Source organism: Syngnathus typhle, linkage group LG17, assembly GCF_033458585.1.
Source record: "Syngnathus typhle isolate RoL2023-S1 ecotype Sweden linkage group LG17, RoL_Styp_1.0, whole genome shotgun sequence".
NCBI lineage: Eukaryota > Metazoa > Chordata > Actinopteri > Syngnathiformes > Syngnathidae > Syngnathus > Syngnathus typhle.
Window position 1 is genome coordinate 9851002 of NC_083754.1, and position 71302 is coordinate 9922303.

Below are 71302 nucleotides of genomic sequence, written 5' to 3' on the forward strand. Positions count from 1 at the left end.
ATATATAATAAAAAAAGTTTAGGGCCCAACACTGACCCCTGAGGGACGCCACAACTAATGTTTAAACACGTTGAACAAGTGTCACCCAACTTCACAAACTGTTTCCTTTTTGTTAAATAGCTCTTGATCCAAGCTAATGGTTCCCCCCTGATGCCATACCGATGTAATTTATTGAATAATATTTCATGATTTATTGTGTCAAATGCCTTTCTTAGATCAATGGATATCCCAACTGTATATTGTTTTAGGTCTATTGCTTTAGTAATTTCCTCCACTGTGTCAATTATTGCCAGTGATGTTGCTCTGTTGGATCTAAATCCATATTGACTGTCAGTGAGTATTTTATGTTTATCTATAAATTTGTCCAGTCGGTTATTGAAAAGTTTTTCCAGTATTTTAGAAAATTGTGATAATAATGATACAGGTCTGTAGTTTGTGAAGTGGTGTTTGTTCCCGGTTTTACACAAAGGTATGATTTTTGCTATTTTCATTTTATCTGGAAATATACCGGTCTGAAATGATAGGTTACAGATGTATGTTAATGGTTTAGAGACCCCCTCAATTACTCGTTTTACGATACTCATGTCAATGTCATCACAGTCTTTGGATGTCTTGTTTGTGCATTGGGAAACTATCTTTATAATTTCTTTCTCATCCGCTGTTTTGAGGAACATTGAGCTCAGATTCCTATCTATTAAACTATTACATTGCTCCTCAGTAGGGATGGGCGGATCGATACCAAAATATCGATATATCGATCCAGGCTGCTCATTTTTGAGTATCGATCTCCCTAGCTAAAATATCGATACTTACAATTATTTAATTATATTTTTCCTCATTTTTTTCTGCTCCAATTTGACGACTTGCACTCATGCTAGCACTACTTTTCCTTCCGCCTGCTGCACCGGCGTGTCCTGCTCTGCTCTGCTCCCGCCCCCTTTTCTCACAAGCCAAGCCCTCCTCCTCCTCCGCCCCCCGTTCCAATCCAAACAAACACAAACAAGCATGGCCACGGTGGCGGCCCAGTCCGAACGCAAGAGAAGTCTGGTTTGGGGATATTATATTTTACTTAATAACAACGAGGCAAAATGTGAAATATGTCAAATATATAAAGTTTTCCCCTTTTCAATTTGTGGTCGAACGCCATACGTTTTATTTGTAACTCCACTTCCTATAAACAACACTAAAGTACTACAATATTAAATGTAAGTATCCAGTGGCTTTACAAATTGATAGTTTTGCTGCTCATGACGATTAAGCCCTGCATCTCTGTTGGTACCAGGTCTCTTTTTAGATTATACTAAAAGACAAAACTTTTTCCCAACAACAGAGAGAGAGAGAGAAAAAAAAGTAAAGAATAGCTCCTTTTTATTAATATGCATCTTCCACTAATGCACTAATGTCTAAAAAGGTTAATAATTCATGTACATGACGTAATACTTTTTTCTACAAAATTCAATAGATGACTCTCCAAGAGCAAGAATGCCACTGCATTTAAATTGTTTTTTTTGGCGGGAAATTACACTTCCGGTATCGATATCGGATCGAATATCGGGTATTTTGGGTAGGAAATACTTGGTATCGGATCGATTCCAAAATCATTGGTATCGCCCATCCCTACTCCTCAGTTGTTACTGAATCTGGGATTTGTTTGGCCAGATCAGGTCCCGTATTTACAAAGAATGCATTGAAGTTTTCAGCCACTTCTTGCATATCATGCTCATCAGTATTCCATCCATCCATCCATCCATTTTCTGTACCGCTTAGTCCCCACTGGGGTCGCGGGCGTGCTGGAGCCTATCCCAGCCGTCATCGGGCAGTAGGCGGGGGACACCATGAACCGGTTGCCAGCCAATCGCAGGGCACACAGAGACAAACAACCATTTGCACTCGCACTCACACCTAGGGACAATTTGGAGTGTTCAATCGGCCTACCAAGCATGTTTTTGGGATGTGGGAGGAAACCGGAGTGCCCGGAGAAAACCCACGCGGGCCCGGGGAGAACATGCAAACTCCACACAGGGAGAGCCGGAGGTGGAATCGAACCCGCACCCTCCTAACTGTGAGGCGGACGTGCTACCCAAGTGCGCCACCGAGCCGCCTCATCAGTATTCCTGATAGTAAAATATTTAGGATAATAAATTTTTTTAGAGCCATTTTCTATTACAGTATTCATTATATTCCATATTTCTTTGGTGTTATTTTTAATATCATTTAATATTTTACTGTTGTGTTGTTTTTATTATCATTTATTATCTTACTATAGTATTCTTTTCTAGCAGCTCTTTTAATATTAGTTAGTTTATTCTTATATTGTTTATATTTATTTTCTGCCACTTTAGTTCTTTGTCTTATAAATTCTCTGTAAAGTGTATTTTTCTTTTTACAGGCATTTTGTAAGCCCTTTGTAATCCAGGGATGATATCTTACTATAGTATTCTTTTCTAGCAGCTCTTTTAATATTAGTTTATTCTTATATTGTTTATATTTATTTTCTGCCACTTTAGTTCTTTGTCTTATAAATTCTCTGTAAAGTGTATTTTTCTTTTTACAGGCATTTTGTAAGCCCTTTGTAATCCAGGGATGATCTACATACTTTAGTTTCCTATTATATACTTTTACAGGGCAGTATTTGTCATATAACCTTTTGAAAATTTTTAAGAATTCCTCATATGCACAGTTAATATTATTTTCATTGTATATAATATCCCAATTTTGTGACATTAAACCATTTTTAAATGCGTTTATTGTTTCTTCTGTTTTAATTCTTCTGTATTCCTGTTTTTTGGCCAGTTGGATAGTTTTATAGTTGTCATCAAAAATCATAAAAACTGGCAAATGGTCACTGATGTCGCTGACTAATAACCCACTTATGGTGTTGTTTAAAATGTCATTTGTGAATATATTATCAATAAGAGTGGCACAGTGAGAAGTTATTCTGGTTGGTCTAGTGATTTTTGGATACAAGTTCATGCTATATATTGTGTTAACAAAGTGTTCGGTCAGTTTGTGCTTGTTTGGATTGAGTAAATCAATGTTGAAGTCTCCACAGATGAAAATTGTTTTGCAACTGACCTTTGAAAATACCTCCTCCATCCATTCTGTGAACAGTTCAATGCTGGAACCTGGTGTCCGATATATACAGCTAATGATTACATTTTTCTTTTTTTCCTTAAGTATTTCAATTGTTATGCATTCCAATATGTTGTTAACTACCATTGACATATCCTGTATCACCCTGACGTTTAATGTCTTTTCCACATATATCGCAACTCCTCCTCCACCTTTGTTTTGTCGATCTATGTGTATAAAGTCATATCCCTCCAGCTCAAAGTCCGCCTCTTTTACTGCGTTGATCCATGTTTCCGTTATTGCAATAATGTTGAATGGGCGAGTAAACTGATGAAGATAATCCTTAATGTTTGTAAAGTTGGCATACAGACTCCTACTGTTAATATGTATAATAGACAGTCTACTATCTGTATTGATTCTATTAAATTCCTCATTAGTATGATAACTGCAGTTATTGTTGATTGAGTTAAAGAAGTTGTTATCCGGGTCTATATCATGCTCCATATCCAGTGAACTGTGGTCAGTGTATTGAAATTATTGGAGTTCCAGTCTGTCGTGTTCACTAATCCTCTGAGTTATGTTACTGATGTCTTCAGGTGTAGATGCTTGATTTCTTTCGATGTGTGTCATGGTTGTGAGTAGAGTTTACCTTACAGTCCTGCATGATGATCATTGGTATCTATCCAGCTCCTCGATACTCCTTACCATCAGCACTTTTGCTTCCTCCGGTGTTCCATTGAGCTTGATAAATATTTTACAGTTTGTAGTCCAGGTATGTTGAATTTTTTTCTGCTTCCTCAGGTAGCGTGCTTTTTTGGCAATATCAGCGTTGTGCTTGGTCAGGTGCTCATTGATGTAGACGTCAGTTCCTCTCAGCTTTCTTCCTTGTTTTCATTGCAAGTGATCATTGCATGTGTTACTGTCATGATGTCTGTTTGCTTTCTGTTCCTGTCTTTGGTAATGTTTTTGTTCCACGACTTTGTCGGTCAGTCCTGTTGTTGGTTTTGTTTTCTAAAAAAAAAAAATAATAAATAAATAAAAAATAAAAATAAAAAAAAATTTGTACCCATGTATAATGCGCACCCCAGATTTTAGGACGATAAATTCGTTAAATTTTGCGCACTATACACGGAAAAAAACGGTAGTTTGTCCTGTCTAGAGAAAAGTAGTTGACCAAAGTGCTAAGATCTTTTCAACTGATTGACTAGACGCAGAGGAAGCAATCAAAGTTGCTTTGTTTACAGAAAGTCGTAAAAGGCCCCCTGCTATGCTTTGATCAGCAGGGGACCGGCCTCACCCTATCCTGTGTGTTCCCAAACCCCCACTCTGTTTGTCTCAATAAATAAGCACCTGACGAGGGCTGAGTCAGACTTTATTCGACCATCGCTGTAAGCACAGCGACGAGTGAACTCTCCGCCTGCAGGTGTCTAAAATGACTTGCTTGACTCCTGTGTGGTTCTTGCAAAATAAGTTAGAGTGAGCACCACCCTAACAGCAGATTACCCCAAACTTAAAACTTCAAGTCTTAACTGTGATTTCTCTCAATTACACTGTGATTTCCAGAAGCTCATCCTAATTTCAGGCTACATTCTATTTTTTGTTTTCCTGCCTTTGATTCTATGCAATCCTCTCTATCATCTTTTCACCCTGATTTGAGCCTTCAATTTCAGATAAGGTTTCCCAATTTTGCGTACAGAATTTACATTATTCATAATTAAGTCATGTTCCAAACATAGCATCATCTCTGGTTTGACCTCAGTATTATTGGTGTTATGGCATAACACCAATAGCATTGTGTATAGCACCAGCATATACACCAGCATAACAGTTTTGCTCACTTACCGATATTACTGGACTATCTTGAATTTTTAATTCTCCGCCACTACATCGAAGGCCATTTCTCAGCTGCTCACTTTTCCCATGCTCCAGTTAGGCTCCATTATTCTAATCTAGAATGTGATTTTCATTTGTGTTTCTTACTTTTGGACTTCTGAATTGCTCCTATCGCTAATTTATTTGTACCGAGCATACTTTTACAAGGGTATTAAAAGAACCAACAGATTACTACCAAATCCAATCTCTCCTCGTTGGCATCTCCTCCTCTATTTTGAACTTGCTGCTTTTGACCTGTGCGTCTGGTTACAGTGGGCAATGGTCAGCCTTGTCGGGCCAACGCAATTCACGAGCAGGCTCTCCATACATACAATTCAGTCCTATGTCTAAATCCAGAGAATTCCTTTAATTCCAGCTGCCGCTGTGGCCCTCACTTGATACCACTCTTACTCTCATAAATTAATGTTGACCGGCTGAGTTTTCTTTAGACACTCAAATCACCTATATTTGTGTTGTAGTGGTTAGCCCTTGCATGCTCCTACTCCACCTGTTAGACAGCTGTTAAACATTAATTCTAAGTCCATGCTGTGTCTCTATGTCCTCCTGGAGACAACGGATGTATCTGCCGTCTCGGGTTTTTTATGTAACTAGAAAATCAGAAGTATTGAGGAGAGCCCCAAAGAAACGAGTATCAATAATTTGTTTTCAATTTTGTCATCCTTTCAGCAATTTAAATTAATAAGTTGAGCTTTTCTTCAGATCCAATTTCTCATTCCTCTCAGAATGCTAAAAGGAGCGTCAGCTGGCCTTAGAGGGGTCCCCCATTATTTACGAGGGGGCCACACTCTTCTGCCACCGCTTGCTGTCGTCGCAGCATGTTTTTCTTTAGATACATCTATATTGCTGTCGTATTGGTTAACACACGCATGCTCCTGTTTCTCCTGTTGGTCATACATTCTTTTGCTCCTTCAGCATTCCGTCTTCCATTATTTTGTCATAGTTCCTTTCGCTGCTGGCCGCGCAGGCCCCTAAAATGGGCACAGCTCCAGCCGTTCGCACCGCCCGACGTCACCCGCGCGGAGAGGGGCCAGCCTGAAACACAGTGGGCAGGTACAGGTTGGCCACCCTGCCGCCCAGGGGGCCAGATCCCCCTCCCTGCGCGTGCAGCGCAGGCGGGCACGCGGCCCAAAGCAACGAGAGCACACCATCCTATCCGTTCCTTTTGCTGCTTCTACAAGCACGCGCTCACACCCATGCGCGCTCATGAGCATAACCACACACACGCACGCACTAACGAGCACGCAGGCACACACACCCATTTACGCACACACACACTTACTTACGGGGCCCCCACATACACTTCAAGCGTCCCATCGCGCGCAAGCTCAAACAGACAACATTAAGCTGACAGAGCTCACAAAAATTACACACGGACACAGAAGACATACAACGGGATTCGAATCCATTCCACATTCTGCTTCTTTCCAACTGCTGCTGAGCAGTTTGGTCGTTTTAACTGTCATCAGAGCAGATGCACTGACAAATACGCACGTCTTACTTAACTCTTGTTTCGTTTCGTTCCTAATAGGGCTGTATATTTCCCCTTTATTCTGCAGAATTTAACTTAAGTGTGCACACAAATTACTTTTTCTCCCATGGTATCAGTATTAAACCCCCCAGAGGCCTCTCTTCCACGTTTTCCATTTTCACACAGCAGCCGCACAAAACCTTCGTCCAATAGCGGTTTTGTCGCAGGCTCAAATTTATCGAACTTTGAGAGACGTGCATGCTATTACAGTACGCCTCGACAAATCGGGATCGGACCGTTGGCGCAAAAACGCACCAGCTGCCTCAGTATTCGAAAATGACAGCCCACCGAGTTTACTCTGCCATTTTCTTGCACCAGCGTTTAAATCGAGGAGCCTTGTAACCCGCAAACACTTCTAATTCGCATTTGAAAAAAAAATGAATTTGGAAAAAAAAGGTGACATACAGAATCCAAAATTTACCTCAATACGCATTTTGTTATTTGCTGATTGAAACTGGTAATTAAACTGTGAATTGAAACTAATAGGAAGAAAACCGAACTCTCGCTCTTTATAAAGCAGACGTGTCTTGCGCATCCGTTCTGCGCATACTGTCATGGCGGCCTCCGTATGATATCCGGTCTGCGATGGAGATTAAAAAACAAACAATATTTGACAATAACACACAATCAAGGATTGCACCATCGCATCAAACGATGTGTCGTAATTATGAATTTTACTAAGTGTGTTGGGCAGGATGGCTGAATGCGATGCGCGATTGACAACAAACAAGAAGAAAGGTGTGATTTCAAGTTTTATTTCGAGGGAGATTTTCTTCAAAAATTGTTGTACCCATGCATAATGCGCATCCCAGATTTTAGGACAATAAATTAGTTAAATTTTATGCATTATGCATGGAAAATCACGGTAATCGTCCTAAAATCATACCGTTTCTCCTATAATCTGTGGTGCGCATTATACATGGGTACAATTATATAGTTTTTTTATCCGGATATCATACATAGGCCGTCATTACAGATGCGCTTTCTTCTCTACTGTTCACTTCAAACACGCTCCATACGAACACAATGCTCTCGTATCAGACGCTTGCTCGATCACCTGCTCGTTTGCTGTCACAATGTACCCTACACAAATCCGAAACATTTCTTCGCTATTGAGTTTGCTAGCGCATGCGCAGTGATACTGACCGGCAGAATAACATCCGGTTGTTCCCAAAGATGATCTTTTTTCTGAAATAATTTTACGTTTACGGACTTAAGTAGGAGTCAAAATTTGGGTGCGTATTATACATGGGTACAGGCTTTTTTCCAGCATCAACATTCCCTTTTTAGGGTGCGTATTATACATGGGGGCGCATTATACATGGAAGAAAACGGTAATTAAACATTTGTTTTGTAATAGCAGCTTTAATGCAGTCACACGTTCAGAAATTTCCCCTATTCCTTGTTTCTGGCCCCGTCTTCCTCCGACATTCAATGACCTTCCAAATTTTCGTTGTGTATTGTCCATTCCCTAATCGGTGTATTATTTGTCCTTCGTGCTTTGTCTTTGAAAAACCTTAAACCTTATTGTCACTAGTGTTACCACGCTTTGCATCCATTCCAGGTTGTTGTCTCCCATTAACTCCCTGTCTTTCAAGATGCTTCTTCTGCTCCTTCCATCACTGCTTGTTTAATTCTGGCATGTCCTGTTAAAGCTTAAAAAAACCAAGTGAATTTGGAAAAAAAACTTTGAATTTCACAATTAAAAATTGAAATCTACTCACCCATTTCTATTTTACCACTCCCCCTTTGACACATTCACCCAATGTGTCATTACGTATCAAAAGGAACCTGCAAAGTGTCCCCCCTCATCACCACACTCATCGTAGCCAGGCACGCGGAACCTCTAGCTCCCATCTAGGCCCCGGGACCGTCACACCAAGTCCCTGAAAATTAACTATCCACCACACACTCGGCAACACAAACAAAAATAATCGCACTCCTGTCAGTGAGCATATAGCCCTGCTGACAGTGGACATTTGTACACACAAAAAGTACACCGACATCAAGTATCAAAATAAAATAAAATGAATCCTGGCGCCCGCGGATCATGTCCTGAAAAACATGTCATCAATAAATTAATCATAAAAACCAGAAGGGCAAGGGTTAACATTCTTGTAAATTCAACACAAACTTTCCACGAACGCAATCAAGAACCTGCAAAAACAAGTTACGCAAACAACGCGCAATCCGCTCCTTGGGAGCGGCTGGTGCTGCAAAAAATCAAGTCACGCCGAAAAACAAAGCAGAGCGTGCTCTTGTCGCAAGCAAGCTCAAGCGTCAAACATTTGGTCACTGTCCACCTAGTCCGTCACCTTGTCGGATGAGCCCAAAGTCGTCACACGACAAATCGTCCAAAGTCCCGATGTTCGATGCTAGTTCTGTCTTATCTGACCATATCACTGAAATGGGCCTTCTCCATTGAACCGTTTTGATGTCGATGGTGCCCCTGATTGATCATTGAACCATGGTTCCGGTCAAAACTCATCACTTACCAGTACCAGTCCCTCCAATCTGTACCATCCTTTCAGGTGAGAGGAATTGTATCCTCAATTGTGATCCCATCATCCCAACTTCAGACCTCTCTGGCCAATCATACTACGCATACACAGTCAGACGATCACACGCACACGCACACGCACCCATCTCCACACTCACACTCTTACTATCACTGTCACTATCACTTAGCACTCATCTTACACTACGCAAAGTTTGACTCCTAAACGTAACTCTTCTCATTTGGACATACTAGTCAACCACACCCATTGTAAAATCTCCAATTAAATTTTCCATAAACCCGCTGTCATGGGCGGGGTGGTGGAAATGGAGCAGGGCGACCAAGTGCAGCTTGGACCAGGGTTTATTGAAGCAAACTCAAGAAGACAGACTCGGCAAACTGACTGTCCTAACAACAAAACCAACAGGACTGACCGACAAAGACAGTGACACATGCATCGTCAACATCAGTGCTTCGACCGCAAGTAACACACAAACAGAACTTAAATACAACACAGGCAACAAGAGGCAGGTGAGTATGATTACACTAATCATGGGCACACAGGAAGGGAGGGGCGAGCACACAGACACACAGAGACGATGACAATCTACACACATAACAAAACTGGGGACGAGACATGACACTCGCCAATCAGATTCATCGCAAATTGTCATATATGTCTATCTGAGAGGCTAACTGTGGGGCCCGCGTTTTGGGTGAGCCTGCATAACCTCAGATTGCTCCTACAAACTCGAACCCTATTACTTATCCTAATTAAAATTTAAGAAAGAGTAGTCAGACCACTCCCTCTGACCTCTTACTTCATCCTTTGGCTCCCCCCTGTTTCCTGTTGTCTAGCTCAAATATGTTTCTCAGTCTGCTTCTCTTTATTGCCCCTCTTGGCGAGTCTCACTCCCCCCTGTTTCCTGTTTTGTTTTTTTCCCTAAAAATCCTGGGTGTCACACCATCCAGCACCTCTCCCTGCTTCCTTACGTCATCACTTATTATTAGGGGTGTAACGATACATCGATACACATCGATTAATCTATATAATGCTCTACGATTTATTGGCATCGATGCTAAACATAAACATCGATTTATATCGCCGCGTTTTAGACGCGACTTTATTTTGAAATCCAGTTCATTGTTGCTTGCTTCCTCTTTCCGGGAGCAGTGCGCCCGGCGTTGTTGTGTTGTGAGCAGAGCAGGCACGTGAAAGGGGAGTCGACAACTAGTACGCGGCTCCTGGGCTGGTGCTATAGCTAGTGTCTAAAAAGACGAGGAAATTTGCTCCCCTTTAGGCTTCAAGTCATTCGTTTGGAAGCACTTTGGATTCCAAAGAAAAGATGGCTCAACCGACAAGACACGTGCAGTTTGTAAATCCTGCCATGCGGTGATCAAATATTCAGGGAGCACAAATCTCGCCGCACATTTAAAGAAAAAACACGACATCAAAGTTCAGTGTTAAAATAAGCACTTTGTATACTGCAATACTCTTGTAATTTCCTAAATAAAGAGTTTGCAGTACCTTGTTGATTTTGCGTATGAATTGTTATAAATCAGGATATTGTTCTATATTTTTTATTAAAAAAAAAAAAAAAAACGATCGTAGAGCACTATATCGCGATATATCGTGAATGAATCGCAGCAGGCTTTAAGATATCGGCAAATATCGTATCGTAGTTCTTTGTATCGATATTATATCGTATTGTGACAAAACCCGCGATTTACACCCCTACTTATTATCACTCCTTTCATCCACTTACTCGTGCGGTCCGCCCCCCTCTGCAAAGCTGCAGCTCCACACAGGGGGCGCCATGCCCTCGAATGAGTAGTTTTTAATGTAATTTACGTCATTGCTGTCCAGATCTTCTATCCTCAATCTCCCTTGCTGTCAATCCCTGTTAAAATGCCAAAATGTCCCCATTCCCACTCGCTCTAATCCTATCTTTGACAATGGAGTCTGCCCTTATCAAACCTCCGAAAATCTACATCCTTCTGTTATCTTCACATCCACTTCTTAGTACTTCTTTTGATAGAATCTCCTATTGGCAACTCTATAGCGGACTGTTTAGCATATAATCCCTTACTCAGATCTCTTGCTTCTACTTTGCCATGTCGGTGCAGTTGAAATTAAGCCCTATCTCAGTCATTATCTTGTTACCTGTGGCCTTGTGCGACTCCTATGCATGATTGTGTGAAAGTCAAAAATTCCTATGGCCGTTCTGTCTTGAACATGTCCAACTACCTGGCCACCCAAGCTCCACTGTGGTGTAACAAACTTCTATCGTATTGAGTAGGTACATTGAGAAACCTAGCTTCCTCTTGACTGAATTCACTTTAGTCCAAATGTCCTATTCTAAAATTCATCTAACTCGACTTCTATTTCTTAAGCCTGACGAGCCAAAATATCAGATCTCGCTCTTGTTTCCTACCATTTTAGCCTATTTGTTTTATCCAAATCTGTTCAATCTCCGATTATGATGCTTTTCTCTGTAGCTCTCACATTATTTTTATTTTTTTTAATCAAATCTCCTCAGTTAATGCAAACTCAGTGCAGAAAGAAGCTCCCGTCCACTTTGACCCAAGCTCCACCAAATTTGGTAACGCCTCAGCAAGGAGTGTGATTTGGTTGTCGGACACTTCATGTCTCATGTGTCTTTTGCAGCACCTCACCCTCTCAAGTTGGTGTTCTTTTGTTGTTGCTTCAGAGCCAACCCATCCATCACTCTCGAATGAGTCCATTTTTTTTTTTTTTAATGAACCCATTTTCAGCATTGTGAGTTCCTCCGCTTCTCAATGTCTTTTCTCGTCTCCGAGGATGTCGTCCTTCCTCTGGAGAGTCGCTAGCCCCCTCCAAGCACAAAAACAGTCTTTCTTTGTTCTTGCCAAAGGTCAAAGGTGCCTCAAAGCCAGGTACCGTTTTCCAGTTGTCCACGGCTGTAGCCGGAGTCTCGGGATCGAGTTTCAGGGATCCGGGCACCTTGGAGCGAGCACGGGCTCCCAACTCGGTTCCCTCCCCGCTCAAAAATTCTCCACTTCCACCTTATCCCACACACACGCGCACACACACACACACAGGCACACACACACACATGAACACACACACACATACACATACACAAGCCAACACCCCCCTCACACACACACACGCAAACGCACACACACAAGCACACACACATAGGGATCCCCTGAGCACACACAACAGAACGACAACAGACTGACATACATATTTCACAGAGATTAGCACAAACACATAGGGAACAACACAAAGGGATCCAAATCTGATCCCCGTTTCAATTCTTTCCAACCGCTTCTATGCGATCTGGTCATTACAGCGGCTGTTTCCCGTGCACATGCGCACTTACAAATGCTGTGCACTTCTTGTCTGATTCTCTAAAAGCGCCTTGTTCTTCCCCCTTATACTGCAGATTTCTAACTTTAGTGTGCACACAAATTACTTTTCTTACATGGTATACCAATATTAAAACCCCTGAGGCCTCTTTTTCCACGTTTTCCAATTTCTACCGGCTGCGCACTTCTCCTATCTACCAATTGCGGTCTCTGCAAGCCGTAACTTTCATCAGACTTTGACTATTACTATGCTATTACAGTGCGCCTCGACAATCTGGATCGAACCGTGTCGACTTGGGTACGACCACAGCGCACCAGTTCACCCCAGTAAGTTGCCCAAAGAGCTCTCTAAGAGGTTAACGTGCCAGCGGTCCGCCTGGGGAACTCTGGAACCCACACACACTCCTAATCTGATCAGTGCCCAAATAACATGGTCTGCGCGCTTCATTCTCTTCGGCACTCATGGTCCCAGACCCGGCCGGTATTTCTTCCACATTCATTCACACAGTTACGGATGCCAAGCCTGCGCACTCCTCCACTCTGCCAATCGCGGTCTGCAGCAAGCCTCTCTTTTTTGTGCGACCTTGAGAGAGACAAATGCCACCACCGAACATCTCAACAATCGCCCTCGGCCTGTACGGCCATTGGGTACGATCTCAACATCCCAGCACGTCCCGGGAATTTTGCCTCCGGTGGCTTGGTGGCGCACGTCTCTTTCGCAAACAGTGTTCAAGCGTATCTGTGCTTCCGCCCCACTCATATCGCTAAAATGTATCTGTCGCCAAAATAAAGTCCACGTTTTATGGGACTTTTCTATTATTCTTCTCTCGTGACAGTCGATCAGAGATGTCCCAGACATCCTATCCTGTTTTACGTGCCCCCTCTCTCGGGGCATTTCTTCTTTCTCATTCATCATTCACACCAGACATGTCACTCTTCAAAGTCAAAGTCAAAGTCTGCTTTCTTGTCAATCTCTTCATGGCGAGACACACAAAGAAATCGAAATTACGTTTCCCCTATCCCACGGTGACGAGACACAGTACACGATAAACATACAAGTAAACAACGCAAAATAAAAACAAGAAGGCACAAACAATGAACAATAAGAGTGATGAATAAATAATAAATAAACAAATAACACAGTAAATAAGAGGAGCAAAACGGAGCAAGAGTGCACAGCAGACAGTCAGAACAAAGCGCAAAAGTACAGGACGCCACGCAGAAGGCCCTGCAGCGCATAGTGAACACTGCTGGTAAGATTGCTGGTGCTTCGCTCCCCTCCTTGAAGGACATTTACACCTCCCATCTCACCCGCAAGGCGACCACGATTGTGAGTGATGCGAGTCACCCCGCTCACTCTTTGTTCGAGCTTCTGCCCTCTGGGAAGAGGTACAGAAGCCTGCGCTCCCGCACCTCCAGACTCTCAAACAGCTTCATACTCCAGGCTGTTAGGATCCTGAACTCGCTCCCCCGTTCTGCGTAGCGTCCTGTACTTTTACTGTCTGAACTGTCTGAATGCACACTGGCTCTTATTATTTATTATTTGTTATTACTCTTATTTATTGTTTGTGCCTTTTTGTTTATGATGTTTTTTACTTTTGCGCTATGCTTGCTGGCTCCGTTATTTATTGTGTTATCTGTTTATTTATTATTTATTCATCACTCTTACTATTGATTGTTTGAATTTTTGCCTTCTTGTTTTTATATTGTGTCGCGTACATGTATGTCTATCGTGTTATGTGTCTCGTCACCGTGGGATAGAGAAAAACGTAATTTCGGTCTCTTTGTGTGTTGTGACATGTGGAGAGATTGACAATAAAGCTGACTTTGACTTTGACTTTGACTTTGAGAAGGGGGGTGAGAGTTCAGGACCCTAACAGCCTGGAGATCACAAAATCCGCCAGTGGCGAGCAGCGCTCGCATACCACCACAGAGTCCCGGCACCATCCGTCACGGATGTAGACGCACATCCCACCTCCTCGCAACTTTCCCCCTCGTACAATGGCCCGGTCCGCCCGATAGCACGCTAGCCGCTCCAGATGCACAGCAGAGTCCGGAATGATGACGGTCAACCAAGTCCCAGTGAACACGAGCACACAGCAGTTACGCACTGTCCGGTTTGTAGATCTCAGCAGGCGAATGTAAACCATGTTGATGTCCAGCAACTGAACATTTGCCAGAAGAATGTTAAGTTTCATGTTATTTCTCCATTTTTATTTGCCTTTTTCTTTTTTCTATTTTTGATTAACATTTTCATTTTCCTATTTGGGCCACTCCCCCCTTTCAAAATTCACATTTTGACCACCTTTGACCAGGGGAGACAAACCCCCTCTGAGCCAGCCACGTGCACATCAGATCCATTAACTATCTCCCTGAGGAGCCCCACTCTCTTACCCCTCACCAGGCACGAGCATACCGCAAAAACGTGAGTGAAAGCACGTCACCTGCCTTGGGTCCCTGATTTGGTGTGTGCGGTCTGCTTCTGGTTTCTGTAATAATGTTATTTTTCCGGGAGCAGGATATCAGCCCACAGCCGAACCCGCAACCTGGAAGGCCATTTGGCTGTCGTACATATCCAATAACGTTATTTTAAAATAGTAATGTAGAAATAAAATTGCTTGTTCTACAAATGATGAAAATGTACAGGGTAAACCTGGGTTTTATTTTGCACTTTGACTTCCGCCCCGGTTTCCGGAGTGTGAAAGACAAGGCAATTACATGTCATGAAAGCAACTTTGTGTCACGACTCATCCCCGGTTGTTTGATATGTAGGTTGTCATCGTTTCTGTCCGTCTGCGTACTCGCCCCCTACTGCGGTTCTGTTTCCCTGAGTTTCCGCCGAGTGCAGTTCTGTTTCCCCGGGTTTCCGCCGAGTGCGGTTCTGTTTCCCCGGGTTTCCGCCGAATGCGGTTTTGTTTCCCCGAGTTTCCGCCAAGTGCAGTTCTGTCCCCGAGTTTCCGCCGAGTGCGGTTCTGTCCCCGAGTTTCCGCCGAGCGCGGTTCAGACTTTGTCACAGGCCAGTTGGGTCATCTGGACTGGTGCGCTTCTCCCCCGCCCCCCCGCGCGTCCCGTGGGGGTTTGGTTTTTTGGGGACGTCGGGAGCCGCCCTTTGTGTGTGTGTGTGTGGGGGGGGGGGGTTGTACTCACAATGTACTAATCAGTCACCTGCCTCTTGTTACCTGTCTCGTATTTAAGTCCTGTCTGCGTGTCACTCCCCTGTCGGATCATTGTTAATGTTATCATGTCTTTTTGTTTCACGTCTTTGTCGGTCAGTCCTGTAGTTGGTTTTGTTAGTAAGTTATGTCAGTTTACCGAGTCTGTTAGTTTGTTTTCGTCATAGGCTGCTAATGGCGGTCTCGGCTCGCTCCAGTCGGGCGAATGTCGTCTCTTCGTTCGCTGGCTGCATAGTGTTGGTCCGTCTGTACTGTAAGGGATTGGACAGTACAGCCAAGTGCGTAGCGATAGAGACTTTATTGTGGGCGGGGGGTAATGTGGGAGTAGCTGTGTGCCCTGCGATTGGCTGGCAACCGGTTCAGGGTGTCCCGCGCCTACTGCCCGATGACAGCTGGGATAGCCTCCAGCTAGCCCGCGACCCCCGTGGGGATACAACAGTACAGAAAATGGATGGATAGATGGATATATATATATATATATATCGGCTGGATAGCTCAGTAGGATAGTCGCCAGACTATCATCCAGCGGGACCCGGGTTCGAGACCTGGTCGGGGCAGAGCCATACCATCATCCAGTGTGGGTCTGTGGGCAAGACCCTTGACGATATCGCCTACCTCATAAACATGGTGAGAGATAAAGAATCAAATGAGATGCCGGCTCAGACGTCGCCCGGTCAAACAAGGTCTGCGTCAGGCGTTGGGGGACCAGAACGCCTAGATGAAAAGTGGGCTACTGGAACAAGGCGGAAATGGGCGAGATGTGAGAACCTAACACTGTTGGAGTGCTACTACTCCAGTAAACCAAGTCAGAGGGGGTACATGAAGAGAATGTGGGAGCAATGGGAACTGCGATATCCACACTCAACACTAACCACTAAACAACAAGTGACTCAGTGCTCCAATATCCAGAAACGGCAATTGATATCACAACTTGAGATTGACGAGGTACAACACAGATGCCAAGACAAACGAGAACCCGAATTCCAGGTCAGAGGGGAGTCAACATCAACTGCCCAAGAAATTGGGTACATAGCCCCAAGAGGATATGCAAGCCTGAACAAGACAGCAACTGACCTGAAAGATAAAATCATGACTCGAATGAACAGCGGCCAACCCCGACGCCAACTACAAAGGCTAAGTGAAGCACCACCAGAAAGCCTGGTTGAAGATCTGAATGCAGCACTGAGAACAATCCCTACAACGACCATCACTGAAACCAATAAGTTGATATACACTTCAGCAACAGTAATCCTGGAGATGCTTGGTTACAAGAGCAATATCAAGCATGGGTTCCAAGACCCACCATGGAAAAGAAGGTTGGAGGCTAAGATCAAGACAGTGCGGAGAGACGTGAGCCAACTATCAGAGATCGTTGCAATGAAGAAACCAGCACCCAAGAAGTACAGCCAGATGAACGTACCTGAAGCACTGGAGACTGCCAAACAGAGGCTCCTAGCCCTGTCCAGTCGCCTAAAGAGATACACAAGAGAAAGTGAAGCCAGGCGAATAAACAGGCTCTTCACAACCCAACCAGGAAAAGTGTACTCTCAATGGCAGGGTAACAACGGCAGAACAGACCCACCAAGGCTGGAGACTGAGCAATACTGGAAGGGCATATGGGAGAAGGACACATCACACAACAGTGAGGCACAATGGCTAGTCTCTCTAAGAGAAGACCACAGCAACCACCCTGAGCAGAACCCAGTTACCATCACTGTGGCAGACATCCAAGTCTCAGGTATGAAGAACTGGACAGCCTACTGGATTAAGAAGCTCACTGCACTCCATGAGCGCCTAGCATAACAAATGAACCAGCTACTAAAAGTTGGAACTCACCCCGAATGGTTAACTGAAGGACGCACAGTCCTGATCCTGAAGGATCCCACAAAGGGTACAGTCCCATCCAACTATCGGCCAATAACCTGTCTCCCTACAACATGGAAGATTATGTCAGGCATCATAGCGGCTAAGATAAGTGTACACATGGCTCAATACATGAGCACAACACAGAAAGGCATAGGCAACAATACCAGAGGAGCCAAACACCAGCTGCTGGTTGACGGAACAGTCGCCCGAGACTGCAAGACTCGACACACCAACCTGTGCACTGCCTGGATTGATTACAAGAAAGCCTACGACTCCATGCCATACTCATGGATCACTGAATGCTTGGAACTGTACAACATCAACAGGAACCTGAGAGCCTTCATTGCAAACTCGATGGGACTGTGGAAAACAACCCTTGAGGCCAATTACAAGCCAATTGCACAAGTCTCCATCAAATGTGGCATATACCAAGGAGATGCTCTGTCCCCACTGCTGTTCTGCATAGGTCTGAACCCCCTCAGCCAAATAATCAACAAGACTGGCTACGGATACCGACTCAAAAATGGGGCCACCATCAGTCACCTCCTATACATGGATGACATAAAGTTGTATGCCAAGAGCGAGCGAGACATCGATTCACTGATCCACACAACCAGGATCTACAGCACAGACATTGGAATGTCATTCGGACTAGAGAAGTGCGGTCGCATGGTGACAAAGAGAGGGAAGGTAGTCCATACAGAAGGGGTCTCACTCCCAGAAGGAACAATAACAGACATTGAGGACAGCTACAAGTACCTTGGTATCCAACAAGCAAATGGCAACCTCGATGAAGCCACAAGGAGAGGAGCCACAGCCAAATACCTACAACGAGTAAGGCAAGTCCTCAGAAGTCAGCTAAATGGCAAGAACAAGATCCGGGCAATAAACAGCTACGCCCTGCCAGTCATCAGATACCCTGCAGGAATAATAAGATGGCCAAAGGAAGAGACGCAGACCACAGATGTCAAGGCACGGAAGCTCCTAACCATGCACGGAGGGTTCCACCCTAAGTCCAGCACCCTGAGACTGTACACTAGCCGTAAAGAAGGAGGCCGAGGACTACTGAGTGTGAGAGCCACTGTTCGAGATGAAACAGCCAAGATCCATGAGTACATCAAGGAAAAGGCCCGAACGGATGACGTGCTCAGTGAATGTCTCAGACAATGGCAAACAGAGGAAGAGTGGCTAGAGACACCATCATGGGAGGACAAACCCCTACATGGGATGTACCATCGGCAGATAAGTGAAGTGGCTGACATCAAGAAATCCTACCAATGGCTGGAAAAAGCTGGACTGAAGGACAGCACAGAGGCACTCATCATGGCTGCACAGGAACAGGCTCTGAACACCAGAGCAATAGAGGCCAAGATCTACCGCTCATGAAAACGAAAACTATATCCCCCACCGTCTGTTGTCTTCCGGGTTAGAGCACGCTGGCGTCAGATTTGTTGACTGCCGCTTCTGTCCCGGACCGTGTCCGTTACTTGTTTTTCGTTTTCCCGTTTTCAGTCCACCTGTCTCTTCTTTTATTTTATTTTTTCTCGTGTTGTCTTCCGTCCACCTCGCTTCCCCGCAGCTCCGCTCTCACCTATCTGTCTCCTCTACCAACTACGTTAGCCAGCTAGCCAACAGCCAACTGGACAAAACCACCACCGGACCCTCCTGCCTCCCGACTCAGAGCTTGTGGCCGCCTGCTGCGGACTCGACGGCAGCTCTGGCCCAGCTCTCTGGCCTTCCGTCCGGCGTCCGCGGGGGACGGGCTCCACTCCCTGCGGGCTCGCCAACCGTGGCTCTGCTGTGTGCCGCCGTGGTGCGTTGAGGCCTGCCGTTCGAGCGGGTGCAGTCGAGGTCGACTGGCATCACCACCTGGTCCACTGCACCTTCCACACGAGGCTGGGATCCGTCGCCGTCGCCGCTACATCTGTCCGGCATTTCCCCGATGGCTCACCCGTCTCCTCTTTTTGGACTACCAACCCCCCGTCACCCCCACCTCCCGTACTGGCAACCTCAACAACCTCCGCTCCCGCCCCTCCTGCTCCTCCATCCATCCCCTTTGCACTGCTGACCGATGTCCTGTTAACTATAACCTACTGTCTCTCCCCCCCCCCCCCCTCCACTCTTTTTTTTTATTCCATGTAAAGCGTCTTTGGGTTATTGAAAAGCGCTATATAAATTGAATGTATTATTATTATTATTATTATTACCACACCAGACAAGACCCAAGGTGTAGGCTGTGCAAAGAGGCCCCTGAGACAGTCCAGCACATAACAGCAGGGTGTAAGATGCTAGCAGGGAAAGCATACATGGAACGTCATAACCAAGTGGCTGGCATAGTGTACAGGAACATCTGTGCAGAGTATGGACTGGAAGCCCCAAGTTCAAAGTGGGAAGCACCCCCTAAGGTGGCAGAGAACGGGCGAGCCAAGATCCTGTGGGACTTCCAGATCCAGACTGACAAGATGGTGATGGCGAACCAACCGGACATTGTGGTGGTGGACAAACAGCAGAAGAAGGCCGTTGTAGTGGATATAGCAATACCAAGCGATGGCAACATCAGGAAAAAAGAACTTGAGAAGCTAGAGAAATACCAGGGCCTCAAAGAAGAGCTTGAGAAGGCCTGGAAAGTGAAGGCCTCGGTGGTGCCCGTGGTCATTGGGGCACTTGGGGCAGTGACCCCCAAACTGGAGGAGTGGCTACAGCAGATTCCAGGAACAACATCAGACATCTCAGTCCAGAAGAGTGCAGTGCTAGGAACAGCCAAAATACTGCGCAGAACCCTCAAGCTCCCAGGCCTCTGGTAGAGGACCCGAGCTTGGAGTGGGAGACCACCCGCGGAGGGTGAGAGGGGAATTTTTTTTTATATAAATGTATTGTTTATTTATATAAAGGCCGGTCCGCAAAAATATTTCAAAGTTCCTCTTAGCTAGAAATGTACAAAGCACATAGCAGGAAGCTCCGACCCGATCTCGGCGGCATCCGAGCAAGTGACGCAAACGTCAAGCGCGCATCTTCCAGCTATCCAAATGGGATGTGACGCGCCGTTATTGCATTTCCCTCTGCGCCTCAACCTCTTCCATTGAAGCTCATTTGCAGACGTGACCTTTTCCTGTGGCTTTGTCTTGAAGCAAGTAGACGACGTCGCGCTTGCGGAGGTTCCGACGGAAGCGCTACCGAACGTCCTGGAGGACACCAGCAAAGAACCTGGGCCGAGAGATGCGTTTTCGGACCCGATTTTATCACGTGACTGACTCTTTTTTTGATTCAAACATTCCTACTCTGTGCAGGCGTAAACTCATGACTCCACGAGATGGCGCGCTTTGTGAAGCCAAGTTTTGCACCACTTCCAAGCGGGCCCTACGTATGATGCACTACTGCTTTGAGATGGTGGGACAAAGTACAGGGGAAGGGTCCTCGGATTCGGATCAATATGCAGGTCAACTCGGTCATGTCGTGATAATTAAGGCGCTTCTAGAGCGGAAAACGCATGTTCGATATGATTGCAGTTATACGTCATGTCACGTTAAGCAACGTGTGTTTTGCTGTTTTGCAACCCAAATAATAGAGCAGAAAATGTGACGTTATGCTTACAGCAAGATAAAGCACTCAGTCAACTGCCAGAGAAACGTGTGGGCGGCCATCAAACGTACGCTTGAGCGAGAGATGGATGCTGCATTCAGGGTCCGTGGGACAAGCTCCTCTTCTACTTTCAATCGCGCTTCCTGAGTGTGCTCGTGAAGAACGTCACGGCATGCATGTTATGAAGCATGAGTTACGATACAAGTGCTGCACAAAAGGTCAAGTTGGATATTTTTGTCTGATGTGCAACGTGGAAGAAGCTGTGAAAACCGAGTGTCATTGAAAGTACCGACCGGCCGTCAGCTGAGCCCTGGAAACGGAAGGCGAGTTGATTCAGTTGCAGTAGGATTTCGGCCGTGCGATATCGTTTCTCGGCCTCACAGGTCCCCTGGTCCCATTTGCTCCAATTTTCACGCGGATACACGTTTATAGGAAATATCTTTTATGGTCCTGGCTGAAGATTACACAATGTCTCGCACCGACGAGGTTCACCGAGTGACGGAAAACGTCTACAAGGTAAGGTGCTGCTGCTGCGGCTTCTGCTTCGGGAATAAAGTTTGGACGTTGCGTTTGCGACTGACACACTTTAGTTTGCCTGCATAACACCTTGCTCAGCTGCCCTCAAATCTAATGGGACCGCTGTCCTTGCGGTTGGCTAAATGTTTAACTTCTCGGCGATTGATTGATTGATGAATTCTCTCTCGCTCTCTCGCGCAGTACACACGATCCATTCGATAAGGATGTTATATTCCCACCCGTCCACCACCAAAGTGCAGAAGAGCAACGGAACCCCATCATGTGTCCGCTTTCTTGCTTAAATGGGAGACATTCCGCGAGTTCAAGTGAAGGTTGGGCCTCTAAATGTCCGCCTCTGTTGATGGTGTTTTTACCGAAGTCAAATTCCTTGTTTGGCACGCTCAAACATGGCGAATAAAAACTCTTGAATCTTGAATCTGTTGCATTAAGTAAATCTTTGCCTTACGGCCATTTCAATGCGCGAACCTGTTCAGCATGCCAAAAACAAAGACGTTTATCGTACACCTCGGAAAGAGAGAAGCAATACATGGTATGCTGTCGAAAGTTGACGTAAAGGCAACGATTCTGCCTTCGAGTGAACCGCTTTGACTGTGGCAGCGTTAAACTGCTGTTTCCAATATTCGGGCTGCTTGACATGGACGCAGTCAAATCCGTGGTTGTTTGGTTATGTGGAGCTTGTGGTCTACAGCGATGTCGAACTGCTCTGCATCATACTGGCAGCAATTCGACAATAGCTAGGTCGCCGCACATGACAGTCAATTCTATTGTTTGGAGGTCTCATCGACGACAAATCAATTATCAAACAAGTCTTCTTGTAGTTTCATGACCAAGTTATTGTTAAGAACCATCTTTGAACTAAAGATTGTCCAAATAATTATCTGATTTCTCCACTAATCTGTGAAAGCAGACTGAGTTCATCTTGTGTGTTAGGTCCAAATAAGACATTTGCAAACCTCTGCCTTCACTTTGGGAAAAAGATGGGCATCAAGTATTGCTTTGCTGTTGATTAGTTGTTTTCCAAACACAAAATAATACTAAATACACTAAAATAATGGCTTAAGTCATTAGGGGGAATAAATGTTTACTGTATATTCTTAATGCAAGTCAATTTGTATGCGATTAGTCTTTTCATGGATAGACAAACAGCAGTGAGACTGCAAATTGGTTCAATTTGACCCAACTTCCTGGGAGAGCCCAAATTAGCGTGTTTTGAACTCAGCATTTTTAAAGGTGTGGCATGTCAAGTACATTCCAAGTCATTCTCAAAACAGCCACAAGCAGATAAATACGTTAGGAGGAGTAGCGAGGGCAAAGTCGAGGAGTGAGGCTGCCGGCTGTCCTTTGCAGAAAAGAGGTCACATGAGCCTAGAGTGACGGACGGACGCCGGGGGAAGTCGGGAGGGAGGCTATTTCTGCGCTCGCTTGATTGAACTGCCCGTGTCTGACGGAGGCCTTTCTTACTCTCGTGGTTCCCGCTCGCTTGGCACTCTGGAGGCCGGAAATGGGAGGAGAATGCTGCGTTTACGCCAAGCCCCGTCATGGCCTTTCGACAGCTGTAGCTGGCACCGATGACATGAAATCAGACTTATAATCGGTTTTAATGACAAAAAATAGTATTAGTGCTTTGGCCCCATCTTACGTCATTGTAGTGACCGAAGGATATGGAAGGAGCCATTGCATTCATATTTGCGTTTCCTAGCCAGATCTAATGAAGAAGTAGTGCTCGGGTGCCACCTCGTGGCATCTTGCAACCGCACTAAAGCGAGTTGAGGAGCTTCGTGTCGACAGGCCGCACGTGCCACGTGCTGCTTCACTGGGTTCAGCGTCAGCCGGTGTTTCAAGACATCTGTGCGGACCTCTGCCATCTTGGCATTTTCCTCCAAACGTGAACTCCAGTCTTGTCGAGCGCATTTGGCCAATGTGGCTGGATGAGATTCAAAACGACGGCAATGAGAAGCTGCGGCCGAGCAACGCTGTCTTCATCACAATGGTCGCCATTTGATTGCGGCAACCAATGAAAAGCCTTCATCAAGGCATGCGTCCAAACAAAACGTGCTTATGAAATGACTCAACCAAGGCGTTGCTCAACTCGCTTATATAAACAGTGCGAGGACAATGCTGCGTCTTCGGACAAATGAAGAGCAATAATCGTGGCGTTCCACAAGCAGCGCGGTGATTTATTTATTTTTCTCCTGATGTCATGGCGCAGCCCTGGTTGGAGGAGCTTTAGCCAAAGAGGCACAGGGACAAATGTGCAAATCAGCCATGTGGCTTGAGTGGGACAAAAATTAGAGAAGAAAAGTGCACTTTGATGAGGATGGAAAATGCCAAGCAAAAGCAACTCCATTGCAGGTTATTGGAAATGCAAGTTGCCACCGGGCTCGCGCTTTTGCGGCAGCTGTCTGTTTGCAAGCAACAAGCGTGAGCTGCTTAAGCCGCCTGCAGATAGTCTGAACGCTTGACCCAGGCAGATTATTTGGGCCGAGCGGCCAGCGGAAGAACGCTGCCTCACTTAGCATGCGCCATTCTGCAGGTATTCAGACACGTCTGGGCAGGCATGGAAGGGTGAGGTGTGTCCTGTCGAGAGCAGCCCTCGGGACAACGTTGGCGGTGTTTGCCCTCCCACACGGCCGCTCCCGCCGACAACACAACCCGAAACAGAGAAGCACGTCGCGGTCTAGTGAAAGGGAAACACACCAACCAAGAATGTGACTCTTCACCCTTTCTGCCGTCGCTGCTGGCGTCCCAAATTTGCGCCAACTTGTGTAACTCGTCTTGCGCAACAGCGACGTCAACCCAATGATTTTGCTCAACGTTCTGGGGTTTCTTGACGTTCTTGAAAAGTGATCGCGATGACTTTGCTTGCTTTCCTGATGGCCTAGTATGCGCAGATGAGTGTGTGCCGGGGGGCGGGGGAGGGGGGCAGAAGCCTGTGCGGACAGGTAGTCTCTTAGCAACAAGGCCCCATTATGCGCGCCTTTGTCTCGAGCAGCTCTGGCTTCAAAATGTTCTTTTCCAGCGCTTGACACACCGAAAAAGACCTCCGAGCCCGTGTTGTTTGTCTGACCACCCCCCTCAGTCCTGACTCCACTGTGAATGTTTCGCCGTAACTCGGCAGTTGGCCAAGAAGGAAATGCGGCGACCAGTATGCAAATGCAATTAAAAAAACAAAAATGTCATACATTCTGGATTCATTACAAGTCAACTGAAATATTGCAAGCCTTTTATTATTTTAATATTGCTGATTATGGCTTACAGCTTAAGAAAACTAAAAAATCCTATGTCAAAATATTAGAATATTTCCTCAGACCAATTAAAACAAAAAAAAGATTTAAGCGCAAAACAAAATCAAACATTTGAAAATTTCCATTAATGCACTCGGTACTTGGTTGGGAATCCTTTTGCACGGATTACTGCATCATTGCGGCGTGGCATTGCTGAGGTGTTATGGATGCTCAGGTTGCTTCAATAGCGGCCTTTAGCTCATTTGCATTGTTGGGTCTGGTGACTTTCAGCTTCTTCTTCACAATATCCCACAAATTCTCTATGGGGTTCAGGTCAGGAGAATTGGCAGACCAATCGAGGACAGTAATGCCATTATCAGTACACCATTTACTGGTGGTATTGGCACTGTGGGCAGGTACCAGATCATGCCGGAAAATGAAAATCATCTCCATACAGCTCTTCAGCAGACGGAAGCATGTTGTGCTTTAAAACTTCAGTTACTCTGGACTTGATGAAACACAGTGGACCAACACCAGCAGCTGATATGGCTGACTGTGGTGAAAAGGGAGTAGCAGCAATGTCTAAATATTCTATATTAATTTATACAAATATAGTTGCTCTATCAGAGCACAGACACAGCACACACAGCTTGGTGACTTTTCCATTACACATAAGGCAGAGCTCATTAACGTCATGACACATTGATGCAAAACATTCAGTAGATAAGACATTCTTATGAGGATATGTTTTTCCTTCTTTTCCCCTCCCCTTCCGTATTCCTGCTTGTGGACAGTATAAAACCTTCTGATCTGGAGTCTGACGTGGTTGTTCTCCTCTGCTGAAGTGCACTTGTACTGACTGCCGTGAAGCAACCCAAGATCTTGCAAATAAAGAACCAACTATCACTCCACATTTTTGTTTTCTTGCTCAACGACGGACATCTTGAACAAAACGCAACAGTGGGAACTTCACACTGGATCTCAAGCAACTTGGATTTTGCTCCTCTCCAGCCTTTCTCCAGACTCTGGCGACTTGACTTCCAAATGAAATACAAAACTTGCTTTCGTCTGAAAAGAGGACTTTGGACCACTCTGCAACTGTCCAGTGCTTCTTTTCCATAGCCCAAGTCAGACGCTTCTTTTGTTGTCTTGAGTTCAGAAGTGGCTTGACCATGGGAATACAGCTATCGTAGCCCATTTCCCGGACACGTCTGTGAACAGTGGCTTTTGATACCTGGACTCCAGCTTCAGTCCACTGTCTTTGAAGCTCCCCCAAATTCTGGAAGAGACTCTTCTTCACAATGCTGTTAACGGTGCTGTCATCTCTCTTGGCTGTGCAGCGTTTCCTGCCACATTTCCCCCTTCCAGACTTTTTGTGGATGTGCTTTGAAACTGCACTCTGTGAACAGCTTGCTCTTTGAGAAATCTATTTTTGTGTCTTACCCTCCTGATGGAGGGTGTCAATGATGGTCCTCTGGACAGCAGTCAGATCAGCAGTCTTCCCCATGCTTGTGATTTAGTTTACTGAACCAAGCTGAGTGTTTTTCAAGGCTCAGGAAACCCTTGCAGGTGTTTCGAGTTAATTAGACGATTCAAGTGATTAGTTGAATACCCTACTAGTATACTTTTTCATGATATTCTAATATTTTGAGATAGGATATTTTAGTTTTCTTAAGCTAAATGCCATAATCAGCCATATTAAAATAAAAGGCTTGCAATATTTCAGGTGATTTGTAATGAATCCAGAATGTATCACATTTTTGTTTTTTTAATTGCATTACAGAAAGTAAAGAACTTTATCACAATAATCAAATTTTCTGAGACAGTCCTGTATAAATCCATGGAATTCTTGTGTCCATGATTGAATACAGGCAATTAACAGGGCCATGGTGCCAAGGAAAATTCACAGTATTATATATGTGAGAAACCTCGTTCCGAGGGGTGTTGTCAAATTAAATGCAGACGTAGCGGGTTCTGGCTTCATGATTGGCTGAGAAGTCTACATAATGCCAGAAGTATCCTACAAAAAAAAAAATTGCAGCCAGGCCAGCGAGGGCTTGTCTGTTTGTTGGAAGGCGCGGTGCCTCCGCATTGACGTTGACATGTTCCAAAACAGCACCTCATTCCCATGGCCTGAGTGTATTTCTCTTTGATGAGTGCCTGGTTGGCAGGCAAAGGGCCAAAAGTGTCTGCAAGTCTGATGCCATCCATCACGTTGTTGCCCTCACGCCACGTCATCGAGCACTCGCCCAGCACTTCATGGAATGAGAAATGTCTGCCCGCCTGAAATGTTGTTGGGGGGTGCTTGAAACAATTGGCTTATGTGCCGCAGGAACCTTTGTGGAAGAGTACATTTGTTCCTGCCGCGTTGCCAGGAGGACTGCCGCTACGCACGCACGCGCGCACGCGCGCACGCCCACCTCCTCTGCTCTGCACGGCCAGGGGCAGACGCTCATTCTCTTATTCTCTTTACCCATCTCCGCTTGTTCAAGGACAGCCGCCACGCTCGTATCCACTCAGTTCGGTGGCGGTGGCGCCACTGCCACTCTTTTATGAGCTTGATGGCTTCTTCCCATCGTTGCTTCATATGTAAACTGTGTGGGGGCGGATGAGAGAAGGAGGCGTTGAAAGAGAGCGAGCGAGTGCGTGGGGAGGGTATGGAGAAAACTGGCCGGCCTTGTAGAAGCCATCTGTAATTACTGTGGCGGAGGCAGAGGCTGTAATTTCGTGGGGCAGAGTCAGATCCCTCGGTCGCTGCGGCGCCACGTTGCTATATTTGGCCGGGCGGCATCTTGTGCTCTGCCCCGGCCGTAGTCGTGTCGTGCTTTGCCGCCGTCAAGTGAGTGGAAGAGCTTTCTCGGACCCCTCGCACTTGCCCACATCCTGTTGGGAATACAACGTAGCACTGCGCAGGCAATCAAATGAGTTGCCATTCAAACGTTTTGGCAAATGTGTTGAGTTCATTTTTAATTTCTTGCCCTTCACCCGATGCGATGTATGAATAACTTCTCAAGTCACCGTGCCAAAGTGTAAATGAGCGCAACGCCGTGTTTTGCTTTTGATAGTCAGAAAACAAAATAACGGCAAGGTATCCGACGTGTTTGTTTCCTTCCGCCCCCCTTTTGCGCTTGGTTTGTTTTTGCACCATCTCTGAGTTGCGTGAGCGTGCTGGAAAAAGCAAAGCTGACAAATAAGTCTGGACGTGGGTTGCCGTGGTAACCAGCGCCCGAGGCTGTCACTGAGGAAGGCTGGCTGCTGTTGTTCACACTTACAAAGTAAGAAAGGAATAAAAACAACAACCCAAAACCCCAAATGGAGTAACAAAATCCTGAAATGGATTTTTGCCTGAGTGACGACAGTGACCGCTGCAATTCAGGATCCAACGGGCTCTTTGCGGACGTGCTCATAAGATGGGTTTCAAGTTGAGAAAGAAATTGTCTTCATTGAAGCAGTTGAACAAAAGAATCATTTTCCCTTTTCTTGACGAGTGAGAACGAGCCTTACCGGCCGCCTCCGGTCGAAACATGCCATTAAGCTTGTTGAGACTCGAGCGGTTGATTCCATTTGAGCCTAAGGCTGGGGTGGGCAAACTTTTTGACTCGCGGGCCGAACTGGGTTCTAAATTTGGACCGGAGGGCCGGACCAGGAGCAGATGGACGTAGGTGTTGTGTGAAGTCATATAAGCGACCTGTAAAGGTCATTGCATAAAAGATCTTGGCCTTTAGTAGGTAGTAAAGCATGGATATTCCAAACAAGTTTTTTGAAAACAAATGCATTTATTAACAGCATTAAAAAAATAATAATTCACTAAAAAACTGCTATCAGTGATTCTCGTAAAATACGACACTGTTATTATGAATAACAATCTCCATCACTTCAGTGCCTGCAGGTCAGATTAATGAAAGATGTTTATCTTATGAGATCACATCAAACGGCAAACATTCTGACCAAATATATCATCTTGAAGAATCGGTGAAAGCATACATCCAAATAAAGTAATCAAAACAGCAACACGGTGAGGAGTATCTGAAAATCAGAGCAGAGTTTTAACTCGCAAACACCTGGTAACAGAGGTGAGGAAACGGGAAACACTTCCTTAAAGTAAGCCTTAAGAACTTTACAGGTTAAGATTAGTCGCAAATAGGTGGTGCATCAATGTCCTTGAGCATCCTGCATTGTTCGAAAATGAGAATGGTCGCTAGTTTCAATCCCTGCTATGTGTACAAATCATATTCAAAATGCATTTTTTTACAATAAACTTGAGAGCCTCCCGTTCATTTTCAGTGGGAACAGTGTTTTTGGTCTCCCTTTTTTGCTAGTGCGTCATAGTCTGGAGTAAAATTTGTTGTGGCAATTCTTAGGCGAGATCCGAGGTGTTGGTCCGTTTACCTTGATCTGTGACGGGTTGATGTTGATGTGGCTGAACGTCACGTCGCGTACGTCGAGCCAAATTGGCCACTCTTTTTTAACATTCGGCACTCACTTCTTTTTTTCGGGCCACTCATTTTAATGGAAGGATTCCAGGGGAAGGTTTGTACCCACAAACTGGCTTTAGCGCAAAACTGCATCTGAAAGCTCAGCGCACGAATTATAAGAATGCTGTCGTCAAAGCCCACGCTCTAAATTCGGGACTGATACGAATAGAGCGAGAGTGCGCCAAGTCCGTACTACTGAGTACGTACACGCACTTGTGAGTATGCACCGAGCTTTCTGACACGGCTTCCGGTAGTAAATGCGCAGGCGAGCGCTTCGCCATCTACTGGGAAGACGCAGTCATTGCAGGCAAAATGACCAAAAAAAAAAAGTTTAATAATACAATTTGTTCAGGGTTGGCGGGCCGGATTAAACGGTCCCGTGGGCCGGATGTGGCCCGCGGGCCGTAGTTTGCCCACCCCTGGCCTAAGGCTTGACTGCGGAGCCCGTGCCGGCAAATGCCGCCTGCTGCCGGCTCGCCACGTTTGAATCGGGTGGGGTAATTGTTGAGCCCCATCAAGATTGGCCAATAACCCTCCTGCTGCTTTTTCATCTTCCGCTTTTGGCCATCTTGGCTCTTTGCGTTGTCTTTTATATCTGCGAACTTTGCTGGCAGCTCAGTCGTGCTGGGGGGTTGACGACGCTTGATGGAACCGATGATGGCACGCTTGCGACTGATTGGGCGCAATGATTGCCACTGGTTTCCCTCAGCTGATCTTTGTAGGCCACTTGCATGTCATTAGCGCGAGCGCACAGCAGGCGGACCAGTTAGCATGCCGTATTCTGAATATTATAATATTCTGGTCCAACGTGACATGAGCCTCTTTCAGTTGAATCCAAGCTCAGGGCCGACCAATCAATGGTGTTCATCTCACTTCGTTCAGCCTTTCTGTGTTGTGCCCTTGAAATTTGTTGTAGTGAGGGGAGCCCGAGCCCAGTCCAATTGAAAAGTTGCACTCTAGTGCCTTCTTGTGGCATCTGGGAACAATTATAAACCAAGGGGTTGGGGGGGGGGGAGCGGGGCATCAGTCACTTGTTTTTCTGTCGCCGTTTGCTTCTTTTGTCATTGAACAGGGAAGGAGATTTACGATGACATGTTGCGGTTCCGCTGGGTTAGGTTTTTGTAGCTTCGTGGCTCAGAATGCTTTGCACCACTTTGGTCTCTGTGGCCCCATTTCCCAATTAGCTGCCACAATTAGGCTAACAATGTAGCACAGGAGAACTGGGATGACCAATTTAGCCCAGATGACGGAATAAACTACCGCCCATTTCCCCCCTGGCGTCGTTTCATCTCCTTAGAAAATGTTGCCGCATACAGCTCCAGCGTTGTCAGTGTGCGTGTGTGCGGGAGTTGTTGAGTTGAAGAAAGACGTGCGGGTGCGTGTCGACTACCTTTTGGCTCGTTCAGTGGGAGAGTGTGCCGTAACGATGCGGCGTTACGCAATCCTCCCACTGCTTTAAAACACCACCGCTTGTTATTAGAAAAGCTTTGTACGGGTGTGGGCGTTTGCACGACTACACGCACGCGCAGGGATATGTGTGCGTCCTGATCAATCACCTCATATTAGAATGTAATAGAGCGCGGTGGCGTTGTAGAATATTTCCCTCAGTGAGTTTTGATGTCTTTTGATCTCGGGGACGCCCTTTTGTATGTTCCTCCAGTTGACTCGTTTGCATTTAAGCGGCTAAGCTCATTTGATGCTAGTTGGAGCGGAGACGCGCAAACAAGCTGGACCTGCTATGAAGGCACCTGTTTGAGTATCACGGAGTGCCATTCGCAAGCTGAGCCATGCAACCGCAAGTGCCCCCCTCCCCCGTGATAAAAGCCACCTTGTTGCAAGATTGATCAGAATAGCGCGTTTGGGCTCGTGGGGCTGTGCAGGGAACCCAAAAATGTTGGCCAAGGTTTTCTGCCTGCCTTTCAGCGCTGTGCACAACGAGGTTTGCGCCAATGATTTGCCACTCGATTAGCGTCCGCACAGGCTTTCATTTTGCGCTGAAATCTTGTCTTGTCCTTCTTTCAGACAATCATGGAACAGTTCAACCCTTGCTTGCGAAACTTTGTTGCCATGGGGAAGACCTACGAGAAGGCCCTTGCCAGTAAGTCAATTTCTTTCTCTCCTCTGCTGCGCAGAGATGTACGCGGCCGTACATCTACGACTATAAAAGGACAGTATTTATCCTCCTCCCAAATGGGCAGGCCTGCCCCCCTCCACCTCCCCTTTACTGTCGAGAAGAGTCTGAAGGGGAAGACAAAAGATAAAAGGGCCTCCAAAGGGAAGCGATGACAGTTGGCTGTGGGTAGACAACTTAATAAAGGTGAGAGCGCGGTGGCGTCGCCCGTCCTCTGCCACTTAATTTGCTGAGCGAGGCTTATCCAAAGAAGCCTTGCCGATCCTGAGCAACTGCTACCTTATGTTGCCCCCCTCCCCCCAAACCCCACCGTCATGCACACGATAACTAATCCAGGACACGGTGGGAAGACAGAGACAGACCCGACTTGGACTCCCTAAACCATTAAATCTGTCCTTTGCAAGATTTACTCAAACCGAGGGGAGGGGGGGCTAAGAGGCTCTTGTTTGCGAGGGAGGGTGAGGGGGACCCTTGCATCCATACGCTTGATTAAGTTCAACATAGTGAGGTGAACAATCAGCAAATTTTGGATGACAGAGAGGATGACTGCTCTATGTTTTAAGAAGGCCTGACACTTGATCCTTGTCCCTCAGCGGGGCGGTCAGAGAAACACGCAGGCACTTTACCTTTGTGCTGGTCACACTTCTTTCTGACAGCAAGCCGTTTGGAACTCAAATGGATCTCTTTGAAATGCGCAAATGCGTGGCACCGCCGGGATGTGGCCGTAGGCCAACAAACGCCAAAACTGAGAAAGATATCAATCAACTCAAACGGAAAGGCTAGCGAGATGATGAAGGAAATGTGATGGCTGGTGCCGTTTTTGAAGCACTTTCCCTCCTTTGTGCAGATGTGACATTCGCCGCCAAAGGCTACTTTGACGCTCTGGTGAGAATGGGCGAGCTAGCCAGTGAGAGTCAAGGATCCAAAGATTTAGGTGAGTACATCATTTGCGCTGACTTTGAACACCTGTACGACCCCTGCAAAGCGGGCAGTGGCGTCCATGGCCCAAGAGCCGCCCAGTCGCCCGCCCAATTCAAAAGCCGTGACTCGGGAAATCCACGAAGCACCTTGTTCTTGTTGTTGTGGTGGCAGCGGCTGTTGCTCAAAGTGCCTTATCTCAACAATTCCAGTTCACTTATTTCCTGGAAAAATATCACCACACACACTTACACACACACACACACACACACATGCACACGCACATAAACACACGCACACATGCACACACACACACGCACACACACACAATTACACACACACAGGCACACACAATTATATACACACAGGCACACACAATTATACACACACCCTTACACAATTACAGACACGCACACACACTCACACACACTCACACACACGCACTTTATATCCAGATTTGTTTATGCAGTTTGGAGAGATTGCTCTCTTGATGCCGGCGCGATGGGACTTGCCGGTGGCTCGGTCAACGTTTGCACGAAAAGGAGTGAAAAGTGACTCCGAAATGCCGCCTGGAGGGAATGGGATCATCACAATAACTGGGGCAAAAGTCTCATTTTCTCCATCTCCCTTTCCAACGGCCCAAAACTTTTTTGTTTTTTTTGTTCCAAAGCTCTGCGCTGTGCAGTCTGCCCACAATGATGTATTTTCCAGCCGCCGGGAGTCAGAGCTCCATACCTGAATGCAACGTTGCGGTCCAACCCATGCGTGCGTGCAAGGAAGGGGGGAGGGTAGGCCTCTGCGGCTGGCTTGCTTTCTTGCTCAACCTGTTTGGGCTGAAAGTCAGTCAAAGGGAAGGTGCACACTGTACACCACGGCACTGTGGCCTTGCCTCGGATATCCATGAAAGTCGCTCGGCAGCAACCGACTATGTGCCTGGCGGCCGCCGGTGTATTCTTCTGGTCAATCACTCGAGCAGGAAACCTGCTCTGTCTTCTATCTCTGCAAATATAATCAACCCGAGTACCATTTGGATGATCGTGTCTTTTTGTGTTTCTGCGGTCCGAGCGTTGTTTTTGCCCCAAGCGCTACACTCTTCCTCCCACGCATCCTCCTCCTCCTCCGTTTGGGCTTATCACCGCCTGTCTGTCACAGTACCGCGCTCACAAAACGCACGCACCTGATGCCCTCTCATTCCACTCTGCCTGCCGGGCCGGGTCAATTCTTCTCGCGGGGGCCCTAGGTCCGTGCTTTTCATTTCTTTAAAGGCAAGAAATGAAATGTTTCAAAGGAGGAAACAACTATTAACGGACAAAACAGCCAAAACAGTTTATACTGTAAGGCTGGTATAGATAAAATCTATCAATCTAAAAAATAGATGAAATGATCCATCCATCTATTTTCCGAGCTGCTTTTCATTACGAGGGTCACGGGTGTGCTAAGTTGGTCTCTGGGATACTTTTAATCGCTTTGTAATAGATGATGACAAGAAAGGGTGATTGATATAGCTAAACACAAGTAACTCTTTCCACATCTAAACACTTTACCCTAAGGACGGCTCTCTAGCTTAACACTAACATATAATGCAGAATGCCTTAGACGTGCGACGATTAGCATTTTCAGTCTGTTATTGTTATTGCACCACAAATGGTGGAGCAACATGTATAGACAGTACTGCCTTTTTTTGGCAGGGAAAAATTAATGCCTCCAGTGTATAGTGGAGTTCCACAGATTCAAGGGGCATTTGTAGGATCTGTCTTGAGTCAGACTACATCATAGATACTGTACTAGTATGAGTTTTTTTGCTTTTTTTGGTAATGCCATTTTCATCCTACGACTGAAAGCAGTTTTGTCACCGTGCTCACAGCGATCTACCATGCTGCTGTCGGTCGGGTCTTTCCCCGCGAGACGACACCGGATCAACAACTTGCGTGAGTTGCTAATTGCCACGTAAGAGTCAGCACAAAGCACACAAATCACATTGCAGCCTGACTGACACCAACTCAAACGCACATAGGCTGTTGCTAGCTAGAGAAGTTGGGCGGGGATTCCTAAACTGACATGTGGGTCACCTAATCGTTCTTTTAGCGCTTTGCAAGACTAAAAATGTCATGGCGATGAGCTTCTCCAAGCATCAAAGAGGTTATGCCAAATATGTCCTTTAGTGTTTTATAGGGGTGTAAATCGCGGGTTTTGTCACGATACGATATCATATCGATACAAAGAACCACAATACGATATTTGCCGATATCTTAAAGCCTGCTGTGATTCATTCACGATACATCACGATATAGTGCTCTACGATCGATTTATTTTTTTTTTTTTTTAAATAAAAAATATAGAACAATATCCTGATTTATAACAATTCATACGCAAAATCAACAAGGTACTGCAAACTCTTTATTTAGGAAATTACAAGAGTATTGTAGTATACAAAGTGCTTATTTTAACACTGAACTTTGATGTCGTGTTTTTTCTTTAAATGTGCGGCGAGATTTGTGGTCCCTGAATATTTGATCACCGCATGGCAGGATTTACAAACTGCACGTGTCTTGTCCGTTGAGCCATCTTTTCTTTGGAATCCAAAGTACTTCCGAACGAATGACTCGAAGCCTAAAGGGGAGCAAATTTCCTTGTCTTTTTGGACACTAGCCATAGCACCAGCCCAGGAGCCGGGTACTAGTTGTCGACTCCCCTTTCACGTGCCTGCTCTGCTCACAACGCAAAACGCCGCGCACTGCGCCCGGAATGAGGAAGCAAGCAACAATGAACTGGATTTCAAAATAAAGTCGCGTCTCATGTCGGAGGTCAAACACGGCGATATAAATCGATGTTTACGTTTAGCATCGACGCCAATAAATCGTAGAGCATTATATCGATTAATCGATGTGTATCGATGAATCGTCACACCCCTAGTGTTTTATGAACAATATCCCCTGTCTTCATAAGGGGGCCAACACACCCCAACAAACACACACACACACACACACACACACACACACAAATGCCAATATCGACATGTTATGATGCCGATAGCGTTCAAAGCAGTGCTGCGGACGTGCCTCGGTCTAAAATTTTTCAATCTTTCTTGTTTATGAGAGTCTCTCCTTACCCTGGCCGCCTCTTGCGCCTCCTTCAGCACCTGTCCCCGTTCGACCGAGCTTTTTTCGTAGCTGGCCACCGCCTGCATCCCCGGAGGCTCTGCCTTCCCCCGTTTGCTCTATTTCGGGAAGCCCCACCCCCATAAACCAAACGCTCGCGACGTGACGGCGCAAAGCAACCAAGTGCACTTTGTCAGCATTTGTGGTGACCTTGCATTTGGCTCGCGTCACCCGGGTCATGTCGAGTGCCGTCTAACCGGTGCATTTGCATTTTCATTCATTTGCGGCCTCCAAGGAGGAGGCTTGTGTCGTCAAAGGATCGATGGGTTCTGCCAATTCTTCAAAGGGAAACTTGATTTAGCCACTTTTTGGAGGGAAAAGTTCAACTTTGGTCCCTCCTGAGTATGATAACTCTTGAATCTTGAATCTTATTATTGTCAGGTCTAAATACTACCATCAGACATTAATTTACACGCTGGAAACAAAGAGGAGAAGACAACCAGTATTCCTTTTGCTCGCGAGGAGAATTACATAGAAGGCCCGGTTACAGTCCTCCACCAATTCTGGACTCCTCTTCCGGTATGTCCTCTTTTTATTTTTGGTTGCCCTGGTTACAAGAGGTGTTTCTCCACTAAAGGGAGGGGAGATTGTGACTGTAGCAACGCTGTTTAGCTAGCTAATAATGTGTGGTGCGAGGCCACATGGCCTTGGCCGATCCGTGACCCCAGGAATGCAGAGTCTGTTCTTAGGTGGTCGGCAGCCTCGCTCTCGGCTGCAATCTCCAAACCTGGATGGCGTGTCCCTGTAAAACAATGGTCTAGACTTTCTTGCTACGTTTCACACAATAATAATAATGAGTAAATAATCAGATACCTCTCGTGTATACACTCCAACAAACGTTAAGTAGATGTAAGATAACTTGCATGAAGTCTACTTAAACAAACATTGAGTAAATGTGGGATAACTTAAAAAATGTCCCGGTCAACAACAATTTATGAATATAAACTACAAAGTATAAAAGAGAAAGAACTTCTCTTGAACTAAACAAAGAACAAAGGTGTTCTGTTCATAACTAGTGAGGGCCTCTCACAGATAAGAAAAGGAAGGGAGTAGAACTCCTTAAAGCTAGACAGATACCGTTTTTTTCCGTGTATAGTGCGCAATATTTTACTAATTTACTGTCCTAAAATCTGGGGTGCGTATTATACATGGGTACAAAGAAAAAAAATTTTTTTTTTTTTTTAAATTTTTTTTTTTTTTTTTTTTTTAAATAAAGTCATGGTACAACAAAACCAACAACAGGACTGACCGACAAAGTCGTGGAACAAAAAGACAGGGTGACATTACCAAAGACAGGAACAGAATGACAGTAACACATGCAATGATCCAACGGTGAGCGAGGGGCAGACAGGACTTAAATACAAAACACGTTACATCGATTGAGGTGACACAGGAAGAGCGGGGTGACACGAACAGAAACTATGGCAACCTAGACACATAGCAAAACTGGGGACGAGACATGACAAATCTCCCCCGAAATAAAACTCACCTTTCTTCTTGTTTGTTGTCAATCGCGCATCGCATTCAGCCATCCTGCCCAACACACTTGGTAAAATTCATAATTGACGACACATCGTTTGATGCGATGGTGCAATCCTCGATGGTGTGTTATTGTCAAATATTGTTTGTTTTTTAATCTCCATCGCGGACCGGACGTCATACGGAGGCCGGCATTACAGATGCGCAGAACGGTTGCGCAAGACACGTCAGCTATATAAAGAGCGAGAGTTCAGTTCTCCACCTATTAGTTTCAATTCACAGTTTAATTAGCAGTTTCAATCAGCAAATAACAAAATGCGTATTACAGGTAATATTTTATTTCACAACACTTTGCCTTGTTCCTTTCGTCTCTGCTGTTCATTTCAAACACGCTCCATACGACCGCAATGCTCTTGTATCAGACGCTCGCTCGATCACCTGCTAGTTTGCCGTCTGTCACAATGTACCCTACACAAATCCGAAACATTTGTTGCGGCTCCGAGTCACGACGAGGGGCAAGTTTTGGTTTCCAAGGGTGTTTTTATTCCTCTTCAACGTCTCTCCCATACAGAGCCGCCGTGTGCGCACGGAGCGCGGTGGTGCGTTTAGGGGCAGTCGGAGAAATCAACGCCAACAAAAAAAATGACATCCAGCCTAGTTAAGACCATACCAAAGACTTTAAAAATGGGACCCATTGCCTCCCTGCGTGTGTGACGATCTTTGGGACTTAAAAAAAAAAAAAATTAAAAAATTTTTTTTAAAAAATTCATAAAAATTGGGTGCGTATTATACATGGGTACAAGCTTTTTTCCAGCATCAGCATGCCATTGTTAGGGGTGCGTACTATACATGGGGGCGCACTATACACGGAAAAAAACGGTATGTTGGCTTGAGCGAAGATATGAGACCTCCGGTTTAGGCCGACCAGCGCTTCTGCAAAACTAATTATTCTAACAATTATTCATGTCCAATTTTGCCGCTTGGATTCGATTGGAAACGACATGGCGCGACAAGAGCTCAGGCGACACCCAATCACGGCCGCATGAGAAGCGGGGCCGTCACAGGACTGGCTGCCATCGAGTGGGCCAAAAATGGCCCCATTTCATGTCCAATGAGGCAAATCCAAAGTTGTCAACTGTTTAGCTCAACTTTTAGAAGATAAGCTGGAAAGGTATCTTCTACGGTTGGATCTTAAATTCATGGAAAAAGTGCTTGTTGAAATGTTTTTTTTTCCTTGTGAAGCCACGCTCCCCCTGCTTCTTTGCTTCCTTTTGTCGTCTTCTTCTTCTCCCAATGAGCAGTTCAAGTCCAGGCTCCTGTGTCTGCGCTCTTTTGTGTGTCTTTTTCAATCTGTGGCATTGTGTCTTCTGTGTGACCGTCCCAAAGCCCTTTTAGGCCACCCAAGGAAGAAGTCAGGATGTCGGCGGCCGCACTGCACTGCCTAAGTTCCAAAGTCATAGTATCACCTTTCCACAGACTCGCAAAAATAAAATAGTTTTGCGTTAATATTTGTTCACAAAGAAAACAAAAGCCTGTGAGGATTGTTCTCTGTCTACATGTGTTGTTGCATCTTTTTTGCTTCACATATCAGTGTGTATGGCTAAGTGGAAAGGGGCTTTGGAGTGTCTGTTTCACGTGTCGTCCTCTGTCTTTCCACCAGGTCTGAATGTTTCTGTCCTTGGCTCAATGTCGCTCTTTTGCGTTCCTTTTCCTGGACAATGCACTGCACTTTCTGAAGAGGCAGCTTGTAGGTATAACAAAATGGAAGCACTCCTTCCAGCTGCATGCCCCCCCCTGACTGCCTCCCTCCCTGCCTCTCTCCCTGCCTATATTTTGGCTTTTAAAAATCGTGGTGAGTGCCATTTCTCTCACGGGAAAGTTGGACGTTTTAAAGCTTCAAGCTTGTGGCTTGTTTGGTAAAAGTGTCATTTTGTTTTTTTCCTGACGTTTTCCATCTCATCTCATTGTTTGGACGTGTCGTCACTCAAATCTCCTCCATTGCCGTGTCCGTCTCGCATGAGCCATTGCCTCGTTTTCCTCCCCGCTGCCGTTGCAGATCTTGAGCTTGTGTTTCTCCTTGTGTGCACAGGCGACGTGCTCTTCCAAATGGCAGAGGTCCACCGACAGATCCAAGTGCAGCTGGAGGAGATGGTTGGTACACCAGCTCTCCCTGAAGCCAATGCTGAATCTGCCGCTTGTGTTGGGCTCCCACATTTTGACCCCGCTGGATTGTTGATCCGGAATGATACCACACACAATCGCTTTTCTCCATGCCGCTTTTGGGCTAAAAATTAGTTGTCAGCGTTTCATTGCCCCAGTGCCCAGTGTGAACTTCGTTTCAAGCTCGAAAGTAGAGGCAGACGCTCACTTGGCACTCACATGAGGAAAGGCCATGACGGCAATGTCGCCTCTGCCCGACGAGCTCACGCTGGAGGCATTAGCCGTCAAAAAGATGATTTTGTCTGATTGATTCACCGCCCTGTCGCCTTGAAGTCTAATCTGTCCCGAATGCGCTTTGTCCCCAGCTGAAGTCTTTCCACAATGAGCTGCTGTCGGAGCTGGAGAAGAAGGTGGAGCTGGATGCTCGCTACCTGGCTGTGAGTACGGACGCCCACCCGCCCACATTTGAGCGCCAGATCGTTCAAATCTTCTCAAGACTGACAGAAAGCACAGCTGAGCCTCTCTGCGTGACACATCTTTAGAATTAGTGGGACGCTGCCTCAGTGTGTGTGCGTGTGTGTGTGTGTGTGTGTGTGTGTGTGTGTTTGTGTCGGGGGGGGCTGTGTTGTCACTACTACAGTCACCAGGATTGGCCAAGGGAGAGGGCACAGACTTGCGCAAACTAAAGTAGCCATCGTTGCAATGCGACTTGCGTGGAATTGATTCAAAGTTATGCGGCTTGGCTCTCAACTCCGTCGCCGTGACATCGGCTGCGTTCAGGCTCGCTGCTTGGAGCTCGGCTTTGATTTTGCCGCGGCTCCCTCCCTTTCACACTGATGGAACGTTCAAAGAGTGTATTTTCTTACTGGGATTCAAAAAAGAGACAGCCATATTCCAAAAGTTGAACTAGTTAGAGCAGTATGATGTACAGTAATCCCTCGCTACATTGCGGTTCGATTATCGCTTATTCAGTGCATCGTGGATTTTTTTGCCCCCCAAAAAATTCTGTGTCCACACAATTGTAGTACGTACACTTGTACCTTTTTATAAAAAAAAGTTGGTATAATAATAATAATAATAATAAGAGTTCTAAAAATATATTTACAGTATTGTACCTTGTTATAAAAAAATTGTTATAATAAGAGTTCTGAAAACATATTTACAGTATGTACACTTGTACCTTGTTATAAAAAAAAAATGTTATAACAATAGAGTTCTAAAAACATATTTACAGTATGTATACTTTATATATATATATTAGGGGTGTAACGATTCATCGATACACATCGATTAATTGATATAATGCTCTACGATTTGTTGGCATCGATGCAAAACGTAAACATCGATCTATATCGCCCGTTTTTGACCACGGACATTAGACGCGACTTTATTTTGAAATCCAGTTCATTGTTGCTTGCTTCCTCTTTCCGGGAGCAGTGCGCGGCGTGTTGTGTTGTGAGCAGAGCAGGCACGTGAAAGGGGAGCCGACAACTACGCGGCTCCTGGGCTGGTGCTATGGCTAGTGTCCAAGAAGACGGGGAAATTCGCTCCCCTTTGGGCTTCAAGTCATTCGTTTGGAAGCATTTTGTAATTTCCTAAATAAAGAGTTTGCAGTACCTTGTTGATTTTGCGTATGAATTGTTATAAATTAGGATAGTGTTCTATATCAATCGTAGAGCACTATATCGTGATGTATCGTGAATGAATCACAGCAGGCTTAAAGATATCGGCAAATATCGTATTGTGATTCTTTGTATCGATATGATATCGTATCGTGACAAAACCCGCGATTTACACCCCTAATATATATACTGTATATAATGTGTGTGTGTGTGTGTATATATATATATATATATATATATATATATATATATATATATATATATATATACACGACATGTGACGCACGCACGCTCTCGCTCTTTAGCTCACTCGGCGAGGTCGCGAGGCGGGCACACTGCCGAAAAGTAGGAAATGTGCCGAAGTCGGGGTTGTCCGCCCATCACAAATGAGCTGGCCGACTTCTTCTTGGCTAGCCTCACGTCCACTTCCTCAGACAGCAAAGTCGTCGGGACGGAAAGAAGAGTTGCAGCCGGGCGCCCAGCGCTCTTGGCCAATCAATTTAGCAAGTCGGTTGCCGCCGTTGCTCTTGCGTCTGCCCGGCGACACAGTGGCTTATGAGAAAAGCACACAAGGTTTTGTCGCTGCTGGCCCAGTTGCCATAGTAACAGAGCTGCTGCAGCCAAGGAAGTTCTCTTTCAATAAATAAGCGCTTTTGGGGAAAAGCATAAGCTGAGACGTAACTTCCCGGAGCGGTTCTTTGTCGGCCCTCCATAAAATCACAAAACGGTCGGCACAGGTGGAGCCCATTTACATACATCTCCCTACATTGGACTGGAAATTCTTCCCTTGGATTAGAGGCCACTTGGATCGTCATTATTAGCAACAAGATGGTGTGGAGGAGTGTTGACTCTTTGCACACACTGTGACGAAGCCACCGTCTAGCTTTTAGCCATTTATTAGTTTGTTTTGTTTTGTTTTCCCTGCTACGTGGGGGTGTGAAACGTAAATTAGGATGGCAGCAATCAATCGGCATAAGCAGGACAGAGTGATAAGCCGGGTAAATTGCTTTGTAAAAGTAAGTTTCGTTCATCATGGAGTGTCCGAATTCTTTTTCCTTCGACTTCACTTTGCAGGCCAACACATTTTCATTTGACCTTTTCAACCATTGTTTTGGGTCATGGCAACAGGCAACACTTTTCCATGAGCTGACTTCTACAGAGCAACTTTTGCAGCGCATGTTACAAACATGACCCCCTCCAATCTCTGCAGGCGGCCCTGAAGAAGTACCAAGTGGAGCACAAGAACAAAGGGGAGAGTCTGGAGAAGTGTCAAGGGGAGCTGAAGAAGCTCCGCCGGAAGAGCCAAGGCAGCAAGAACCCATCCAAGTATGGCGAGAAGGAGATGCAGGTGAGCGGCTGTCTTTGGCACTAAAGACTCTATTTTGGAAGAGCCCGCATTGTGTGACGACAAAGCAATCTCAACGTTGGAGTTTCAAAACCCAACTGGGCAGCTGACTCAAGGGCTAGGTTCGGCAGCCTTTGTTGTTTGCCTGGCAAAGTCACCCATACGGCAAATAACTACGTTGCCGATTTGGAAGCTTTAAAAAGTGTTGAGCAAAATGAGTTTGCCGTCCCGCCGTGACTCCTTTGGCGAGAGCTGATAGCTCCTGCCGGTTCCGCATTGCGATGCACAGTTTCATTGGGTACACCACACAGCAGAAGTCTACACACCCAATACTAGATTTTTGAGGAGTCAAAAGTGAGACTTAACTTGTTACCCACCATGCATGTGATCTCTTCAAGGGCAGGTAAAATGAGAGCCAGATGATATGGTTGCACAAGTGGCACCACCTGTTGGAAATTAACCTTGGCCAACACGCAATGATCTCAAACTCAGTCGGTTGATAGAAAGCAAAGAAAGATAGCCGGCCGATCCGTCAAGTGGGCCCAAATTGGAACGTGCGCAAGACTTCGAACGGCTTGTTTGTCAAAAGAAGTCCGGGAATGCAGCATGGAGTCTTGTTTGACCTCCTAATTATTGACAGTTTGTGGAGACCATCAGCAGCAAGCAGAGCGAGCTGGACACCTTCATCGCTGAAGGATACAAGACGGCATTGTCGGAGGAGCGCCGGCGCTACTGCTTCCTGGTGGACCGCCAGTGTGCCGTGGCCAAAAACAGCAGCACCTACCATGGCAAGGTCAGCCCTCTTCCTGCGCCAGTGACAAGAGGCTTCATCTTTTTTGACCTTCGGATGTAGTTTTCGACATGCGTGCATGCGACGCTTCCTCGTCCTTCCAGGGTAAAGACCTTCTGACCCAGAAGATACCAGTCTGGCAGCAGGCCTGCTCGGACCCTAACAAGCTCCCTGAGAGGGCCGTGCTGCTGGCCCAGCAGATGGGCTCGGCCGCCTCGAGCAGCGCCAGCCCCCTGCACACTTCCAAATCCAACCTGGTTATCTCTGACCCCATTCCCGGGGCCCAGCCCCTTCCCGTGCCGCCCGAGCTGGCCGTTTTCATGGGTGGTGGCCTCGGGCACCAGGCGGTAAGTTTGCGCCGCTGGTCGGTCCGTCGGAACCCCGTCACTCACGCCGCTTTGTTCTTTGCAGAGGCTGATGGGCCCCGATGGCATGTCCGTGGTCAACGGGACGACGGGAGTCCACGGCGAGGAATACTGGCCGGACGGAGGGACCCTGTCCCAAGTCAGGCCTTCGTCTCCACAGGCGCAAGCGCAGGCCCAAGCCCAGGCTCAGCCTCAGAGACAGGTCAGCGACGTCTACTCCAACACCCTCCCTGTCCGCAGGCCGGGTCCCGCCAAGAACAAGAACCCCGTAGGTAAGCGAGCCCGCGACGCCATTACGTGGACGACGGCAAAGCTCGATAGCGCCAGTCTTGCCTTTGAGACCTTTCGTCGCCCCTTACTCAGCCGCTGATTGAGCCGTGCGCCTTCTGCTCAGGTGAGACACGGACCCTCCCCCGTTCCAGCTCTATGGCAGCGGGCCTGGAGAAGAACGGGCGCTCCCGCGTACAAGCCATCTTTTCGCACGCCGCCGGCGACAACGGCACCCTGCTCAGCTTCTCCGAGGGCGACGTCATCACCCTGCTGGTGCCCGAGGCCCGCGATGGCTGGCACTATGGCGAGAACGAGAAGAACAAAATGTAAAAGGCGAGCCTCGGACACCCTTGTGCACTGCTCTCTCTCTGTCTCTGAGACCTACTCGTGTGATTCTTTCACTCAGGCGTGGCTGGTTCCCATTCTCCTACACGCGAGTGCTGCCCGAGACCGATGGCGAGAAGCTGAAAGTGAAGTAAGCGGTGGCGACTCGGATGCTCCGGCCAATGGAGATAGTTGACTCGTTCTTTTTTTCTTTTTTTTTTTTTTTTCCTCCCCCATCCCTCCTGTTTTCTATTATCTATAGCTCAGTAGTGAAGTTGTACTAGGTTCATCTTGGTTTTCCTTTTCAATTACATCACTGGTTCTTCTATAGCAAACAATTTGTTTTAGGTTTATTTACCTGACATGTTTCGGCGGGTTCTTCCGCCTTCATCAGAGTCTGACTCTGTAAATAGAGTATTTAGGTAATATTTAGGTAAATAAACCTAAAACAAATTGTTTGATATAGAAGAATCAGTAGTGATTAATTTCGGAAGAAGCACATGTCAACGTAAATAAACCTTCTCATCCAAGCGCTGTTGTTTTTGGAGTATTGCGTCCACAGCCTCTTTGGCAGCGTCTTCTCCATCAACTAAAACACAAATGACGCTGGACAGCGTTGTGCCTTTCGGCTATCGTTTCTTTCAGCTGTTTTCTGGATTGTGTCCATCTGGGAGGGAAAGTGGGAGGACTGTGTTTGGGGAGCCTTGGCAACATGACCCCAACCCGCATCCAATATTGATGAGGAGGACTTGAGGCAAAACAAAAGCCAACCTTGGGTATTGGTGGCTGCTCTTGGCATCCGCTGTGAGAACGCTGTAGCTCCAAACAAGACCTGTATCGGTCCGGTATCCTACCTGCTAATCGGTACACGCCCATTGCTCATATGTTTTGTTTGTTCTGTGTGTAAGACAAAATCCACACACATCCCCGCTTTGGGGCCAACACAGGGCCCTGCGGTGCGTCAAGGTGGCAGACTCCCATCCCAAATAGTGCGTTTAGAGTGCCGGAAGAGCTTGCGCAGCCATTGCTTTGCCGCTCTGTTCAGCACCGCTTGTGTTTCAAATGTCGGTTGATGGCGGCGACCCACCTGTCTGTCCTCTGAGGCTTTTCTTCTCCTGTCTGGCCAGCCTGCATCACGGGAAGAGCAGCAGCACGGGCAACCTTCTAGAGAGTGACCAATCCCTGCCCACACCCGACTACGGCCTGACCGCCCGACTTTTGGCGCAGAGTCTGGCGCAGAGCCGCCCCAGGCCCTACAGCATGGCGGCCTTTGGCACTCAGGTAGGGACGCAGGATCGAATGCAGCTAAGGCTTTCTTGCACTATGCTGACGCCTGCTGGCAAGTTAATGTCACTTTTTTTGCCCGGTGTGTTTCAGCCCGGTGTCTTTCAGCCCGCTGTCGAGGATTATGACGGCCGCTTTGCCACAAGGTAAGCCTTGTCCAGCCCGGCTAGAATTTCCAAAGACAAAACGATTTTTCTCTTGCATACGTTTGCAAATTAAAACAAGGAATCAGAATGTCGTTCGTTTTCCATTTTCTGAGTTCCCCAAATCAACGTTGCCAAATGACAAATGATAAACATTTTCGGAGTGCATCTTTTCACATAATTAGCTACCAGTTACCTTTCAAATTTGGCTCACAACCCAGTGGAATAAAATACAAACTTTTGTTCTTGAACTCCCCGTGCGTGTTTTTTTTAATGCGTCGTGTGTGTGTGTGTGTGTGCGTGTGTGTGTGTGCGCGCGCGCGTGCGCGCGTGTATGAGGAGAACGTTTCTGAGTGTCCCCAAGCTTCACCCATCGCAGCTTGTCAGTCCGGACTTGTTTCTGCTGTCATCGTGTATTTTGTTTTTGTTTGGTTTTCGGTGTGGGCTGAGAGACGTACCACCAGAAACTGAATTGGAATCGCTAAAGTTGAAAAATGGCACTGAAAAACTGAATTTGAATTTCATACATTGAATTGTTAGTGCTTAATTTCAATCATTGCCTTGAAAAAATGACTGAATCGATTGTGCAATTTGCAATTATTAGTTTGGAACTCAAACCCAAATTCAAATGGTATGATTCAAATTAAACAATACAATTTCAATACACATCAATGAAATTCAGTTTTCCACTGTAATTATAAGTTTAGAAGTTCCAACTCAAATATAAATTACTCAAATAAATTTTGTGGCAGCATGTATTTCAGGCCATCTACGCTAAGAGTAAAAAAATATTCTTATTTGCGCTAAGCTTGCATTCCTTGCAGATGAGATAACTTTGTGATTATCACATTGGAAAAAACAAAAGCCTTTGTGATGAGGACGTGTCAAGTCCAGTCATGGCTCAAACGGACTCAAATTAATTTTGTGGCAGCACGTATTTCAGGCCATCGACGCTAAGCGTAAAAAAAGATGCTCATTTGCGCTAAGCTAGCATTTCTTGCAGATGAGATAACTTTGTGATTATCACATTGGAAAAAACAAAATCCTTTGTGATGAGGAAGTGTCAAGTCCAGTCATGGCGCTGTTTGGAGTTGTAGGATGCCCACAGCGCCCTGCCTTCTCATGTGTCCCATCCCGGCCTGTCCGTGTCTCTGTCCAGTTCTTTTTCTGAGTGTGTCCGATCTGGCAAGCTTCCTTCTCTCTTTGTTCCACAGTGACAGTCCTGATGGCAAATTGATTTCGACTGTGTGACAACACACATTGTGACAGACGCAGACAGCTGCGGATAGCGCAGGGGCTTCCCTCCCTCCCTCCCCTGCCCTCGCCTCCCCCTGTCTCTCCTCCTCTCCCTTCCTTCTGCCTCCACTCACACTCCTTCAGCGAGTGGACGAGGCTGGTCTCATCCCTGCTTTCTGTCCTCTCTTCCTCCTGGCGTGCGTCCCTCCGCCCGTCCTGGGTTCTGCCGCCGCCTCTCTGCTGCTGTGCTGCCGGCTGCCTGGCGGTGTCGCTGTCGGGACAGTAGCGGTTGGTGGGTGGAGGATTGCGTTGAGAGTCGGGGCGGGGCCTACCTGCTCGGCGTGCAGCGATACGGACTCTGAGCAACGGCAGGCGCGTGTGGACTGACTGCCCTTGCTCGCCTGCGTTGTCTTTTTTTTGTCTTTTTTGCCGTGCATGTACGCACTTGTCTTTTTTTGTGGCTCTCAATAAAGAGTACAGCGTGGTCGCAACCCATAAAAGTTGAAAAAGACAAAATGGTGCTTTGAAATGCAAAATCACAAGGGAAGGCTGTGCAGGGACGATGCGATCAGTCGCGCTTACACCTGATTTATTTTGGTGTTGGCACTGCATGGAGAGAGTGACCTCCCCACCCTCGCGCAAAATTTTTCTCAAAATAGGACAGGCAAGATACAAGCGACCTGATTTAAAAGTCTTTCCATATGAGCAGTTGGTCGGTCAATTATTTATTTTATTTATTTTTTGCTTTGACTTTTCAAGCAACAAAGTCAACTCTCGTCACAAGCAGCAGTTTTGCATAACTTAAAAAAAAAATTAAAACAAAAGCCTCAAACTATTTATTGCCACTCGTTAACCTTCAAAGTCAATGTAAAGCAAAGAACTACACTGTGTATTTACAATGACCACGTCACGATGCCTTCAAAATTGCGAGCTCAAGTGCCATGGATGGGTGAACCAAAAGCGCACGTCTGTCTCGAGTGCTTTAAGCAAAGAATATTTGGAGAAAAACAACAGAGAAACCCATGTAGGCAGACCATAGGAAAATACTCCCAGGCACATCTTCTCTGCAAAAATCTAGCTGTGACCGTCTTCATGTGCTGTATATCTTTGTCTTCTTCTGCCCCCACGTGGCCAAGGTGTGTACATCATAAGCAGCACCTCAATGTCCATTGAATCGAAGTCTTTCATGGAACAAAATGGTCACGTTCTCATCACCTGCAACCTTAGTTTACCATTGCCAAAAATACAAACGGGAAGGAATTGAACTTGTCTATTGTCTCACGGCGGCACGTACAGTATAATAGAATGGTACATAATTATTCTTTTGTGGAGGTTTTTTGGGATGGGAGGGGGGGAGATGTTTTTTCTGAAAAATGTTACCATACCATCACTGCAACCTTTGGTTGTAAAACGTTGACAAGACTAAAAGCGGGATTTCGACAGAGGGGTGTGTTCACTTGATAGACTTTTTCTGCTCCATATCCTGGCGGGTGTGTTGGATGCCTTACACGCTGCTTCTGCCTGTCTTTACCCCCCTTCCCCTTTTTTGGTGCAGGCGAGCTTGAGCAACATCTCTCGAATCAATATCTATATGTGACTCGTTTGTATCCGTTCACCCAATTGCACCATTTCCTTCTTTTTGAATTTGGTCTTCTTTGCGCAAATGGCCGCCTTGGATAAGCGCTGTGAGTTTGTTGATGATTAGCCGCCATCTTTTCTCTTCATTTCCTTTGCTGCTCGCTCTGTGTTTTTGTTTTCTTTTCTGATTGTATTCCCCAGTGCTTTTGTAGTTCCTTTCCTCCCCAAACTATGGGTGTCCTTGTTCAAAAACACTGAGTAGTTGTTTTATCTTATGCATGCCGTGGAGGGATATCAGAAAATGTAATTAAAAAACAACAACAACAACAACAAAACAGTCCATGAATGTATGGTGACTTTTTACAAAAGGTATTCTAAATAAAGCTTAACTCTCTATATTAATAAATGGTCTGGTGTGGCAGCAAATCTGTTCTTCATCGCTGGGAAGTCTTTTGTGTGGAGCGCCGCCTACGCCCGCATGCATTTGAGACCTTTGACCCCGTTCCTTCCTCAGCACCATTACACTGAGCATGTGCGCGCTGCAACGGCCGCCTGCTTGTTGACTTTGTGTAATGACTGATGCTTGGCACTTGACCATTTTGGACCCTGCTTGCGGCACGTTATGTACGCGGGCTTTGTGTTTTTTTTCAGTTGAATGCTTCCAGTGCAACCTTAGGTGAAACGTAATTTGCCGCTGAAAACGATCGGTTTCTGTGCCTCTTGTCTGATACGCAAAATGGTGATGGATGGATGTTCTTCCGATGGAAGAAAAATAAGTTGCATTTGAACAAAAGCAAATCCGGCTTTGAGATTGCACTGTACTTTTGAGTTTGCTGAGCATGTTGACAGCCGAGCCAAAGCATGAGCTGCGAAGCCAACTATTCAAATGCAAAGGTTCTCTTTCCCTTCCAGTTTGGGTCCAGAGTTGTCCCGCTTCTGAGGAAACAGGACCTCCGTAAGTGCCATGCCTCTCCCGCCAGCCACTCCCCCTCTTTGTTTCCTCCGCCTTCATTTTAATTTAGTGCTTCCCTCGGTAGCTGCCCCTTTTTGGCAGGGAGCGGCGGCATTTTGGAGTTTTGAGCCCCGCATGCTTGTCTCCTTTATTTGCTAAAATTCTGGTGCTCCGTGTTTGTGGACATGAGTGGAAGGCTGCATGGGGAAAACGCGCATGGCCGCGGCTACGCCCGTGGCCGCAGTAGGTTGGCTTGTGACTGTAATAGTTTCCTCAATTGTTCCTATTCGGTGATGCCCTCTCCTGTCCCCACAGTGAGCGCTCCATGGAGGTCTACCTTCGGCCCACCTTCACTGACGACCGATCGGCCACCATCTTCTACTAGCCAGCTGCACCCCCCAAAAACCCTGTGTTCTTGCTTGTTTCTTAGATTTTAGACCAAAATATGGGGTGCGTTGAACAAGTTGTTCCTTGGCTTTGATGTTAACCAAATCCGTTGATCTAATGAATAGCATGGCCATACAGCACAGAGAATGGTCAATGGCAGTATCATGACAAAAAAAGTAAGCTCATTAAAAATGTTGTCGTAATATTGCCAAGAAAATGCCACTTTATTCTTGTCTTTCTTTCATACAGAAAAATTAGTCGTTTAAAAGTTTAAATATCATGACATTTGATTTCTAAATATTGCAAGAGTCTCGTTTGTATTGTCAATATAAAGAAAAAGTCTCTGTTTTATGACAATGAAGTTTTATTGCAAAAACATTTAAATATTTGCTGAATGTCGATTATTTTCTTTTGTTCTGGTGTTTTCTCTTGTTGGGACTTTTTTTCACATAAGATTACATTTTAGCTATATTCTTGTGACGTAACTATTTTCACGCCATTCGATTTTTTTCTTCTTGAAATTGTACAATGTTTTTGCTTTCACAGAAAGAGAAGAAAGGCCAACATTGAAGCGCTATGAACTCTGAAGTCAATTTAACGACTTGACAAAAGACAATGTTGTAAGGCTACGAGATAAAGTTCTGTTATAAGAGTAAGTCAAGTATTGCCAAAGTAGTAACTTTACAAAAATCTCACTTTATTCTTTGAATATTGCGACTTTTTCCAGAGAATTTCCACTTTGATACCTGTAATCTGACAATTGTATTCTTGCAACATGACTCTTTTCCAGTCGAGTGATTTTTTTTCCCGACACGTGCACATCAAAAAGACTTGATCCTCACAACATTGTGTCTTTATTTTTTGCCGCCTAATCTGTGGCGTTTTTCTTGCGTGACGCTGTCACTTTGGGTGATCGTTACTGATGTTACAAAAGCAGCAATAAGCTTTATGTGTTGAATATTCATAAGCGAGGCAGAAAACATCGTCAGCTGTCACAGGCGAGTATCGGTCATGCTGCGTTCTTTTTCATTCTTTCTGCGTTGTCATGGCCCGGCGAAAATGCGTTTTGCTAATCCTTGCCTTCTTGACATTCCTGACAATGTTTGGCCGTTTGTTCTTTGCAAATTCTGCGCTTCTCTGATATCTGCTTTTGTCATTGCGTTATTTTTCTACGTGTGTGCGTGAGCTCATGGCAAAGCTCGTCCTACCCCCTTGTAAATCCAAGTTCTGGCCGCGATCATTTGCTCATGTCAAATGCTGCTGCAGTTGCAGATTGGTGAAGGACTTGAGCCCTCTGCAATTTTCTTTTGTAATTGTTGTTCCCCTCCTTTATATATTTTTGCAATTTTACCCAGATAAGGCTCCTTCCTTCCTCTTCATATCGATGCTCTTCACAGGGTGAGGTGAAATCTCAGTCTTGTCCTTAGGGGTGGGGTTGCTTGCTAATGTGACAAGGCGCAGATTGAAGCAAGGTTTTTCTTCTCAGTTTGAAGCAAAATTGATAATTGAAACAATGATGAGCTTGGGCACGTGGCGAGGGAATAGCTTGACACGCAATCCGGCTGCAGCCGCAAATGCTTTTCAGACTTGCTTTTCAGACTTTTTCTCTGTTATGTACAGAAAAATCCCAAATAAATCCCAGTAGACAGACGTTTCATGCGCACCAATTCTTCTTTTCATTTTCGGCACGTTTTTGTTTGGTGCCATACCAAACGAGAAGGGTGCGAACATTTGAGGAGGACAAACCTGCCATCGTTTGACATGGTTGCTCTTGTTGGATGGGGGCAAATGCTCACATAGAAATAAAATCTGGTAGTTATATAACTTCCTTCTCGTAAGTTCTTTTTTTTTTTTTCTCAGAAAAGATTGTACATATGTATGCACGCTCCTAAGAAAAGCTTTTGCGCTTGTCTTCCTGAATATGTATTCCTGCCATTTGTCTTTTCCCTGGCGTGTCCTTAAAACGCGTTCACGGTATTTGACAGCAAAGAAGTGAGCAGACACAGCCAGTCGGCCAGGGAGGATGCTTTTCCGTGTTTTGTTTTGGGAAGAGCTCAATGGCAGTAAAAAACGGGAAAAAGTAAAGCAGCTGCTTCATCCAGCCAGAGGGAGCCGTCACACTCATCATTCGAGTCCCACTATCCGCCGCGTATTTGCTTAAGACGAAGTGGACGTGCAGACGCCGAGGACTGTATGACGATAGCACGGCATGAAAACTTCCCTCGCTTCTGCAATGCAGTGGAAAAGGACACACAACTTGGACATTTTTATCATGTTTCCAAGGTCCAGTCTATATGAAAAATCTGCACACCCCTGTTAAAGAGTAATCCTTTCAAAGCTTTTTTTTTTTTTCCCTTCATCATGAATATGACCTCTAAGCTGTACAAGTCAACAGGGAAACAAATCTTTACTTTCAAGAGTTAAGTCTGAAGGTACGGACTGATCATTTTTAATGCCTCCAACGAGACCCTAAATACTTTTGCTCGTCTAGTAAGCTTTTTAAAGCAAGCGATGGCAGGAAAAGCCGACCAGAACATCAGAACCTTTTGTAGGGGCGCTCTTTAAATGGCGACAGGTGGGTGGATATTATTTTTTTTCAGTTCTAGCACAAAATCTGGCATTTGAACAGGGGTGTGTAGACTTTTCATATCAGTAGATTTGTACTGTATGTGATTGTTTACTAAAACCTTCCCCCGATAAGATCTTAAAGAATAAAAAGATCTTCATTTTCCACCGCTGGGAAGAGCGTGCAAGAGTCCTTGAAAAATGTTGGGCAGAGGCAATGACTCAATGAAGCTCTTTTTGATGCAACCATGGAGCCAACACAAGTGTGGCTGGCGTCCACTTTGGGCTAAGACGGTCCGTCATCACAAAGTATGCACATTGTATAAACTATGTATACATCCATACGGATGCGGCAATGCGTGGTTTGGAAGGGGGGAAAGGATGAAGGCTCGAGCAACTGTCCACCGATGGCCTCTCAGTCTTTTGGACCTTCTTTGGGCTCCCCTGTTAGGGATGGAAACATTTGCCAAAATTAGTCTGGAATTGGAAGCCGAGTGTTGTACCAGCTTTGACCGAGATTGCTACCTGACACCTGCATGATGGAGAATTTGCTGGAGGCCAGGTACCAATCGAGCGCCACACTTTTTGCCACCTCGTTTGAAGGGGAAGCGAGTGCTGCCGTGTCGGGCCAACGTTGGCAAGGCTCAAGTGCCACATTCCCCTCCCACTTCAAAGCTGAAGGCAAAGACACAACGGCCATTAAGGAACGATGAACCACGGTGAGATCTCATTGCCATGAATGTCTCACCGTGCTCTGCCCTGTCTCCGTCTGTTTCTTCACAAGCTTCAAGTTTGTTTTCATCCACGTTTGACATGTTTTCATCCAGGTTGGAGGTGACGTCATCTTTCGTCCCATTCCCACTGTATCCGTCTTCGGTGGAGAAGTTGTCGTCGACCAGATCCCCAGTTGGGCTCTCCTAAGTGCAAAAGTGAGAGCGGAGGGATGCTTTAATTGATATTCTGAAAACCTAAGTCACTTTTTTTGGTACCTGGTCAAAGAGGAACACGGTGACATCATCAAAGAAGGACACTGTCTTTTTCTTTCTCTCTAGGGCCTCACAGAGGGACTGAGTAAGGAGCGTTGGCATTTTTAGGAGACTGTGGAGATGCCTCGCCCCCCTGCTGTCACTCACCACCACCGGCACTGCGCTCAGATCCTCGTGGCTCCCCTCGCCATCCTCCTCCTGGATGCTGTAGGTCCGCAACTCTTCATCCAACTCGCTGTCATCCGAGTCGTCTTCGGCCGCCTCCAGCGGGGCTCTTAAAGCATCAAACTGTGCCGCCGACGCCTCAAATGAGGCTTCATTTGATGCTTGGCATGAGCTGTCCTGCGAGTCCCATTCCTCCGCATCAATGTCCTCAAAGTCTTCCTCGTTCATCCCTCTCTCCGCCAGTGCTTCCATGAATTCTGGCAGCTCTTCCTCGTCTATGGATTGATCTGCGCTTTGCTTCTCTTTGGGTTGCTCGTCGCGGCAATCAGATGCAGTGGAGTTTGTGCATGAAATCTGTCCATGGCAACAGTCTTGGGATCCGTCACCTCCGTCTTGGTCATTTGTTGAAGTCTCCTTGACGGGCGAGGCTCCCGAGTCAACAGAGGAGCTGAGCTCCGAGCAGGGCTCCTCTTGGTACTCTCTGTCCAAGTCTAGCTGGTCATGGTCTGCGGCCGCCTCTTTGGTCAGGCACCCGCCCATCTGCACAGGCAAGGGTGACAAGGTGGACATTACAGGTGTGCAAAAAGAATGGGGAGAGCTTGGCTCAGAGGCTCTTGCCGAAATGCAGCTGGGTTTTTTATTTAACTCCTCCCTTTTCACTGGATCTCTAGAAGAGCTCAGTTTCCCACCATCCAAGTGGCATTTACTTGGATCGGCAAAGAATTTTGCGCCTTCCTCCTTCGGGCTTTTGTTGATTTCAGTATCATAGTCAGAGAAATAGGCAGAGTCCCGGTATGTGTTTTTATCAATGATGTACTTGTAGTGGACCTTTGAGGTGCCGCCGAGATTTTGCTGCGTACCCACTTGCACAATGAGTCCACTTGCACTTGTTTGTGGCCCTAAAAGCTCATTAAATATGAACTCTGGAGACCCATTATTTTCTGTGTCATAGCCGCTGTCCAGGGACTTGGGCTGGGCAGGAGTGCTGAGCGAGTCTGGGCTGAAGGCTCCATTGCAGGTGCTTGCCACTGACCACAAGAGTTTTGTGGTGTCTGAGTCGGGAGTTCCCTCCGGGTTCTTAAGCGGGCTTAGCTCTTCCTCCTGCATGTCACCATAGTCAAGGTTGAAGTCTGTAAAAATGCTTGATGTGATGTCTGCAAAGTTATCATCTTCGTCACTGTAGTCTGTGAGCTCCACGAGGCTAGCGCCAGAGTCTCTGAGCCCAGGTCCACTTGTCAATTCTCTGCTTCCATTGAAGGATAAACAAGTAAGAACAGAGACTGGGGTTGAATCCGCCTCCCGATTGTTAGCCCTCGGCTTCTCTGGAGCTTGAATCCAGCTATGACATTCCTTAAAGGATGAAGGGGACTCGACGTAGGTGGCATCGGGTCTTATGTTGGGCCTGGAGTGCAATCTCTCTCCGTTCTGTAACAATTGCGGTGTTTCATTTTCTGGGGCACTCTGACTTGTATTAGCCAGGTTGTTTTCCTGTGGACCGGCCCTACTGTCTCGTTCTTTGAGTTTGTTGGCAGCGCTCCAGGGAGATTGCCCTCTCTCCGTCTCCTCTGGAAAAGTCCTGCAACTCCGGAAGGTTTTGGTGGTGTCTTTGGTTAAAGACCACACTTCTGTGGCGTTATAATGGTGTGGGGTATTATTCTTGGCAGAATGGTTGGAGGTCCAGCTTGTGGCTTCTTCCTCAGGGAAAGTGGACTCGTCACTGACCCCACTCCTCCGACGACCCCCCAGCGGGCCGGCGCCTCTTTTAACATCTGGACCAACAACGAGTCGAGTCTGTCCAACGGGTCCCATCATTGTACGGCATCTGCTTTCGTCTGTTAGATAGAGATCACACAAGCCTGAGCTCAGCCCGCTCGCTGCTCGCGTCTGACTCTGCTTATTTTCTGACAATGCCAGCGGATCACAGATATTGGCGTGTTCTGAATCCGACGGAGCAGCTCGAAAGGAAGAGGAGTCTCTATGGGAGTGGCCAAACATCGCCGGACCGGATGCCTGTCGAAGCAGTGGTTCGGCGGTTGGCTGTACAGCGGAGCCCGACCCGCAATCGGAGGCGATCGATCGGAGCCCAGCTGCCGTTGACTGGAAAGCATTCGGTTGTGCAGCGGTTGAAGCCGTCTGACTTTGAGGAGACGACCGAGGGCCACCGGCTTTCAGCGCAGGATTGTGGTCCATGTGAATGCGATATTCCACTGTGTCCTCAATCCGAATGTAGTAGTCGCTGCGGACCGAGGGGCTGCGGGCACTCAGCACAGGGACCACACCTGCATGCTCAGGCTCATGCCTGCATCCAACTGAGGCGCTTGCCTCGCTTGAATAGTAGACGTCCTGGGAATGCGGGTTCACCTGGCCCAGCAGGCCGCCGGTGGACGACGAGCAGTGGGGCTGCTCTGCTCGGGCCTGGTCCCACTTGTACTCAAAGTTGAGACCGTGACTTGTCTCGGTGACTGTCAGCAAGTCATCCTCCGCATCCGAGTGAAAGCTCTCAGAGAAGCGCCCCAGCAGGGGGAAGGATGACAAGGCCAGCTCCGCTGCCCGAGGCGGGGCGGTGAGGTCAAGGGGCGCAGGTGCGGCCACTGGGGATGGGGTGCCAAGCAATTTTGGTCTCAAGGAATTTGGGCGTTCTTGGAAATCCTCCCCTTCCTCACTGGAGCCTTTCTCACACAAGTGTGTGAGCAGGAGGTGAACTTCCTCGCTCCTCGGTCTCAGGTCGGGCTGCAGCCAGCAGAACTGCATGACCTCATACCTAGAGAGAGAGACGGGGGGGGGATTTGTGAACACATTCACTTCCGAGTGGACGCAGCCAGCCTGCAACGACAGTGTAGCTCACCAGCGCTCTGCCAGGGAAAAGTTGAGCTGCGGTTTGGGCAGTCTAAGCTGCTGTTCTCGCACGGCGTACATCAGCACCTGTTTGTCAGAGTACCATCGATACGGCTGATGTCCGAGCTCAAACAACTCCCACACAGTGACCCCCAACGACCTGCGACAGACCAAATCGAGGATGAGTGAGCGGATCCAAAATCACAAACAGTCCTACTCGCACAACATTCCATAAAATTGCAAATGCAGTTCCCATGTCAAATGACGCAGTATCTGAGAAATATCCTGAACAGCAAGCTCACCATATGTTGCTTGCCTTAGTCTGATCAACGACCAAGACGTTTCCGTGGACTTGGTCTATGAGCTCTGGCGCCATCCAGCGCAGAGGCACCCAAATCTGATCTTGCGTTGCGTAATAGTCCTCCTGCACATATTGTGGGTCAATTGGCTCGCCCGCCCACCTGATTAGGCAGAACGTAACAAGTCGGGCCAAACCTTAAAGAGACTGTGACCGAGGCCGTAGTCCCCGATTTTCACAGACATTTCTGATGTGAGCTGGCAGTTCCGCAGGGCGAGGTCACTGCCAAACAAGATGGAATTTTGCTTTGTGGTAGGACTGATTGGATATGCCTGGAGATGCTTCCGTTTGCTCGACTTGGGAGAGGTGGCCGCGAAGATAGGGTTACCCCCGGCAACAAAATCACTGATGCTGGAGTTTTGACGCCACTACTCAGGCAGCACCAGGATGTTGTTGCAGGAAGAGACCGACAGGGGGTGGCACAGGTTCCCGCTGAGAACCGTGAGGGCCAGAAGAGATCCCGCCGCCTTGTTCAGTTAGTTACCTGTGAATGAAGTCATTGTCGTGGAGGTGCAAAAGCCCCGAAGCCACATCACGTGCCATTCGCTGGAGGACGAGCGGGTCGGGACTGTCCGAATCCGACAGGCGGCGACTGCGGAGATAGCTTTTCAGGTCACCCTTGGAGGAAACACAAAAGGATCATGCTGTCGCCAGATCAAAGTATTGCTTGGGGCACAGACAGGTGGAGCTTCATTGGCTCTCATGTAAAAGTAGTGCCTCGCCCCCAGCCCACCCTGTCTTTTGGCATCAATAGACAATTCTGAACCTTTTGGGGAACGTCACTTGTAGATTCTTCTTTTCTATTGCCTTAACACTGTCTGACTTGTGTTGTATTGCTGAGGCAAGCATGTGACGCCTTCTCCGCCTAGTAAATGAAGTGCTCGAAATGCAGGGTGGCCGGCCGGCTCGTATGGATGACAAGATCAAAGTGTTTCCTACCAAAGGGCAAAACTCCATGAGCAGCAGATGAGGCGTGACCTCCGAGCACTGGGCCAGGCATTGCAGGAGGGCGGCGTGCTGCAAGGTCCTGCAAATGCATTCAGCGGTCATTTGCGTACCTTCTAAGAATCGCTTCCAATGTGTGAAGCAGAGTGTGACTCTGCCCTTGCAAGTAGGCTGGCCCCCCAAAAAGTCGTGACTTTTTTGGGCTCAGACTCCGAATGTCAGTCCCAATGATGACAGAGAAAAAAAAACACAAAAAGTCCTGTCGCAAGCTTTTTATTGTTCATTTTACTGGCCCCAAAAGAAGTCAGGACTTTTTCAGACAAAACCTTTGCCTCAGACTACGAATGTCAGTCCCGAGCTCAATGATGACCGAATTTTATTGTTAATTTTACTGACCGATATGGCTGGACCTCCTCCAGGAACTGCATCTGGTCCCAGACACTTGCGCTGACCTTCAGCTCTTTTACCACCACCCGGGTGGTGCTGAGACCCGCGTTGACCTCCCCGAGCAACACCTGATACGTTCAAAGACAGCAAATAGAATTTCTAGAAATTTTTATAATTTGCTCAGAATTTAATACAATTTTAGATTTTTAGAAAGGAAAAATTTAGAGAAGTTCTTGCGCTGACCCAAAAATATCCATCCATTAGCTCCATGCGATAAAAAAGTGACGCATCAAAAAATTTCAACAAAAGTCACATCAAGTCAGTTTGTCATTTTGGTTGTGCTACACAATTATTTGAATGAATGGAACATTATTTTTCCTTGCTTCCAAATGTGACTTGTATTCCAACTGCTGCCATTTACATAACGTGAGGGCGCCAGCGGCCATACGGCATACGAGAGATTTGTTGCGCAAGTCATAGGTCGTCGCGGCCGTTGCATGATGGCAAATGTATGTTTCTTCTTTTATGATGTGCTCCGTCTTGTACCTTTGTCTTTTCTCGCTCCACCTATTTTAGTCCTGACCATTCAACCCCAAATGTTCTGTCCATTCTGGCACATTTGAAATGGAGAGGGGACAGACGGACTATGTTTTACTTGCAGACGATACGACCTACTGATTTGGCTTTTGTCACTTAGACATAGACGACGGGGCTGTTTTTTTCTTCAGTTGGCTAACATAGCTTAGCAAATGTCTCTGTCTCTTTTTCAGTCTTAAAAAATTAACAGTTCTAAAAGTGATCAAATCTAAACTAAAAGGGAGCATTTTCCCAGAACTAAAAATGAATGCTCTTGCTCTTAAAATGTGTTAAATCCAAGTCAACTTGAGAAACTAACGTTAAAACAAGAACTAACCTCCATGACAATTATTTTCCTCGCACTGTTTCTATTTGTAGTTTGGGGATGAGACAAAGACATTGTTTACCTTGCCGAACCAGCCGTTGCCAATCTCCTTGAGATAGACCAAAGTATGGCGGTCGAGGTCTGACGATTTGAGATGCTGGACTGGAAAAACAAAGTTGTTAGTATTACAGATTGCGCTCCGTGGAACTGCAGCTACTTTTCTTGCAGGACAGCTCGGGTTGGATACCCACCCAGCCAGTGACCCGTCGAGCCAGCCAACGCTGCTCCCAAACCAAATGAGCCACTGCTTGACTTACTACATGCTGCGTCACAACAATTGTGAAAAATTTGTGGAAACGCAAAACATGGGAAGTGAGGAGAGAAAAGTGCCACGAGTAGAAAAAGGGCAAGAACCGGTTGACTGGATTAAACCCCCCCCCCCCCCCCTCCCCCATGGCGGTTCCCAGAGCAAGACGCACATCACCACGAGCCAGAAGAAATAACAGTTACCTGGCTAGATCCTCATATTCCCAAAACAAGGCCAGTCGCTGGACCGGAGAGGCGGAGCAGCCCGCCACTCTGAGGATCAAGTCCCGCTCGGAAGCGTGAGAAGGGGCAGTCACCGCTCCTGCCGCCGCTCCGGCAACCGCTCCGGCCGCCGCTCCACCCGCCCCCTCAAACATGCCAGCCGCACAAACACCCAATCCCGGTCTGGAGGTTCTCCGGCTGTCGGGAGATCCTTCACGCACGCCCAGATCTCGGACCTGAATTCTTTAGGGAGGCCGTTGCTCGTCAGTTGCTTGCTCATGCGTCATCTGAGGCGCCAGCTCGGGGTGCGGCTCCAAGACACCCATCGCCGAATTACGTAAGCCCACCCTGTCCCCCACCCGCCAGCATTCCTTGGCCCAATGGCACACAACCACATCTCTGTAAGATGCAGAAAGGAGCACTGTCGCGGTGGGCAGCCTTATCGCCAGCCCCGCCCGACGCTCGCATTTTAGGTCACGGCGCCTGCTGTCGCTCGGTGTCACAGACTCATCTCTGTCCAAGCTCGATAATGGCAGTCCTCCTCTGCCCGCCCGGGCCTTATTTCTGACCCGCTGTCCACCCCGCCTAAATGGTGGCCATTGTTGCTTTCGCTGTCACACACACACAAAGGCCCATTCAGACAGTGGAACGCCGGGCAGAGGTTGTCACGGCAATAACAATCCCACCCTTCTCCTCAAACGTGCACGACAGAGTCAAACGAAGGAGTAGGCATGTCATCCAAATGAGGAATGTGTGCATCCTACTCATGGCATTCCTCGAGAGAACGAGAGACATCGGATGGATTCATCCGATCAAGCAGCCATGCTCGACATTGGTTAGTCGTGAAATAGCTCGACGGCAATCCAAAGACATGTTTTTACAATTAGTGCAAGGTGTCAAGTGTATTATGTACTCACCACAAATACAGTGTACATACAGGGTGTCCCAAAAAGATTTATACACCTTTTAGCAGCTGATAACTCAAAAGTTTGTTTTTTCTTTTCAGATTAAACCCATCGATCCAAATGATGGCAGCCAGACTAAACTTTGAAGCAAGAAAATTCATTCTAAAATTTTACTGGAAGCATGAAAATGCAGTAGAAATGCAAAGACTATTTCGAAGGATGTTTCAAAAAGCACCACCAACATTCCCGTAACATTTGAGAATGAAATTTCTTTCTTCAATATATATAAAATATATGGACATGTATCCATCCATTTTCGGAACCTCTGAGTCCCCACGGGGTTCGCGGGAGTGCTGGAGCCTATCCCAGCCGTCATCGGGCAGTAGGCGGGGGTCACCCGTAGAAACATTTAAGACACGTTTAAAGACACATTTCTATGACATGGCCTTTAACTAACCTGTAGTGGCCGATTCGGCTGGAGTTTGTTTTCTCTCCCTCTCCACCCCCTCCCTCCAAATAAACTAAATAAACTCTTTATTTAGGAAATTACAAGAGTATTGCAGTATACAAAGTGCTTATTTTAAGACTGAACTTTGATGTCGTGTTTTTTCTTTAAATGTGTGGCGAGATATGTGGTCCCTGAATATTTGATCACCGCATGGCAGGATTTACAAACTGCACGTGTCTTGCCCGTTGAGCCATCTTTTCTTTGCAATCCAAAGTGCTTCCAAACGAATGACTTGAAGCCTAAAGGGGAGCAAATTTCCTCGTCTTTTTGGACACTAGCCATAGCACCAGCCCAGGAGCCGCGTACTAGTTGTCGACTCCCCTTTCACGTGCAGCAACGCCGCGCACTGCTCCCTGCTCCCGGAAAAAGGAAGCAAGCAACAATGAACTGGATTTCAAAATAAAGTCGCGTCTAATGTCCGAGGTCAAACACGGCGATATAAATCGATGTTTACGTTTAGCATCGATGCCAATAAATCGTAGAGCATTATATCGATTAATCGATGTGTATTGATGTATTGTTACACCCCTAGTGTGTATATATGTGTGTGTGTGTATATATGTGTGTGTGTATATGTGTGTGTGTATGTATATATGTGTATATATATGTGTATATATATACATGTGTATATATATACATGTGTATATATATACATGTGTATATATATATGTATATGTGTATGTACCAGTCGTCTTGGTCTCCTTGCCACTGGACTCTGACCCCGATCTGTCAAGGACAGTGTGGTGACTGTCTGTGCACCAGTCTCCCCACATTAAACAAAGTCACGCACAGGCGTCTTTTTCAGGGAATCCACCTTACATCCCGGATTAAAGTCCTGTGGCGACCAGTAAGTGGCAACGGGGGCAGGATTGTGAAGTCTGGAAGCCCCTAGTCACAAACTGGCACATCAGGCGGTGGATGTTAGATGATCGTTGGGCTCTTGGACCGAGGCAGATAGAGCTCTTTGGTAGCTGCATCCACGACTGAGCAGCCCTTTTTAGGATCCACTCTGCTCACCCCTGAGGGGGAAGGGGCTAGAAAAGGTGCCCTAAACATAGCCTGCCTCAAACCTCCCGACTGGATTACCGCGTTCAGAGGGATCACCAATATGCGGTCGAAAACACAGAAACATGAATTTTGGAGCATGGAATGTGCGCACACTAATGGACAGTGTAACCAGTGATAGGCCGGAGAGGAGAACCGCCATCATTGCCAGGGAACTGAGAAGATGCCGGATTGACATAGCTGCTCTTTCAGAAACCCGGCGGGCAGAGGAAGGTCATCTGAAGGAGGAAAAGGGTGGATACACTTTCTTTTGGAAAGGAAATGCCACAGATGAGCCTAGGATCCATGGGGTTGGTTTATACAATAAGTACTCCCCTCGTAGCACAGGGATGCTCTGATAGTGACCATTTTCAAGAAAGGGGACAAACCGGATTGCGGAAACTATAGGGGCATCTCGCTCCTTTCAACAGTTGGCAAAGTACTTGCTCGTGTTCTTGCCAATCGCCTACTGCCACTGTCTGAGGAAATTCTCCCAGAGTCGCAGTGCGGTTTTCGCCCATCTAGAGGCACTGCAGACATGATTTTTACAGCACGCCAACTCCAGGAGAAATGCCGTGAGCATAAACAGCCTTTGTTCATGGCTTTCATAGACCTTACAAAAGCCTTTGACACGGTGGATCGCCAGGCCCTATGGAGCATCCTTCTGAGGTATGGTTGCCCGGACAAATACGTCAGAATACTGCGTTTATTACATGACTGAATGACAGCCACGGTGCTCAATAACAAATCCTTGACTGAGCCTTTCACTGTAGAGACAGGGGGCAAACAGGGATGCATTATTGCACCCACCCTGTTCTCTGTCTTCATTGCCGCCATACTCCACCTCATCAACAAAGAACTACCACACGGAATCCCAATATGGTACAGGACTGATGGCAGGCTCTTCAACCTTAACAGGTTCAAAGCCAAAACCAAGATCAGAACCACCACGGTCGTGGAGCTCCAGTATGCAGACGATAATGCCATTGCAGCACACTCTGCAGAAGACCTCCAAGGCATCCTGAACTCCTTCGCTAAGGCATACAGAGCCCTGGGTCTGACCGTGAACATCAAGAAGACCCAGGTGCTACATCAACCCCCACCCAACCAGCCATCTACTCCGCCCATCATAAATGTGGACAACACTGCACTTGAATATGTTCACCATTTCCCCTACCTCGGCTGCTTTCTCTTCTCCAAAGCAGACATTGACTCCGAGGTCAACCATCGCCTGAGCTGTGCCAGTGGAGCGTATGCCAGACTCCGGAAAAGAGTCTTTGAAGACCGAGACCTCCGGGTTGACACCAAGCTCCTGGTTTACAAAGCTGTGGTTCTCCCCACCTTACTTTACGGGGCAGAGTCATGGACAACCTACAGCAGGCACCTAAGAGCTCTTGAACAACACCACCAGAGAACCTTGAGGAAAATACTCCGGATCAAATGGGAGGACAGACGCACAAACATCAGCGTTCTGGAGGAAGCCAGGATACCGAGCATCACCACCTTAATAATGCAGCACCAACTCCGATGGACAGGACATCTCATCCGCATGGCTGACACCCGCCTCCCCAAACAGATGTTATACTCCCATCTGGAGAGAGGTCCGCGAGCCCCGGGCGGGCAAAAGAAACGTTTTAAGGACAACCTCAAGACCAATCTCAAGAAATTCCAAATAACATCTCGGGACTGGGAGCGCATCGCCTTGAACAGGAACTGCTGGAGGGCAGCGGTGCAAGAAGGTGCAGCACATCACGAAAAGGAACTCCGCCGTGTCGCAGAAACCAAACGACAACTCCGAAAGGAAAGACAAAAACAGGCTCCAGCACGACCACAACCCACCACCACTTTCCCCTGCCCACACTGCACAAAAATATGTGGATCCCGGATCGGCCTCTACGCCCACCTGCGGACCCACAAGTAGACAACCCTGAGAAGAAGACCGTCATACTCGTCCCGAGTGACCGCCAATGATGATGATGATATATATATTTTTGTGTGTATATATATATTTTTTTTGGCCGAAAGACCTAAATCACCGAAACAACACGGCCGAAACTTGTGATGACGTGAGCAAACAGCGCAGCCAGCACGCGGGAAAACGGGATAAGAGCCAGCATGTCTGCGGTGTGGACTGATTTCACTATCTCAGAGAAAGACCCACGGATAGCAATTTGCAAAACATGCATTGCTGAAATTTCAAGAGGGGGTGCATCTGCAAAAAGTTTCTCCACGTCGGGTTTAATTCATCACCTGAAATCCAAACATCCCGATCGCCATTCTGAATATGAGAAGAAGGCGACACAGAAAAGGAAACTGACACAGAGCACGCCCACTCCGTCTGTGGGGGACGTTTTTGAAAAGGCAAGAAAGTTCTCTTTGTGTTTTTATAAGAGAACATATTTAATTTTACAGTCTTTCTGCAGGCCAGTCAGTTATAAGCCTGTAAATTATTATTTAATGTACACATGAGTGGGGTCAAGTTAAACATTTTATTTTATTTTTGAATTTTAATTTATATTGTGCATTGTTGTAATGTCAGTGCTAAATAGATATTTTCATACTTTTGTAACTGGTTTATTGCAATGCCTTGATTTTAGTGAGGTTAGTACACATGTAGCCATAAATGCTGTGGTTCTAATAACTGACATTTCTTTAGGTGTTTCGGTTTTCGGCCTTGCTTTCCTCATTTTTGGTTTTCGGTTTCGGCCAAGAATTTTTATTTCGGTGCATCCCTAATATATATATATATATATATTAGGGGTGTAAATCGCGGGTTTTGTCACGATACGATATAATATCGATATAAAGAACTTCGATACGATATTTGCCGATATCTTAAAGCCTGCTGCGATTCAATCACGATATATCGCGATATAGTGCTCTACGATCGATATATATATTTTTTTAATAAAAAATATAGAACAATATCCTGATTTATAACAATTCATACGCAAAATCAACAAGGTACTGCAAACTCTTTATTTAGGAAATTACAAGAGTATTGTAGTATACAAATTGCTTACTTTAACACTTAACTTTGATGTCGTGTTTTTTCTTTAAATGTGCGGCGAGATTTGTGCTCCCTGAATATTTGATCACCGCATGGCAGGATTTACAAACTGCACGTGTCTTGTCCGTTGAGCCATCTTTTCTTTGGAATCCAAAGTGCTTCCAAACGAATGACTTGAAGCCTAAAGGGGAGCAAATTTCCTCGTCTTTTTGGACACTAGCCATAGCACCAGCCCAGGAGCCGCGTACTAGTTGTCGACTCCCCTTTCACGTGCGTGCTCTGCTCACAACACAACAACGCCGGGCGCACTGCTCCCGGAGAGAGGAAGCAAGCAACAATGAACTGGATTTCAAAATAAAGTCGCATCTAATGTCCGAGGTCAAACACGGCGATATAAATCGATGTTTACCTTTAGCATCGATGCCAATAAATCGTAGAGCATAATATCGATTAATCGATGTGTATCGATGTATCGTTACACCCCTAATATGTATGTATGTATTAGGGGTGTAACGATACATCGATACACATCGATTAATCGATATAATGCTCTACGATTTATTGGCATTGATGCTAAACGTAAACATCGATTTATATCGCCGTGTTTGACCTCGGACATTAGACGCGACTTTATTTTGAAATCCAGTTCATTGTTGCTTGCTTCCTTTTTCCGGGAGCAGGGAGCAGTGCGCGGCGTTGCTGCACGTGAAAGGGGAGTCGACAACTAGTACGCGGCTCCTGGGCTGGTGCTATGGCTAGTGTCCAAAAAGACGAAGAAATTTGCTCCCCTTTAGGCTTCAAGTCATTCGTTTGGAAGCACTTTGGATTCCAAATAAAATATGGCTCAACGGACAAGACACGTGCAGTTTGTAAATCCTGCCATGCGGTGATCAAATATTCAGGGAGCACAAATCTCGCCGCACATTTAAAGAAAAAACACGACATCAAAGTTCAGTGTTAAAATAAGCACTTTGTATACTGCAATACTCTTGTAATTTCCTAAATAAAGAGTTTGCAGTACCTTGTTGATTTTGCGTATGAATTGTTATAAATCAGGATATTGTTCTATATTTTTTATTTAAAAAATATATATATCGATCGTAGAGCACTATATCGCGATATATCATGAATGAATCGCAGCAGGCTTTAAGATATCGGCAAATATCGTATCGTAGTTCTTTGTATCGATATTATGTCGTATCGTGACAAAACCCGCGACTTACACCCCTACTTTGTATACTACAATACACTTGTAATTTCCTAAATAAAGAGTTTGCAGTACCTTGTTGATTTTGAGTATGAATTGTTATAAATCAGGTTATTGTTCTATATTTTTTATTTAAAAAAAAAATCGATCGTAGAGCACTATATCGCGATATATCGTGAATGAATCGCAGCAAGTTTTAAGATATCGGCAAATATCGTATCGTAGTTCTTTGTATCGATATTATATCGTATAGTGACAAAACCCACGATTTACACCCCTAGTATGTATGTACGTATGTCAAAGTCAAAGTCTGCTTTATTGTCAATCCCTTCATATGTCAAGACACAAAGAAACCGAAATTCCGTTTCCTCTATCCCACGGTGACGAGACATAGTACACGATAGACATACAAGTAGACGACACAAAATAAAAACAAGAAGGCAAAAACAATAAATAATGAGTGATGAATAAATAATAAACAAATAACACAATAAATAAGAGGAGCAAAACTGAGCCAGTGTGCAGACAGTAAGCATAGCGCAAAGTACAGGACGCTACGCAGGACGCTATACCTATGTATGTGTGTCCGTGTGTGCGTGGTGTGTGCGTGCCCGCGTGCGTGCGTGCGCGCGTGCGTGCATGTATGTATGTATTAGGGGTGTAAATCGCGGGTTTCGTCACGATACGATATAATATCGATATAAAGAACTACGATACGATATTTGCCGATATCTTAAAGCCTGCTGCGATTCATTCACGATATATCGCGATATAGTGCTCTACGATCGATTTTTTTTTTTTTTAAATAAAAAATATAGAACAATATCCTGATTTATAACAATTCATACGCAAAATCAACAAGGTACTGCAAACTCTTTATTTAGGAAATTACAAGAGTATTGTAGTATACAAATTGCTTACTTTAACACTGAACTTTGATGTCGTGTTTTTTCTTTAAATGTGCGGCGATATTTGTGCTCCCTGAATATTTGATCATCGCGTGGCAGGATTTACAAACTGCACGTGTCTTGTCCGTTGAGCCATCTTTTCTTTGGAATCCATAGTGCTTCCAAACGAATGACTTGAAGCCTAAAGGGGAGCAAATTTCCTCGTCTCTTTGGACACTAGCCATAGCACCAGCCCAGGAGCCGCGTACTAGTTGTCGACTCCCCCTTTCACGCGCGTGCTCTGCTCACAACACAACAACGCCGGGCGCACTGCTCCCGGAGAGAGGAAGCAAGCAACAATGAACTGGATTTCAAAATAAAGTCGCGTCTAATGTCCGAGGTCAAACACGGCGATATAAATCGATGTTTACCTTTAGCATCGTAGCCAATAAATCGTAGAGCATTATATCGATTAATCGATGTGTATCGATGTATCGTTACACCCCTAGTATGTATGTATGTATACACATGGGGAATAAAAAACTCTTGAATCTTGAATATATGTGTGTGTGTATATATCTATATATATATATATATATAAATGTGTGTATGTATATATATGTGTATATATGTGTGTATATATGTATATATATATATGTATGTATCTGTATATGTGTATATATATATGTATATGTGTATATATATATGTATATGTATATATATGTCAGGCCCGTGCCAGAGCATGTGCTGCCTGCACTTCCCTCGGCCACACCCCTTTCGTTACCGTAATGTCTGTCACCTGGTTCCTCTTGTTACCCTGTGTATTTAAGCCCTGCCCGTGTATTTTTCCCTGTCGGTGTCTACTGTTGTCATCCGTCCCTGTCCGCGCTCTGTGTTCCTGTTCCTGTCGTTCTGTTTTCCTCGGTCTGTTTGGAGGCTCACGGTCAGAATTTTATCCTTGTCCTGGTATCCAAGTGGACTTCTGTCGGTCGGTCTGTCTGTTTGCTGGCCGTGAGTCTCCATCCCGTTTGTGTCTTCGTTTCCCCACCTGACTCCCTTCCAACTCCCTTTCCCTTCAATAAATCCTGGTTCAAGCTGCATTTGGTCGCCCTGGCTCAACTCATTCCTGACAATATATATGTATATATTAGGGGTGTAAATTGCGGGTTTTGTCATGATATTATATCATATCGATACAAAGAACTACGATACGATATTTGCAGATATCTTAAAGCCTGCTGCGATTCATTCACGATATATCACAATATAGTGCTCTACGATCGATATATATATTTTTTTAAATACAAAATATAGAACAATATCCTGATTTATAACAATTCATACGCAAAATCAACAAGGTACTGCAAACTCTTTATTTAGGAAATTACAAGAGTACTGTAGTATACAAAGTGCTTATTTTAACACTGAACTTTGATGTCGTGTTTTTTCTTTAAATATAAATATAGAGATTTGTGGTCCCTGAATATTTGATCACCTCATGGCAGGATTTACAAACTGCACTTGTCCGTTGAGCCATCTTTTCTTTGGAATCCAAAGTGCTTCCAAATGAATGACTTGAAGCCTAAAGGGGAGCAAATTTCCTCGTCTTTTTGGACACTAGCCATAGCACCAGCCCAGGAGCCGCGTACTAGTTGTCGACTCCCCTTTCACGTGCCTGCTCTGCTCACAACACAACAACGCCGCACACTGCTCCCTGCTCCCGAAAAGAGGAAGCAAGCAACAATGAACTGGATTTCAAAACAAAGTCGCGTCTAATGTCCGAGGTCAAACACGGCGATATAAATCGATGGTTACATTTAGCATCGATGCCAATAAATCGTAGAGCATTATATCAATTAATTGATGTGTATCGATGAATCGTTACACCCCTAGTATATATATATATATATATATATATATATATGTATATAGTATATGTATATACGTATATATATGTATATATGTATATATATATATATATATGTGTGTGTGTGTATATATACAGTACATATACAGTATTCCTTGGAGAGAGTGAGCAGCACCACATTCCTGGGGATGCACATCAGTGGTGACCTCTCCTGGTCCACCAACACTGCATCACTGGCGAAGAAAGCTCAGTGCCGCCTGTACTTCCTGCGGAAACTCAGGCGAGCAAGTGCTCCTCCGGCGGTCATGACCACATTCTACCGTGGCACCATTGAGAGCTTCCTCTCCAGTTGTATCGCTGTTTGGGGTGGTGGCTGCACTGACTACAACATGAAGGCCCTGCAGCGCATAGTGAACACGGCTGGTAAGATTTTTGGTGCTTCACTCCCCTCCTTGAAAGACATTTACACCTCCCATCTCACCCGTAAGGCGACCACGATTGTGAGTGATGAGTCACCCCGGTCACTCTTTGTTTGATCTTCTGCCCTCTGGGAAGAGGTACAGGAGCCTGCGCTCCCGCACCACCAGACTCACCAACAGCTTCATACTCCAGGCTGTTAGGATCCTGAACTCTCTCCCCCCTTTCTGCGTAGCGTCCTGTACTTTGCGCTATGCTTACTGTCTGCTGTATGCACACTGGCTCAGTTTTGCTCCTCTTATTTATTGTGTTATTTGTTTATTTATTATTTATTCATCACTCATGTTATTTATTTATTATTTATTATTTATTGTTTGTGCCTTCTTGTTTTTATTTTGTGTCGTCTACTTGTATGTCTATCGTGTACTGTGTCTCGTCACCGTGGGATAGAGGAACATAATTTCGGTTTCTTTGTGTGTCTTGACATCTGAAGGGATTGACAATAAAGCAGACTTTGACTTTGATATACATATATCATGTATCTGTATATATATATATATACGTATACATATATACACACAGTATTTGTACATACAGATACATATATGTAAATACATATGTATCTGTATATATATATATATATATATATATATATATATATATATCATCGGCGGTCACTCGTAGTCGAGTATGACGGTCCTCCTTCTTGGTCTTTGTGGGTCTTCAGGTGGTTGAAGAGGCCGATCCTGGACCCGATAACTCTGGTGCAGTGTGGACAGGGGAATGTAATGGTGGTGGGTTTGGGTTGGGCCTGCTTGGTGGGGGCTCTCTCCTTTCTGCGTCTGCGTTTGTCTTGAGCGGCATGGTGGAGGTCAACGTTATATTGCGCGGCGCCGTCACGGACAAGGATTCTCCACGTCGTCCTGTCTGCGGCCTTGTCTTCCCAAGTTTTAAGGTTTATGTGACACTTCTTCAGGTTTGCTTTTATGTTGTCCTTGAACCTCTTCTTCTGACCTCCCGGGGCCCGCTTTCCTTCAGCGCGCTGGGAATAAAGAACTTGTTTTGGGAGGCGAGAGTCAGGCATGCGGATTACATGGCCAATCCATCTCAGTTGGTTTTGGGCAATGGTGGCAGTGATGGTAGGCAAGCCAGCCTCCTCCAGGACGCTGGTGTTGGTGCGTCGGTCCTTCCAGCTGATCCTGAGGATTTTCCGGAGGCATCTCTGATGGTAGGTCTCCAGTGCCCTTAAGTGCCTGCTGTATGTGGTCCAGGCTTCTGACCCATACAGAAGGGTGGGGAGGACCACAGCTTTGTAGACCAGGATTTTGGTCTTTGCTTGGAGGTCACGATTCTCAAAGACTCGCTTCCGTAGCCTTGAGAAAGCCCCACTGGCACAGCTGAGGCGATGGTCAATTTCATCATCAATGGTGGCTTTCGATGACAGGAGGCTGCCAAGATAGGGGAAGTGGTCAACCTTTTCCAGTCGGATGTTATCAATAGAGATGTTTGGGGGGCGGACAAGCAAACTGCAGTTTGGTAGTGGTTGGTGGAGGATTTGGGTCTTTTTTATATTATATTAATGGCCAGACCAAGCTGTTTGTATGCCTTCGTGAAGGCAGACAGAATACTCTGTAGGTCTACTTCTGACAGGGCCACAAGGGCATTGTCGTCCGCATACTGCAGCTCCATGATGGATATGGTGGTGGTTTGACCTTTAGCCCTGAGTCGGTTGATGTTGAGGAGTTGGCCGTCAGTTCTGTACATGATTTTGACTCCGTGGGGCAGATGCTTGCATGTATGGCGGAGGATAGCAGCAATAAAGATGGAAAATAGTGTTGGAGCGATGACACATCCCTGTTTGACACCTGTGTCAACCCTGAAGGGTTCCGTCTCGTCTCCACTGCCGCTGAGCACTGTGGCTGACATGTTATCATGCAGTAGTCTCAGTACTCGGATGTATTTGTCTGGGCAGCCAATCTTGGATAGAACCAGCCAAAGGGCCTGACGGTTAACTGAATCGAAGGCTTTGGTGAGGTCTATAAAGGCCATGTATAGTGGTTGATTTTGTGCCTGGCATTTTTCTTGCAGTTGTCGAGCAATGAAAACCATGTCTGTGGTGCCTCTGTTTGGGCGAAATCCACTCTGAGACTCAGGAAGGATGATTTCTGACAGGGGGGTGAGTCTGTTGGCCAGAACCCGAGCGAGGGCTTTCCCTATGGTGGAGAGGAGAGAAATGCCACGGTAATTCCCGCAGTCTGCCTTGTCTCCTTTCTTGAATACGGGGACGATTAAGGCATCTCTGAGCTGCGCAGGGATTTCCTCTTCTTCCCAGATCTTAAGAAGCAGGGCATGGATGTGCCTGAGAAGGTCGGGTCCGCCTTTCTTCAAGACCTCTGCTGGAATTCCATCGGGCCCAGCAGCCTTGTTGTTCCTCATCTTCCCAATGG

General features: G+C 46.2%; 2 protein-coding genes and 1 long non-coding RNA gene across 9 annotated transcripts; 1 reads left to right on the forward strand and 2 right to left on the reverse strand.

Moving 5' to 3' along the window:
- Positions 1–21091: 21091 nt before the first annotated feature.
- On the forward strand, positions 21092–50184 carry LOC133170994 (brain-specific angiogenesis inhibitor 1-associated protein 2-like). Of its 7 annotated transcripts, none has more exons than XM_061304243.1 (15): positions 21103–21478; positions 31221–31296; positions 32177–32263; positions 38974–39035; positions 39410–39481; positions 41877–42014; positions 42652–42804; positions 42906–43148; positions 43213–43438; positions 43561–43762; positions 43843–43911; positions 44888–45041; positions 45138–45190; positions 48914–48956; positions 49269–50184. In XM_061304243.1, the coding sequence occupies exons 1-14, from the start codon at positions 21407–21409 to the stop codon at positions 48939–48941; spliced, it is 1635 nt and encodes a 544-aa protein (XP_061160227.1). In that variant the 5' UTR covers positions 21103–21406; the 3' UTR covers positions 48942–48956; positions 49269–50184. The 7 variants fall into 7 exon arrangements, with proteins under 7 accessions (XP_061160230.1, XP_061160226.1, XP_061160225.1 ...); XM_061304244.1 differs by lacking the exon at positions 48914–48956 and adding an exon at positions 31397–31515 and having other exon boundaries at positions 21414–21478; XM_061304242.1 differs by lacking the exons at positions 48914–48956; positions 49269–50184 and adding an exon at positions 46402–48407 and having other exon boundaries at positions 21101–21478.
- On the reverse strand, positions 22575–35446 carry LOC133170995 (uncharacterized). Its single transcript, XR_009718650.1, has 3 exons — positions 35357–35446; positions 23139–23423; positions 22575–23058 (listed from the first exon to the last, which is right to left on the reverse strand). It is a non-coding gene; the product is annotated as an uncharacterized LOC133170995 (long non-coding RNA).
- On the reverse strand, positions 50017–59165 carry LOC133170767 (serine/threonine-protein kinase LMTK1-like). The gene is made up of 13 exons (XM_061303898.1): positions 58993–59165; positions 58734–58903; positions 58565–58644; positions 57591–57709; positions 57189–57276; positions 56734–56867; positions 56387–56471; positions 56194–56315; positions 55902–56051; positions 52895–55817; positions 52654–52822; positions 52431–52580; positions 50017–52349 (listed from the first exon to the last, which is right to left on the reverse strand). The coding sequence occupies exons 1-13, from the start codon at positions 59163–59165 to the stop codon at positions 52321–52323; spliced, it is 4392 nt and encodes a 1463-aa protein (XP_061159882.1). The 3' UTR covers positions 50017–52320.
- Between the last annotated feature and the right edge of the window lie 12137 nt (positions 59166–71302).

Bases quoted from the DNA above. Each gene is read 5' to 3' on its own strand.
- LOC133170767 (XM_061303898.1), bottom strand. From the start codon at position 59,165: ATGTTTGAGGGGGCGGGTGGAGCGGCGGCCGGAGCGGTTGCCGGAGCG. The intron at 58,645-58,733 runs GTGGGTATCCAA...TTGTTTTTCCAG, and splicing joins CTCGACGGGTCACTGGCTGG to TCCAGCATCTCAAATCGTCA. The intron at 56,472-56,733 runs GTAACTAACTGA...CTTGTTTGGCAG, and splicing joins GACAATGACTTCATTCACAG to TGACCTCGCCCTGCGGAACT.
- LOC133170994 (XM_061304241.1), top strand. From the start codon at position 21,407: ATGGTCCTGGCTGAAGATTACACAATGTCTCGCACCGACGAGGTTCAC. The intron at 42,015-42,651 runs GTGAGCGGCTGT...AATTATTGACAG, and splicing joins ATGGCGAGAAGGAGATGCAG to TTTGTGGAGACCATCAGCAG. The intron at 45,042-45,137 runs GTAGGGACGCAG...GGTGTGTTTCAG, and splicing joins TGGCGGCCTTTGGCACTCAG to CCCGGTGTCTTTCAGCCCGC.